This window comes from Triticum aestivum, chromosome 7D (genome assembly GCF_018294505.1).
Source record: "Triticum aestivum cultivar Chinese Spring chromosome 7D, IWGSC CS RefSeq v2.1, whole genome shotgun sequence".
Taxonomy (NCBI): Eukaryota; Viridiplantae; Streptophyta; class Magnoliopsida; order Poales; family Poaceae; genus Triticum; species Triticum aestivum.
This window is the reverse complement of record NC_057814.1, coordinates 640,357,703-640,429,791: the sequence shown is the minus strand read 5'-3', so window position 1 is coordinate 640,429,791 and position 72,089 is coordinate 640,357,703. Positions and strand designations below refer to the sequence as shown.

At 44.8% G+C, this 72,089-nt stretch overlaps 2 protein-coding genes and 1 pseudogene across 2 annotated transcripts; 1 reads left to right on the top strand and 2 right to left on the bottom strand.

Annotated features, from left to right (window-relative positions):
* Positions 1-28,600: 28,600 nt before the first annotated feature.
* On the top strand, positions 28,601-31,784 carry LOC123169954 (receptor-like protein 46). Its single transcript, XM_044587805.1, has 2 exons — positions 28,601-30,146; positions 30,181-31,784. The coding sequence occupies exons 1-2, from the start codon at positions 28,801-28,803 to the stop codon at positions 31,505-31,507; spliced, it is 2,673 nt and encodes an 890-aa protein (XP_044443740.1). The 5' UTR covers positions 28,601-28,800; the 3' UTR covers positions 31,508-31,784.
* Positions 31,785-36,154: 4,370 nt separating this feature from the next.
* On the bottom strand, positions 36,155-38,500 carry LOC123168012 (photosystem II stability/assembly factor HCF136, chloroplastic). The gene is made up of 8 exons (XM_044585875.1): positions 38,116-38,500; positions 37,788-38,023; positions 37,520-37,650; positions 37,132-37,264; positions 36,915-37,037; positions 36,725-36,799; positions 36,528-36,643; positions 36,155-36,405 (listed from the first exon to the last, which is right to left on the bottom strand). The coding sequence occupies exons 1-8, from the start codon at positions 38,402-38,404 to the stop codon at positions 36,339-36,341; spliced, it is 1,170 nt and encodes a 389-aa protein (XP_044441810.1). The 5' UTR covers positions 38,405-38,500; the 3' UTR covers positions 36,155-36,338.
* Positions 38,501-50,125: 11,625 nt separating this feature from the next.
* On the bottom strand, positions 50,126-53,878 carry LOC123171522 (disease resistance protein Pik-2-like; annotated as a pseudogene).
* Positions 53,879-72,089: the final 18,211 nt, after the last annotated feature.

The following is a 72,089-nucleotide window of genomic DNA, read 5'->3' as shown; positions in this document are numbered from 1 at the left end:
CTTATAGTAATAATATTCTAGTATACTAACTAGAAGATTATATGAATCCTTCGTGAATTGCCTTGCCTTGCGCATAGATGTTTATTTAAATCCGACCATGGTACTATTGTTCTTAGAGAGCAATGAATGTTATCTTTTTCGATTCTCAAAAACGGAGGAATGGAGGGGTGAGGTCCTCAATGCAGAGAGAGGCAAGGCTTTCTTCTATAATACATCCTACCCGATTTTGGTTGATGATTGCGTTCTATTCAAAATATTCACTTGTTTTTCTTCTCACCATGGCGAGACCAGATGAGAGAGAGAACTAGTTCCATTTCAAGTTAGACCCCAAGCCGAGGTTGGAATAATTCTTTATTTTCTTGTTGGTTCCTTCTTTATGATTTATTCAAAGTTTTTCTCTTCCATTCGTTGCTTCCAATATGCTTAATGGCTATGATCAATGCAATGAACATTTTTCACGTGGAAATTAATAAGAAAGGAATTCAAACCATAGTTCAGTACAAACTTTTTCTCTTTTAAGAAGGGTGATAGTTTCTTTCCAATGCTTCTGCGCTCTACCCATATCTACTGATCAAACCTACTACACATCTACTGGCAGGGTACGTCCGTAGGACTTTTTCAAGGACATTCGAAACAAAATGTCTATAAATTTCTATAGAAAGTGGTGCTCGATAGAGAATTCTGACCTTTTCATGGGTTGGGCAATCTTCAAATTCTTGTTTTTCTAGCGAAAGAACACCCTTCCAAGCGATGCTCTCCTATAAACTCTGGTAATGTTGATTCAATTGAGACAAAAAGGTCAGTGGTCTGTTCCTTAGCATGAAAATTGACACCACTTCCTTAGTACATAAGAGATTAGATGGGAAATGCTACCTACTACAAGCTAAGCCCATCAATTTGAGATTGACAACCTACAAGCAGGGGAAAGGGGATCTTTTGATCGATGCCTGATTGAGTCGTGGAGGCCCGCAGTGGCAGCACTTGTGTCGTCCTTGTCACGGAATCAACTTCATTGCCCCCATAGACTAGGTCGTCGCCGCTGCAGGATCCAACCATCGCCACCCTCCCTAGCACATGGTTGTCCTCAAGATACCCCTTGTTGAGATTGAAATGATTGCAACAACAGGCAAGTTACAGTACTATACAATGGGTAGAGGTTGCTCCTGAGCCTTCCCGTTGAAATCAAATCCGATGGCCATGGAGGTGATTGACACTCGCAAAGTGATCGGTCGGGTGGGCCATAGCTTTTTCGTATAATTTTTATTTCTTCCTATTGAAATTGATACTATCTAAAAATTATCAAGGTGTGTACTTTTATATGCATAATCATTGTTTTGGTTTTAAATACCTTTTTAAATAAATATAGATATACTCATTGACTAATGTGGATCTGTTCCTTGTAACTTCAAACCAGACTCAACCGAACAGTTCAAATACTTGTAACACACCAGAGTTTCATACCCTATTAATATTGCCTTATTATTAATGCAATATGTCATTTCTACTTTTCATTTGAAGTGATGTTGACTAAAACCTAAATTGTATTTTATTAAAATTTGCAACTCAAATGAAATTTGAATAAATAAATTGCATGGATGACTGATCTATTTAAATTGAGGGGATTCACATGGTGGATCCCTTTATAACCCATGAACATATCCTCGCAATATTATTAGGAAGTTATTTGAACTAAGGGGATTCACATGGTGGTTCTCTTTATAACCCATGAACATATCCTTGCAGTATTTTTTTAGGGGAATATCCTCACAATATTATTACGGCAACATGCACATGCATTACTGTGTGGTTGCTGACCTTGCTCTTGTCTTCCTGTTGTGATCCATCTTGGTCTCTCAAGATCGCCTTCTATAGTCATTTGCTTTGAGAAGGTTTCCCTTTTCACTTGGTCGTCGAAGGCTGAAATCTTGATGCCGGCATGGTGTGTTGCCCGCACTGAGGTGGTCGTGCCATTATTCGTGACCATTGGTCTTGGGCTCAGCTCCTATCCTATATCTTGGGTGACCGTCTCTAGCATCCCAGAGTGCGGTCTGCTTTGATCCAGGTCAAGAAGCTAGAGTCCCTCTTCAGCGTTAGTGAAGGTAAGCAATGTGTCATCTCAGAGCCGCGGAGCAACCTCGAGCATGACCTTCCCCTAGTATGTAGCTGAACTTTTGTTGCATGACTTCTGCATGATATTATGAGCAATATTGGTTCCATCCTTCGTGGTGATCTGAAAGCTTACATTGAAGAGGCAAGTGAGGATTAATTGTTGAATAAATATGTCATCTGAATGCATGGCTATTTTTGTATGAAGTTAAAAAAATATCCTCTTAATTTTGCCGTATTTTCTCTAGGATCTTTCAAAACCAAAATATGACAATTGATGGCAAGTACCTGCTATCGCACACGTAAAGGCGTGGGAAAGGCAGCAAATGCATACCCTTACCAAGCGCCAGAGCTAATGGGGGAATGGTTTTCTATTTAACTATTTTTAAACTAAAGATAAATTCAAGAATTTGAAATATTACTAGAATTTCAAAAAAATTCAAAAGGTTGAAAAAATGTTCACGTGTTTGAAAAAGTAATTCTAATTTCTAAACATGTTCATTTAAAAATATATTCATGAATTTACAAAATATTCACACATTAACGATTTTTTGTGAACTTAAAAATACTTAAAAGAATTTAAAAATATTGTTGAATTTTAAAATTATTCTGCGAATTGAAAAATAAAAATGTAAACATAAACAGTCAATAAATAGCAAATACCAAATAATAGGACGCAGACCATCTGAGCTAAGGTTCAAATGATCTTGCATGAGCAGTAAATTCTGAAAAGAAGTCGAAAACAATTCAAGAAATCTGAAATGAAAAACAACAAACATTGAGAAATGTCTTATTTGTGTGAAAAATTTGGTGATGAAATCAAATTCCTGGAAGTGTGAACAAAAAAACATAATCGATGGTAAAAAAAAGATAAATTTTTGGAATATCCATTTTTTTTCATCCATAGCTCCACGAATGTGATTCCGCCACGAAAATGAGCACGCCTGTAAAATCTTTCGCAATGTTTGTTACCAAAAAAATACATTTTTTCTAATTGTTCATAAATTGTTTTGGATTTCACTGTTCACATGAGCCCATTTGAGCTTGACACTTTCGAAGAAAATAGATAATCGAAACCTTCGCCGAACCAAAATGGATTGTCAAAACTAAAGCCCAAGTAGACCGGCCCAAATACGCGCGGTGGGAGTGGGACTTGCGTGGCACCCTCGCGGTAAACCCGGGATAGGAAAAGAGAGCTCCCATCTGGCAAACACATGTTGCTAAAAAGAAAAATCGGGCAAATGCCTATGCTTGCGGTCTATAGAACGTGGTGCACTTACTTCCTTTCTCTCATCCCTTTTTTTCCTATTTCATTTCAGGTTCCTGTTTTGTGATGGACTAAAAAGTTCACCGTGTATTAAACAATTATTCATATAAATTATAAAATGCTAAGTGTATATTTTAAAAGGGTTCACTCGGTGTTAAAAAATGTCTAATGTATACTGAAAAACGTTCATCGTCCCTTACAGAATATGCATCATTTATTTAGAAATGTTCACAGTATAATAAAAAAGTTCAATGTATTTAAAAAATTCATGTGGATTTGATAATGGTATATTGAAAAAATGTTCACTCCATATTTGACATGAGAAAAAGAAAAACCCAAAGAGGAAACTTGAAATGCTGGGAAGAAACCAGGAAAATGAGAAAACATAAGGAATGAAATACCAAATAAAACCAGAAAATAAAAGGTGAAAAAAAGAAAAAGAAAAATAGAAATGAAAATAAAATGTTTCGGATTTAAAAGTAGGAAATGTAAATAGGAATCAAAGAAAAGCCAAAAAAGCAAACTCTATGGGAACAACCTGAGCAGAAGGAAAACCGACAGAGCAAGAGATAGGTCTCGGCACCGCCCTAGTGCGTCAAAACCATCTATTGACGCTGTCATGGCTTTGCTTGCACGAATAGTGCATTGCCCCAAAAAAGGGTATTTGCAAGTATATACTCTATGGGTGTGGCTAGATATCAGTCGACTAAGACTTGTGAGTGAAAGAACATATAAAAAAGAAGAAAGAAAAATTAAAAAGAAATTTTCGCACGGATCTCCACCTAAGATCTAACGAATATAGCATCGACTGAGACTTTGTTAAGTCCCAGTCGACTGAGACTTAGCAGTCTCGATACTATGTATATAAAAAACAAAAACCTTCCGCTGGACATCGGCTTCCATCGACCTCGAGCAGTGAGTTCACCATGTAAAAATAGCATTAATCCATCCACTCCGTGCAGTACGTGTTCCTGCGCCAAACTTGATAGAATTAATCTGTCAAGCGCGGAAAAAAATGTGACAACTAGATTTTTTTAGCACCTCACAAAGTTTATGAAATTACAATTTGGTAGAATTGAACTGACAAGCTTGACAAAACACTATGACAACTAGGTGTTAAACATTTGGCAATCAGCAATACAAGAAGAACAAATCAATTCGAACGATTTTCTCCATATGCTATATTTTTTTGGAAGCGTCCATACGCTAATATTTGCTCAGGTTGCATGTAAACATTGGTAGATGATAATCCTTTGAAGAAAAAATCGACAACGTAGAGCTTAGTTTATGAATAGCGTCTTAGCGAAGTAGTTTGTAGAATCCTTTGCAACAGAAGTTGTACTCCAGATTCTGTTTTGGTCTTCTACTTTTTGCAACATAGATGATGTTGTGGACAGACTTTTGCAACATGGATGATGATGCCGAATGTTTCTTCCTATTTGGCTGAGAAGGTATATTGGTATCTTTGACGGCAACCCTGTCTCCCTACACCGACAGCCTCAGAAGAAATACATGAGTATGCGGTACTTCTCTCTAGATAACATGAAGTACTGCTACAACATCGATGTCAAGGAGAGGGCACATTACCTAGTCAGGACGACCTTTCTCTATGATGTCTTTAACAAGAGCCCGATCTACCCTAAGTTTGAGATCTCACTCGGAGTTGTGGGGTAGTCCATGGTTGTCATCGATAAACCGAGAACTATAGAGGTGGAGGGGGATGTTGTGCTGATGCGTATGTCGAAGCTTAGTGTCTATCTCTCAAACGCGGCAACGGGCCGACCATTCATCTCAATGCTGGAGCTGCGGATGTTCATAGGATTACTCTTACATTTGGTAATTTCTTATTCACTTTCATATTTATTCCCACAATCTAGTTTCGCTGCACTACTAGAAATTATGGTTTTTCCTAGAACCATATACCCTAAGTGAAATAGGGACAAGGAGAGACTTTACTTAGCCTTGGCTAGTGACGGAGACGTTTGTCTACGGCGTCTTCGACGAGAGCCCGATCTAGCCCAAGTTAGGAATCTCGCTCGGAGTTGTGTGGTGTTCCATGGTTGTGATCAATCACGCGAGATCGATTGTGCTGGAGGCGGCCGTTGTGCTGACGCAGACGTTGAAGCTTAGCATCTGTCTCTCATATGCGGTGAGAGGTCAGCCATTCATCTCAACAATGGAGTTGCGAATGTTCAGAGGATCACTCTAGGACACACCATACGAGGCGGGATTTTTCCTTGGTCTTTCTGCGAGGGTCATATGGGAAGTAACGCCGACAAATAACATGCATATGTTACTAGTATATCTTACTACCTTCATAGTGGGTAGTGACAGTGTCAGAGCTTTGTTGAGTTCGGGGGGGGTGGGGGTGGGGGGGGGAATGCCCCCCCCCCCAACCCCAGTTTTAACAAAAAATGGGAAGAAAAAAATTATTAAGGCTTTAAGTTAAAGAAAATTGAGTGTTTTGCCCCCTCAAACATACGAATTTTGTAATTGATCTTGATTTGTTTTTCATCATTCAATAGTAAAATAATTGTTTTCCTTCAAGTTATGCAGGTTTCCTTAGCCTACAGTTTAGTGGGAAGACCGGAGATTACAGAGATGAAAATGGAATCTATTGGACCTCTGATTTCAGATTCATCCTCGGTTGTCCGACGGCTACATTCACTCACAGACCCAGCTGCTTCGGAAGAAATACAGGAGTCTGCGCTACTTCCCGGTAGACAATAACAAATACTGCTATAACGTCAATGTCAATGAGAGGGCATGTTACCTAGTGAGGGCAACCTTTCTCTATGGCATTTTCAACGAGAGCCCAGCCCACCCCAACTTTGGCGCGGAAAGCAATGAGTCGATCAGGTATACATCTTATTCCTTACAGGGAATTTATTACTCATTTTCATATTCTTCGCACAATCTAGTCTCAATGCACTACTAATTATAGTTTTCCCCAGAGCCATATACCCTATGTGAAATAGGAAAAACTACAAGGAAAGTTTGGCTTTCCCTGGATGGGTAGGTGTAGTACAGGCAAAGGCCCTGGTCACAGAGGGTACATCTAGCAAGCTCTGGGGAAATTTCTTTACCTAGGGAAAGATTTTTTTTGTATGTTATATCCAACATGGAAAGGTAGTTCACCAACATCCATATTAGGCCATAGGGAAAGGTTGTGGGACCCTTTTGCTCTGCCCCGACACCGTACTTCCCCGAGAGTTATATCGTGTAGGGAAACACCATTTTCATGCATGCCATAATCTAATTGTGTAATTTAAATTTGAACTCACAGCTACATTAATTCACATAACTGAAATTTGGGACATGATTATCACGTGTGCGCCACCCAGTCGGGCCTTAGGACATCGGCCACCTAATATGTCAACATGGCTATTTGAATCGGAATGAGCTGGTAGCGGAACTAGGTAAGAAGGGAACAAACTTCTTTGTATTCATGGGACATGGGAGGCTTCTAGAGTTCATTCTTTTGCGAGATAACACTTTTCCCCTCCATGAATGGGAGTTGATTTGGCTCTCCGAAATAGAGACCTTTTTTGTTTATAACCTATTTACAAAAAATTTATATTATGCACATGTCATTTAAGGAGAGCCAGGTCAGGGTACATAATACAAGGTATGTTTCTCTAAACATAATGATGATATTAAATCTTTGCCCTTTCGATGTGTAAACTAAACCGTTCATGCCGTATTTTTCGTTAACAGGGTACGAGAAGATTCATGTCGGCCGATGAATGTAAACTATAAAGCATCTTAGCACCGCTCTCGTATTTATGAACGTAACTATAAGTTGATACTTTCTTCCCTTTGTTGAACCATAGCTGCAACTGATATCCTATCTGAGTAATGGATTACGTATGCCATTTCAGGCCTAAGGAACAATGACAATTCATGTAAATATATCGCCAACTCTTGCCTACATACCTCTGCAGGACAAGGGGCAAATCTGGGAGAATTGAAGAGACAAGGGAAAAGGGATTTTTTCGCGAATAAGAAAAGGATGCATATCTTTTCATTGATAGAAGGAAAGTTTTACAAGCATGAGGTTACAACGGCACACTAAGCCATATACACAAGAAAGCATGGAAGTGATCATCGAGCAAACAGATGGGGTTGCTCATTCCCGCTACATCAAAGTTTAACTCCCCAGGATTATGCTCTTGTTCGCGGTTGCAACCACCCTAGCCCAAAGGCGCGCTTCATCTTTGATTGTAGAGTAGAGGTGGGAGACCGATGACCGGTCGCCGTCAAGGACACAACCGTTCCGGTGTTTCCATAGCCACCATGCGGTGAGGATGATGAGGGAGCCCAGTCCCATGCGCTTGCCGATGGGCACGAAAACACAAAATGTAGCCCACAATATGTGGAAATCCGTTTCCTCGTTTGGTAGTTCAGCAGTAGATCTAGCCCAAGCAAGAATCTCGTGCCACACTTGCCTAGAGAAGGAGCAACCCGCTAGCAAGTGCTGCATTGTCTCCACTTCTTGGGCTATATATGATCTAAATGGAGATGATATATTAAAAACGAGGCGTGAAGCCCGAACACGTAAAAAAGCTATGTATGTGCATCATAGTGAAAGGAAACTTCATCTAACACACCAGTAGGCACAACGGTTGAGGCGTGCGTTGCACATGCACGCTTACTAGTATCAAACCAAAAAGAAGGAATGACAAAAAAGTTATATGTAGATGGAGGGATAAATTATGATGTGGAAAACAAGCCAGGGGTTCAAATCCTGTCATGCCTACATATTACATCTCCTATGGGAAGTAACGAGAGGCCAATTGAGATCGATTCAAATTAGACAAAACTCATAGTTTCATTTTTCTATATGAATGCGGTAAAAAATCATCATTTTCTTTACTGCTCCCCCCCCTCGGAAAGCGCTCTTACTTCAGTTCAGTAGAACGTGTGTCTCCAAAACAAAATGGCGTAGCTTCAAAATCCTACAGAGCATGATTCTGTTCTTGTTATGTCAAATAAAAAATGAATTTAACAAAGTGGAATATGACTATTGCTCTTAACCAAAATAAAAGAAAACAACGATCATACTCGACCTGGAGTGGAGAGGAGACCACTGACCAATCTCTGTCCATTTTCCCTTGTATTTCCGTTTTAGGTATGCTTGTTTTAGGGGACCTTATAGTAATAATATTCTAGTTTACTAACTAGAAGATTATATGAATCCTTCGTGAATTGCCTTGCCTTGCGCATAGATGTTTATTTAAATCCGACCATGGTACTATTGTTCTCAGAGAGCAATGAATGTTATCTTTTTCGATTCTCAAAAACGAAGGAATGGAGGGGTGAGGTCCTCAATGCAGGGTGAGGCAAGGCTTTCTTCTATAATACATCCTACCCGATTTTGGTTGATGATTGCGTTCTATTCAAAATATTCACTTGTTTTTCTTCTCATCGTGGCGAGACCAGATGAGAGAGAGAACTAGTTCCATTTCGAGTTAGACCCCAAGCCGAGGTTGGAACAATTCTTTATTTTCTTGTTGGTTCCTTCTTTATGATTTATTCAAAGTTTTTCTCTTCCATTCGTTGCTTCTAATATGCTTAATGGCTATGATCAATCCAATGAACATTTTTCATGTGGAAATTAATAAGAAAGGAATTCAAACCATAGTTCAGTACAAACTTTTTCTCTTTTAAGAAGGGTGATAGTTTCTTTCCAATACTTCTACGCTCTACCCATCTCTACCGATCAAACCTAGTACACATCGACTGGCAGGGTACGTCCGTAGGACTTTTTCAAGGACATTCGAAACAACATGTCTATAAATTGCTATATAAAGTGGTGCTCGATGGAGAATTCTGACCTTTTCATGGGTTGGGTAATCTTCAAACTCTTGTTTTTCTAGCGAAAGAACACCCTTCCGATCGATGCTCTTATATAAACTCTGGTAATGTTGACTCAATTGAGACAAAAAGGTCAGTGGTCAGTTCCTTAGCATGAAAATTGACACCACTTCCTTATTACCTAAGAGATTAGATGGGAAATGCTACTTACTACAATCTAAGCCCATCAATTTGAGATTGACAGCCTACAAGCAGGGGAAAGGGGATCTGATGATCGATGCCTGATTGAGTCGTGGAGTCCCGCAGCTGCGGCACTTGTGTCGTCCTTGTCACAGAATCAACTTCATTGCCCCCATAGACTAGGTCGTCCCCGCTGCAGGATCCAACCATCGCCACCCTCCCTAGCACATGGTTGTCCTCAAGATACCCCTTGGTGAGATTGAAATGATTGCAACAACAGGCAAGTTACAGTACTATACAATGGGTATAGGTTGCTCCTGAGCCTTCCTGTCGAAATCAAATCCGATGGCCATGGAGGTGATTGACACTCGCAAAGTGATCGGTCGGGTGGGCCATAGCTTTTTCGTATAATTTTTATTTCTTCCGTTTGAAATTGATACTATCTAAAAAGTATCAAGGTGTGTACTTTTATATGCATAATCATTGTTTTGGTTTTAAATACCTTTTTAAATATATATAGATAAATACTCATTGACTAATGTGGATCTGTTCCTTGTAACTTCAAACCAGACTCAACCGAACAGTTCTAATACTTGTAACACACCAGAGTTTCATACCCTATTAATATTGCCTTATTATTAATGCAATATGAAATTTCTACTTTTCATTTGAAGTGATGTTGACTAAAACCTAAATTGTATTTTATTAAAATTTGCAACTCAAATGAAATTTGAATAAATAAATTGCATGGATCACTGATCTATTTAAATTGAGGGGATTCACATGGTGGATCTCTTTATAACCCATGAACATATCCTCACAATATTATTAGGAAGTTATTTAAACTGAGGGGATTCACATGGTGGTTCTCTTTATAACCCATGAACATATCCTTGCAGTATTTTTTTAGGGGAATATCCTCACAATATTATTAGGGAACTAAATAAAACAATCATTCCATTAATTTGGAATAAAGGATAGCCCACTTGCAATTTAAATCCCTTTGGTTCCAAATATTATAAATCCATGCATGTGGATCTTTGAAAAATGTCAGAGTGGCTACCTGTAAATTTTTAGCTCAAATGCAAAATATTAGGAAGTATTACTTTGTCAATTTGAAACAGAAGCATTTTCATAATGCTACAGTTTATTAAATTTTAACTGACATATTGTTGTACCAAAGTCGCATAGTGGAGACCATGTGTCCGTTTCTATTACTCCGGATCTCTGAAGGGATTTGTTTCAAATTTAGGCCGGTCGCAATAGTGCGGATGCATGCGTGCTATATTTAAATAGCTGCAACTTGTACCGCAAGAATAGGATCTTCAGGGCAATCGTGCGGGAGCATGTGCTATTTAAGTAGGCCGATCGATCGGTCGAGGGCGAGATTAATTAACCCCAGCTAAAGCACACACCAATCAGATTTAGCGCTGCCGGCCATGGGGCTCACCGCGTCGGTGCTCGGCTTGGGCCTCCTCGGCGCCGTGGCCGCCTCCCACAACGCCGAAGTCGACAACGACAAAACCGCGGTCACGCACTACGTGGCCAACGGCGGCTGCCTCAAGGAGTTCCGGGCGGCCATGAGGACGTGCGACCCCTACGAACCCGATTCCGCCAAGCGCCGCGTCGTGGACGTCGAGGCGTGCGTCGGCGCCACCAAGGCGCTGCGCGAGTGCTTTGGCCGCAACCCGGACTACTTTGAGCACCAGTACATCAAGCGCTTGGACAGCGGCCTCGACCAGGACCGCGGCTCGTCGCCGAGGCAGGAGGATGTGGGGAAGTACAGGTGGTGGCAGGGCATGAGGAGAAGCTAGATTGCATTACATAGTAGTACGTAGTACTCCCTCCGTTTTAAAATAGATTACCCAACTTTATACTAAAGTTAGTACAAAGTTGAGTCATCTATTTTGGAACGGAGGGAGTAGTAGTTAGTATCGTGATTCCATACATAATGTTCCATGGCATGCTGCATGCATCCGATAGATCGATCGTTTGTTCTAATAATAGTACTAGCAGACTAGTTATAATAAGATATTTGTATTTTGCGGGGTTGTATTGAGAGACTTTACTCTGTCTATCTATATTGATTTTATGGTGATAAATCATATTTTACTACTGTACGAGTTTTTCTGACATGAGGCAGTACCCCAATGCTGCTCCACCTGGAGAATAACCTGATGTAAACCTTGTTTTGATCATTCACGTGTCTATTAACGTTTTCTCCTCCCCCACAAGGGACTCCCAAGCGTTAGGGTTTCCGCACCTTCTGGTTGGTCCCGTCGCCGATCTGCCTTGTCTCCTGTGGTATTAGAGCCATGGAGGCTCGATGGATCCTAGTCATACTTCGTTTTTAGGTGTTTTTTTATATATTTTGTTTAGGGAGAATTTCATGTGGAACTACACACATGCATACATATGGGCAGGTAAATCAACAAATTATTCTTTAAAAACAACGACAAAAAATTTGTACCATTTCTTGTGCTTGATTATTTTACATGATTTCTTCACAAGCAATTAGATTCCATTAAGAAATTATTTTACCATCTCAGTTTACTACAGACATAAAGTAGATTAGATAGTTGGCAGTCTTCAGATTTAAGGAGATAAGCATAATTAAAAAAGGTATTTGGCAGTCTTCAGATTTAAGGAGATAACCAAAATAGTTTGCACACATTTGGTACACAAAGAGAATAATTGTCTCTTTGTACAAAAGTTATAATTTAAAATTTTAGAATTCACTTTGACAAGGAGAACTATATACAAAATTTCAAATAATCTGGGTATGCTACTGTCGAGCACAGACATTTATATTGCCGAAAAGCTTAATGCTTCTGTAGTTACATCATAATTCAGCAGCTTAATATTTGCATAGGAGATCCTATTTAAGCATTCATGTCATCACCAATTATGTGTGGAGTTTAATATTAGTTGCAATTATATAGTGTTGGATACAATAGGTGCCTCCGCCCAGTTCGAAAACTCTGCATAAATTCTGTGACTTATGGTCTAACTATTTGTGTGTGTGTGTGTGTGTGTGTGTGTGTGTGTGTGTGTGTGTGTGTGTGTGTGTGTGTGTGTGTGTGTGTGTGTGTGTGTGTGTGTGTTATTATGTCGATTTCAAACAAAAGCATTTACATAATGGTACAGTTCAATAAATTTTGACTGACATATTCTTGCGGAAAGCAACGGCCAAAGTCACATAGTGTAGACCATGTGTCCGTTTCTATTACGACTTCAAATTAGGCCGATAGCAATATATAGTGCGGCTGGACGAGGATCCTCTGCCGTGCGGCAGGGTACCGTTCGGCCACTGACAGGTGGGCCCGCCGGGAATCAGGCCCACACGTCAGTGCCCCAAAGGCATGTGCAGTACGTCAGGGGAGCTGCTTCCAGTGCGGCTACATGCATGGAGAAGTACTACTGTATTTACTATAAATCACTGCAACTTGTACCCCAAGAATATGATAGGATCTCCCAGCCGGGCAATCGTGCGGCAGCATGTGCTATTTAATTAGTTCGATCGACCGATCGATCGAGCGCCAGATTAATTAATTAATAACCCTAGCTAAAGCACACACCAATCAGATTTAGCGCCGCCGGCCATGGGGAACACCACGACGAGGCTCCCCTTGTTGATCGTCTGCACCACGCCCGTCTCCCACACCATGGGATCACGATGCCGCCAAGCGCCGCGTCGCGTGCATCGGCGCCACCAAGGCGCTGCGCGAGTGCTTCGGCCGCAACCCCGACTACTTCGAGCACCAGTACATCAAGCGCCTGGACAGCGGCCTCGACCAGCTGGACCCCGACTGGCAGGAGGACGTCGGCAAGTTCAGGTGGTGGAGAGGCATGAGGAGAAGCTAGCTAGCTAGAGATTGCATCACTACTACTTCGTATATATCGTGATTCCTTGCGTTCGATGGCATACTGCATGCATTCCGTAGCTCGATCGTTAGTTCTATTAATATTGTTATATTATTCAGAGATTTGTTTTTTTGCTGCATTATATAGTAAACAGTTTTGCTAAGTCTCAATCGACTTAAACTTCGTTATGTCTCAGTCGATGCTATATTCCTTTGATATTGCATTGAGATTCATACAAAAAAAATTATTTTCATTTTTTCTTTTTTCTCCTTATATACTGTATCACTTGACTGAGACTTGGCTAGTCACGGTCGACTAAGACCTAGACACATCCTATAATAAAAGACTTTACTTTTTCTATATTGTTTTTATTTTAATTTTATTTCTTGCGAGAAATCTATATTTGTTTTTAATTGTGATCCATATTTTACTACTGTATACGGCGGTTTTCTGAGACAAGGCAGTAGCCCCAATGCCGCTCCACCCGGAGAATACCCTGATGTAAACCTTGTTTTGATCGTCGACGTCCCAGGCGTTGGGTTTCCCCGCATTCTGCATGCCCCGGCGCCGATCTGCCTCGTCTCTTTGGCATTAGGGCCATGGAGGCTCCATGGATCCTAGCCCTACTTCTTTTTTAGCTGTTTTTTTATGTTTGTTGTGGATTTGTGTCCTGCTCGGGATAAAGAGGCTGGACACAAATGAGGTCTAGATGTGTCAACTCCTTGAAGTGGTAGCTCCTTGAAGATGGAATAAGGTTCTCCTCCCCCTACTTCCCTCCTTCGGGTGGTGCATCTTGCACCATCAGATGGCGTGTGGAGGTGTGCGTCCAATTGATCTCACGGGATTCGTCGGTGCTTTTCTTCGATGGATCATGCGTTCATTTATCTACAGGTTGCATCCTTCCAATCTTACACTCCTCTTCATCGATGACTGGTGCGGTGTTTCTTTCTGGCCTTAGCATAATGACTTCTTGACTTTCTACTGCAATAGGATATTCTTGGCTCCTGTGAGGGAGGGGCGATGACCCAGTGCTTGATATTTGATGAATAGATCAGAAGTATTTCAGGTAGGAAAAAGACCTTGATTTGTTTAGGCAAAAATACCTTGTTTAGATCTAATGAATTGTCAAACTTTGTGTTCTACAAAAACTTTGTCTTCTACTCCCTCCGTCCGGAAATACTTGCCTTAGAAATGGTTGTATCTAGACTTATTTTAGTTATAGATACATCCATTTTCAACCATTTCTAGGACAAGTATTTCCGGACGGAGGGAGTACCAAAGAAAAAGGAGGTGCATTCTTTTTTGAGAAAACACAGAAGCCTTGTCTTTCGATTGATGTACTGAAATAAAATTCAGTACAGTCCTCTCTTGCACCAGGGGTGGTCGTCTATCATATCCAGGCCGCCAAAATTTCGGCCCCCCCAAATCATTAGTGTGTAGGCTGGGCTGCCCACTAGTCCTCGGCAGATCATATAAGGCCCATCCCATTGACGTATACACGTCGCGGCCTAGACCGATCATGCCGCTAGGGCTTCTTCTGTCGCCTGACCTCGCTTTGGTCGTCGCTCTGTCCCTCCCCCAGTCTTCCTCTTGTTTCCTCGCCAGATGAATGTTGCAGGCTAGTTGACTAGTTCCCCAAGCCATGATCCCTGCGTGAGTGCCTCAGGAGCTCGTTTTTCGCCGGGTTGGGCCGAAATTGGGGCCAGCGTACCCAGGCCGAACCTGGCGCGCTGGGGACGCCTGGGAGCGCTAGGGCGAGCGATTTTGGCGCGAACTCGGTTTTTCGCGGGGGAATCAATGCCAAGGCTGCCGCCGGTCAGCCTTCCATTGATTCCTCACGGGCGGCGCGGCGACGCCCCCCTCCCGCCACACGTACACACGGCGCCCGGCTATAAAAGCGATGCCTCCCCTCCCCTCTGGCCACACCCTGCCGTGCTCTGCCTCTCTCTTCCCGTGTGCACCCGCCGCCGACGATCCTCCCCTCTCTCCCCCAAGCCCAGCATCGACGATGGGCGAGCGATTCCCAGCGGCGGCAGCCAACGGCTTCGACCGACACTCGCTGCACGCGTGGGAGGCGTATCTCCTCTTCGAGGCGAACATCCCGGCGCCGCCCGACATGCGCGCAGGGCCGGACGGGTGGAGGCTCAGTGCCGGTGGCGTCCCCATTACCCCGGTGCCCGACATCAACCCGCGCGCCGACTACTTCGCTGATGAGGTCGACCGCGTGCGAGCGTCGCTGACGGAGGAACAACGCGCCCTCCCGCAGTACGCCGCCGACAACCACGACGCATGGGCGGCGTACTTCCAACACCGGCAGGAGCGCCAGCTGGCGTCCACCAACGGGGCGCCGGTGGTCGGGGTGTCAAGAACAGTGAGGGGCGCCGCCTGTGGTGGGGCGCCCCCGGCCACACGCTGCACGAGGTTCTGCAACACCTCGAGGGCGACAACGACCCGCCGCTGACATACCCTGCCGCGGCCGCCGCCCCGGTCCTGCCGGAGCGCCGGGCAATGGATGCCCAGGAGGTTCGGCTCCTCCTCGTCCTCGTCCTCCCACTCCTCTTCCCGCTCCTCTTCTCACTCCTCCGGTTCGCCGGTGGTGTTCGGCGTCAAGGCCGAGCCCGCAGCGGAGACGCCGCTCGGCCGGTGCACCCGCAGCGCCGGCATCGTCATCAACGAGGGCGGCGGCCGCGCCTCCTCCTCGGCTCCTCCCCGCTACGTCAAACCGAAGACGGAGCCGAGGCTCGCCGGCGGCGTGAAGGAGGAGCTCGACGACGCGACGGCCATGAAGTGGGCCCGTGAAGACTGGGCGCGGACGGAGCTGCAGTGCCAGTGCCACGCCTACGAGCAGTTCACCGCTCGGCGCCGTTGCCGCGACGAGGGAGGCGTCGTCGTCCTCAACGACGATAGCGACGACGACGCGCCGCCACCGCCGGTCCGCCAGGGCGACGGCGGGCAGTGGTCCAGCAGGGGCGGCCGCGTCAAGGAAGAGAAGGACGACGAGGACGATGGCGGGGATGGCGGCGACTTCGCCGCGCTCGGCGAGTTCTTCGGCCCGTAGTTGTGGTGCGGCCGTTTTTTTTTACTAAACTTTGCTATGTAATGTCATGTCCGCCGAACTTTAGCCGAATCTTTGTCCAGTTTGCCCAACTTTAGCCGAATTCCTTTTTCTTAAATAAAACCGCCTTCTAGGGGCGACCCTGGGGCCAACGGCTGGGAACCCGAAAGCCCCCACGCCGACTTTGTTGGGGATCGTTGTAGAAATTAAAATTTTCTACGCATCACCAAGATCAATCTATGGAGTTTACTAGCAACGAGAGGGGAGTGCATCTTCATACCTTTGAAGATCGCGATGCGGAAGCGTTGCAAGAACGCGGTCGGTGGAGTCGTACACGAAGCGATTCAGATCGCGGCCGAATCCGATCTAAGCACCGAACAACGGTGCCTCCGCGTTCAACACACGTGCAGCCCGGTGACGTCTCCCGCGCCTTGATCCAGCAAGGGAGAGGGAGAGGTTGGGGAAGACTCCGTCTAGCAGCAGCACGACGGCGTGGTGGTGGTGGAGGAGCGTGGCACTCCAGCAGGGCTTCGCCAAGCACTGCGAGAGACGAGGAGTGAGAGGGGTAGGGCTGCGCCAAGAGAGAGGGAGACTCGTGTCTTTGGCAGCCCCAAAACCCCCACTATATATAGGGGAAGGGGAGGGGGGCGCTGGCCCCCTAGATCCATCTAGAGGGGGGGCGGCGGCCCCTCCGGGGGGCAGCCCCCTTAGGGTTTCCAACTAAGGGGGGGCGCCCGGCCCCCGGGGGGGGCATCGGCCCCCTAGGGTTTCCAACCCTAGGTGCCTTGGGCCCTTGGGGGGCGCACCAGCCCACTAAGGGGCTGGTTCCCACCCAACTACAGCCCATTAGGTCCTTCGGGGCAGGTGTACCCCCGGAACCCCTTCGGTGGTCCCGGTACAATACCGATAAACCCCGAAACCTTTCCGGTGACTGAAACTGGACTTCCCATATATAATCTTCACCTCTGGACCATTCCGGAACTCCTCGTGACGTCCGGGATCTCATCCGAGACTCCGAACAACATTCGGTAACCACGTACATCTATTCCCTATAACCCTAGCGTCATCGAACATTAAGTGTGTAGACCCTACGGGTTCGGGAACTATGCAGACATGACCGAGACATCTCTCCGGCCAATAACCAACAGTGGGATCTGGATACCCATGTTGGCTCCCACATGTTCCACGATGATCTCATCGGATGAACCACGATGTCAAGGATTCATTCAATCCCGTATACGATTCCCTTTGTCTACCGATATAGCACTTGCCCGAGATTCGATCGTCGGTATACCGATACCTTGTTCAATCTCGTTATGGCAAGTCTCTTTACTCGTTCTGTAACACATCATCCCGTGACCAACCCCTTAGTCACATTGAGCTCATTACGATGATGTCTTACCGAGTGGGCCCAGAGATACCTCTCCGTCATATGGAGTGACAAATCCCAGTCTCGATTCGTGCCAACCCAACATATACTTTCGAGGGTACCCGTAGTGTACCTTTATAGCCACCCAGTTATGTTGTGACGTTTGGCACACCCAAATCATTCGTACGGTATCCGGGAGTTGCACAATCTCATGGTCTAAGGAAAAGATACTTGACATTAGAAAAGCTTTAGCAGACGAACTACACGATCTTGTGCTATGCTTAGGATTGGGTCTTGTCCATCACATCATTCTCCTAATGAAGTGATCCCGTTATCAATGACATCCAATGTCCACGGTCAGGAAACCGTAACCATCTATTGATCAACGAGCTAGTCAACTAGAGGCTCAGTAGGGACATGTTATGGTCTATGTATTCACACATGTATTACGATTTCCGGATAACACAGTTATAGCATGAACAATAGACAATTATCATGAACAAGGAAATATAATAATAACCATTTTATTATTGCCTCTAGGGCATATTTCCAACAGACTTTTAGCGTCGGCTCGCCCCCAGGCGGTGATTTTACACGCCCCTGGGGGGCCAACGGCTGGAGATGCTCTTAGGGACGTGGAGGCTTGATGGATCACAGTCCTACTTCCTTTGTAGGTGTTTTTTTTACTTTGTTTGGGTTTCTATCCTGCTCACGAAAGCGTGACGGCAGAGATCTTGAAATTGGAATAACGTTCTCCTCGCCTAACCCTGCTCGCAGCAATGCATCTTGCGTCGTTGGAGGGCGTGTGAAGGTGTGCCTCCGACGGATCTCGTGGAATTTGGTCAGTGTTTTTCTTCCTTGGACCCTCTGTTTGTTTGTGTATGGATTGGATTCTTTCGATATACATACTCTTCGTCGATGACAGTTGTTGTTCTTATGCAATGGTCTTTTGAGATCTTAGCACAACGACTTTCTGACCGTCTACTATAAAAATATTTGCTTGTGTCCTGTGAGGGAGGGGTGATGACTGATGACCCAGTGCCACGACGTAGCCATGGATGTAATTTCTGTTATTTGTACTCTCATGATATGTGATAAATAGATTGGAAGTATTTCCCGCAGAAAAGAATCCTTGTTCAGATCTATGAATTATGAAGCTTTGTCTCCTGCAAAAATAGGCATGTCTCGTCACATAATATATGCAACCTTTAGTAGGTATTTATTCCTAATTTGACTCCAAATGATTTTCATCAGTTTCCGACTGAACAAAAAGGAGTTGCATTAAAAAAAACACAAAAGCCTTGCTTCCGCTTGATGTATGCTGAAGTAAAATTCAGTACAAGCCCACATAGGGGCGCAGCCGATCCCCGCAAAAAAATGAGTGGTGGACCCGATGATACAACATGACACCACTAAGGAGGTGTTTGTTTCAGCAAATTTCGTCCGTCACCTGTTTATGTTGTAAACGGATACCGTTACGTGCATTTAGTGACAACCCTATGTAATCAGGTCCCTCCGTAATCAGTTCCAGGCAAGCGATGGGTTGATACCCCCTACCGGTAAAAGATTCCTTCCCACCCTCGAGCGCTCCTCACCCCAAGCTGTCCTTCTCCCCTGTGACTCCCTCCTCCCCTTGATTTGTCTGCACCGCCGCCGCTGCCTCCCTTCGAGTCGAGCGCCGCCACCCACAGTCGACCCGCTTCGAGTCCAGCTTCGCCACCTCCCGTTGACCCGCTTCGAGTCCTGCGCCGGTGCCTCCCCACGGTCCTCTCCTCCTGATCCAGTCGTCGGGGAACGACCAGGCCAGCCATCTCCGCCGACGAGGATGGACCGCTGAAGCCGCCGTCGAGGAGGAGCAAGGCCCATCTCCAGATCAATGAGTAAATTGCATAAAACCACCACTTTGAGGGCTAGGTTTGCGAAAATCACTAGGATATAGTTTCTCCGCAGAAGGCACCACGTCTTGCGTAATTCTTTTGTAAAAACCACTTATCGGTGGATCTGGGTCGTTTAAGAGCGTTTATGACAGATGGGGCCGTTTTCTGCCTACGTGGCGTAACTTTTTGTGCCGGATGGTTTTCAATCTAAAATTACAAACTAGGCCCTACAATTTTACATAGACACCCCTAAGTCAAAATTGAAAAACGCAATTACACCCAGCGCTCCTCCTCCGCGGTGGACCACAACTCCCCGGCGAGGATCTGGATCAGGGCCACCGTCCTCCTCGCGCGCCTGGCCGGCCTTCTCGCGTGTCTGGCCAGCCTCCTCGCGACCACCCTTGCGGACGCCGTGCCCGCGCTCGCCGCCGGGCCCGGGGACGGGAAGGACACCGTCGCCGTCGCTGCGCACCTCGACGCCGGCGTCGCTCTCCTGGACGCCTGCAACACCATCGTCGCCCACGTCGACCTCCTCCACCGGCGCCGCCTCCTCTCCCGCCTCACGGTCCACCATGTCTCGTCGTCGCCCCAGTCACCATCGTCCCTCAGCCGCTCGCGCGCCGCGCTTGACGACCGAGACGGCCGCGGCGTGGGGGGCACTTCCTCCCCTGCCCTGCCAGCGCTCCTTCCATCTCGTTCGTCGACCCGCCCCGCGGCGGCCGCGGCCATCAGCTCACCGTCGTCATGCGCGTCGTCCTCGCCTTCAACGCCGTCTCCTCCCTCGCCGCGACAGCCGCGACCACCATCCTCACAGGCGGGGTCGCGCTCAACGCCACCTTGCCCCTGGTCTCCGGCCTGCTCAAAATCGGGAACGAGCTCTCGTGGGTGTTGGGGGGGGGCACGACGGCGGCGGCCCGGGGAGGGAGGGGCGGCGCTGAGCTCGTCTCCCGGCTGCGGATGGAGCGAGGGCGTGGTTGGAGGGCCTGAGATGTAGCGGGGAGAATGTAGGAGGGCTTTTTTTGCATTAAACCTAAACAATTATGCCACGTAAGCAGAAAACGGGACCCATTTGTCATAAACGCTCTTAAACGACCCAGATCCGCCGATCAGTGGTTTTTGCAAAAGAATTACGCAAGAGGTGGTGCCTTCTGCAGAGAAACTGTATCCTAGTGATTTTCGCAAACCTAGCCCTCAAAGTGGTGGTTTTATGCAATTTACTCCGAGATCAATCTATTCCTCCTCCGACAACCTCCTCCTGCAGATCAAGGATGTACGTGTTTCCTTTACACTTTAGAACCAAACATAATGGGGTTTGTCCAGTGTTGTTACAGTGTGTAATCAGTTCCCCTTTACGTTTACATTACCACTCATCGAAACAAACACCTCCTAAATCTTAGACATGGTCCCATCAGGTAGCAACGCAACTAGACCTCCCGTTTCCACTCTCTCATCCTTATCTTGTCGAGGAGTCTAGATAGTCTGACCTAAGCATCATCAAACATGAGAGCGTTGCGATGCTTCCAATGCATGTTTCCTACCGTCGCACGAAGTCCTCTCTTGCAGCAGGGTTTGTCGTCTATCATATCCATGAGAGCACATGTTGCCAGTGCGTCGTAAAAATGAGAACCTAGTGATGAGATGTGTCATGGTCTCCTCTAACTAGTACCAGAAAACACAGTTAGGCATATCCTGCAGGCCCCTTTCCGCTAGCCGCTCAGCAGTTCATCATCAGTCTTAACATGCCAACAACGCGAAGAACTTGACCCTTAGAGGAACCCACGACTTCTAGGTTGGATTCTATAATGTCCAAGATCCAATGACGGTCAACTCTAACAGTATACCGCTTCCTAGTGGACCATGAGACTAGAAGCAGTGGCTCAGGCGGAAACTCAAAAATGAGGAGATTGTCAAGCCACCGTTCCTCCCAGAAAAAGAAAATGCTCTGTTGCCAACCACCATATTGGTAGATGTGGGGAACACCTCACGTTCATCATGGGAACATTGTCGATCTAGACCGCTCCAGGGGTGGATGGGTTCAATGTGCATCCTCCACAATTAGTGGACCTTGAGGCTGGTCGATGCCTTGCCAAGGTCCAAACCACCTAAGCCCCCCAAGCGGAGGGGCAAGTTAGTGTTGCAGTGGCCGCCCTACCCACATAGCAGAAACCATGATGGATTTTTGTGATCTTCTTAAAGGTTTCTAGTTCAAGCCTAGGTCCACCAGCTGGTAGAGGGGAATGGTGGCTCAGACCGACAACTTGACCAAGGTGAGCCGATAAGCCTTCGCCATAATGGACACCCTCCAAGTACGGAGGCGATACACAATTTTATCAACCAATTAACTCAAGATCATCCTGGGTGCTTCAACAATAGGGTGCGGTAGTGCTGCAAGGAGTCAGCGGTGTTGCAAAGGGGACACCCCACGTTGTGCTGCCAGTCATGACTGCAAGGGGGACGGTGGCGAGGAGCACCGTAGAGGGTAGTAGTAGAGGGTGTTGCCGGGAGGAGGTGGGTTTGTGTAGGTGCTGCCAGGTGATACGAAAGTCCACACCAGACCGGTGCCGCCAAGTGTTGCGACTGATGGTGCGTGGTGTTGCGGGTGTCGGCCATCAGAGCTGCGAGCAGCGGTGCATGGTGCTGCGATCATCGGCCACCGGAGCTACAAGCAGTGGCCGGCGGTGTTGCGAGCCTGTGCGTGCTTGCTATGAACCAGTTGGGACGGCGATGTTGTGTGTGGCGGTGGTGGGCATGGTGACTAGAGGGCCGCCATGCTGCAAGCGGCAATGCCGGGTACTGCATGGTGACCTCGCCGGTGTTGCGAGCTGGGTCAGTGCGTCAACGACGGGGGGTGCTGCTCTTGCCGGAGTTGCGCCCCGCGTGGTGACAGACAAAGTCCCGCGTGCGGCGTGGTGACGAGAGACAGCGCAGATGCGAGAAGGCGAACGCATCCAATGCGGCTGGATGGCTTGATCGAACACCGCCTGTGACGACCGACCAGTCGGCAGACGCCTAGAAGTATCCATAAAAATCGTGTCTATTGAAAATATTATACTCCCTCCGTTTCTAAATATAAACCCCTTTTAAATATTTCAATGCGGACTACATACGGATGTACACAGACATATATTAGAGCGTAGATTCACTTATTTTGCTTCTATATAGATCATGTTTTGGCAGAGGTTAGACCTCTATCTGAGCATGAAATCGAGATCAAGAATCATTTGAATGCACAGATAGCTAACATGTTGCGTGAAAGAGGAACTCAAATGATACCAACATTCTAACTCTCAGTTTATCCTGAAAGGTGATTCGAATACTAGATATTTCCATGGAGTCGCGAGTGGCAGACACCGGAAGAAAGTTATTCGTTCCCTACAACAGGATGAGGGAGTGATTGAGGGGCATGAGCAACTTAAATCTTATATCACTAATTATTATAAAAATCTGTTCAGAGCCCCAGAGGAAGGAAACTTCTCGATGGATGAGACCCGAACAAATGACGTCGCACAGGTCTCTGATGAGGAAAACAACCTTCTAACAGCCCCATACTCCGAGGAGGAAGTTAGAAAGGCGGTATTCCTAATGGAGCATAACAAAGCCCCGGGTCCGGATGGTTTTCCCGCTGAGTTCTATCAGAAATTCTGGGAAGTCATCAAACCGGATCTCCTACTTTGTTTACCGACCTACATGCTGGCCAACTAGAATTGTTTCGCTTAAACTTCGGTGAGATTATTTTATTACCTAAGGTTAATGAGGCTGAACGGATACAACAATATAGACCTATTTGCCTCCTTAATGTTAGTTTTAAAATATTCACGAAGGTTGCGACTATTAGGCTAAATTTGGTTGCTGAACATGTGGTTCGGCCTTCACAGACGGCTTTTATGCAAGGCAGACACATCCTAGATGGAGTTGTTATCCTTCATGAAACAGTCCATGAATTACACTAGAAAAAGTTAAATGGGGTGGTACTCAAAATCGACTTTGAAAAGGCTTATGACAAAGTCAAGTGGCCTTTTCTTCAACAGACTCTCAGAATGAAAGGATTTTCTGCAGAGTGGCGCGCTATGATCCACAGCTTCGTTTCTGGAGGTAGTGTTGCCATTAAGGTCAATGATGACATTGGACACTATTTCCAAATGAAGAAGGGATTGCCACAAGGTGACTCGGTATCGCCCATGCTATTCAATATAGTGGCGGATATGCTAGCGGTCATGATTGAGCGTGCCAAGGTTGATGGCCAAATTGATGGGATAGTAAATCATCTAGTTGATGGTGGTCTCTTTATACTTCAATATGCCGATGATACGATTCTCTTCATGGATCATGACCTCGAGAAAGCGAAAAATCTGAAACTGATTTTATCAGCATTCGAGCAACTCTCGGATCTTAAGATCAATTTTCATAAAAGTGAATTGTTTTGCTTTGGCGAGGCTCAAGACGAGGCCCACCTATACGCTGAACTGTTCGGATGCGGGTTGGGTCAGTTTCCGATCACATATTTGGGGATACCGATACATTATCAGAGACTCACAAATGTTGAATGGAAACACGTCGAGGAGAGACTGCAAAAAAGTCTTAATAGTTGGAAAGGTAAACTGCTGTCTCTGCGTGGCAGATTGGTCCTCATAAATTCAGTACTTAGTAATATAGTACTATATATGATTTTCTTCTTCCAGTTACCGAAAAGAGTTTTACATAGATTGGATTACTTCCGATCAAGATTCTTTTGGCAAGGAGATAGCGAGAGAAAGAAATATCGACTGGCTAAATGGAGTGTGGTTTGTCGTCCCAGAGACCAAGGCGGGTTGGGCATTCATGACCTTGAGGTTAAGAATAGGGCCCTCCTCGGCAAATGGTTGTTTAAATTACTAACGGAATATGGTGTATGGCAAACCCTCCTATAAAGGAAATATGTGGGTTCTAAGGCGGTATTCCAAGTGTATTGGAAGCCTGGGATTCCCACTTTTGGGCGGGTCTAATGGCTACAAAGAAATATTTCTTCTGCTATGGATCCTTCTGGATTAAGGACGGCTCGGAAATTAGATTCTGGGAGGACAAGTGGCTAAGAAATGCCACACTCCAGGAACAATATCCGGCTCTATACAACATTGTGCGCCACAAAGGTGATACTATCGCCACGGTAATGGAATCATTTCCGCCAAATGTGACGTTCAGAAGAGAGTTAATTGGACCCAGACTCCAATCGTGGAACATCCTGCTCCAACGGTTGTCCACGGTGTAATTGTCACATGGGTCTGATGTATTTTGATGGAACCTCCATGGGAATGGACAATTCTCAGTGGATTCTATGTATAGAGTGTTAATCCAGTCTAATGTGCCAGTTGTTAATAACAAGAAGATCTGGAAGATGAAGATACCTCTTAAGAATAAGATCTTTGCATGGTATCTTGACTAACCTTATTAAGAGGAATTGGCATGGAAGCCCGCAATGTGTCTTTTGTCACCATGAGAAGACAATAAAACATTTATTCTTCCAATGCAAATTGGCTCGTTCTATATGATCAGTCATCCAAATAGCTTCTGGCTTGTATCCTCCCTGTAGTATTGCTAATGTATTTGGCAACTGGTTACATGGGATTGATCACAGGTTTAGAACTCTTCTCAGGGTGGGAGCGCTTGCCGTTATTTGGTCGCTTTTGCTATGTAAAAATGATAAGGTTTTTAACGATAAAAGTACTTCTCTGTTGCAGGTTATCTATAGATGTACTGGGACTTTTTTATGGTCCTCTCTACAACGCGTGGAGAATCGAGGTATGTTTACAGAGGTGTGTACACGATTGGAGGCTACGACGAGGGATACTTTTACCCAACATGGGTGGCAGCATGATCTAAGGATTGGCCCCCCTCCACCTTAGGCGTTATACGGACTCTACATGTTTCGTTGTAATTCGCCTTTTATTTTTATTTTATGTGAGAGGATCATTTTTGGCTGTGTGCATCTTAGTTATGCAGAGGCTGGGTGTAATACTTAAATCTTTTAAGTAATAATAAAGCGCCTCTTTTCAAAAAATATAGATCTTGTTGGAATCAAAAAAGAGCTAGCTACCGATACGGGTCAGAAAAATGATGTCCCGGGAATATGCGTTGCGTGTTATTGGGATCGACGGTGCGATGGAGACCGAGCGTGATCGAGGTTGACACAATTTATTTTTTTGAGCGTGTTGACACGGATTTGGAACAAGAAAAGAAAAGAACACAAACCTATATGCGTTAGCTATTTATAAAGCCAGATATCGATTGATCAATCGACCGATCTCGTTGTTAACCCTAGCTAGTTATAAGCCAGCCGGCCGGGCTTGGGGTTGGGGTGCGCCGCGAGCAGCGACAAGTGGATCGTCATCCATCACGTGATCAACGGTTGGTGCTTCGACGACTTCAACAAGGCCATGGACGAGTGCCGTGGTCGCTCCGATCCCGAAGCGTTAATCCCCGACGTGTTGGTCGACAAGCGCGTGGTGGACGTGGAGGCGTAGGTCAACGCTACGGCGGCGCTGCGCGAGTGCTTCGCCGGCAACCCTGCGGTGTTCAAGCACCAGTACCTCCGCCGCATGGACGAGAGTCTCGACCAGGACACGAACCCGTCGCTCTATGAAATTTGGGAAGATAAACAAGCCATGTTCGGGTGGTGGACTGGCATGAGGAGAAGCTAAGCTATGCTATGCATGACTAGCGGCGGTGGTCGGTCTATCTTACATGCATGCTTGTCTTATACTCTAGGTTAGAGAGGTTACTCAGACACAACTTGTCTCAGGATTGAATTTTCCTTCTCTTTTAGTTCTGGAGCTTCTCTATATGTGGCACGGCATTGTTCTTGGTTCCTTTATCAGAGAATGGTTCCTCAAACCCTTTGCTATGCACGGCTTGTGATGCGTGATCTTATTCTTGCATCTTGCATGCATGCATGCATGACCATTACTCTAGATTGGACCGATTAAACGGTGGAGCTTTATTTGCATGCATATAACTATACTGTTATATTGGATATCTTAGACTCGGAAATTGCTTTTGGTGACCAAGCTTACTGGAGGCCTCTAAATTCAAAATTCAAAATTCATCGAAATTCATATTTTTACATTTCAAAAAAATCTGAAAAAAGTACAGATATACATGAAGGCATAACACACATATGTGTAAATTTTTAGGGAAAAATACCTTGAAATGAGGGCTGTGTAAAAAAGACAAATCTGGGGCTGTTTAACACATGATACTATTTATCCTCCCTGGTCATGAATTTATCTTTTTTGTACAAGTCACATTTCAATGGATTGCATCATAAAATTTTACACACATGTGGGTTACATCCTTACATATACGCATATTTTTTTCAGAATTTTTTGAAACATTAAAATTTGAATTTGAATTTTTCGAAAATAAAGGCCTCCATGGAGCTCGGCCTTCAAAACGCCATTCTCAGACTCTATTTCTTTTCCGATTTGCTAAACCTCATCTAGATGAGATTTAGTTATGTCTCACCTGTGTCCCTCGTGACCCTGTGTGTCCAGCATCGCCTCTCACCAGAGCCTGTCTCTGTTTTAATATCGGGCTGCATTATATGGCCTCTGTTTTGTTATGTTTTTTTTGGAGGGGTGTAACACTATTTTATTCAATCTACACAAAAAGTTCGATACAAACGAAATCAGGTGGCTTCAAAAGCCAAAGTTGGCGACCCAAATCTAGAGTTATAGAAGCTTTTGCAAGATTATGAGCCTCCCAATTCATCTCTCTCTTTTCATGCTCAGCTCAACATGTACTCCTTCAAAATCTTTCATCTTCTCCTTGATACCATCAATGACACCAGAGCTTGCTCCCATATATGGTCCCTTCAAATGATTCACCGTTCACAAACAATCAGTAGCAACATGAACCTTCAGGGTATATAAATGAGCCGCTAATACAAGTGCTTCGTTGAAGGCAATTGCCTCTAGAGTTTCTGGATGGACCAAATCCTGAATTATAACAACCGAAGCTCCCTGAAAGAGACCGAGTTCGTTCCTGCCATTTCGTGAGACTGCTATGTCCACCATTATCTTTATGTGACCCTGAACCGGAGCCCTCCATGTCATTCTTCTCCTTCCAGCACTATTTTTTTTTCAAAAGGAGGATGACCCCCGGCCTCTGCATCTGGACGATGCCAAACAGACCTCCCATCAAGGCCTAACATCTAAATCCGAAGGGCCCAACCAAGCCGCGAGGCACTCACCGGTCTGGCATACTCTTAGAGGCCGCCGCCACCATCTTTCACCGATCCATCTACAGATTAGGTACTGACGCACTGACTGTCAGGTCTGCCGTCGACGCCACCACGGCGCCAGACAACGCCACCTTCGTACACGCGTCAATCATCACACATCCGTCGACGAGATCCCGCTGCGCCACGCCGCCAAAACTCCACATTGTCAATGATGCCTTCATGAAGGAAACAACACCAAGGGCGTCACCGACTCACCATCACCGGCTCAGGCTACCGTCGAAGACTACGTTTTCACCCGGATATGTCCCAAGAAATTCAAAACGGACGCAGCAAGCGGCTGAGGGTGAGGCACCGCGCACTTGGACGGCTGCATGGCGATGGAGACCACCAGGGCGGTGGCCACATCACAGGTCGCAGGCAACCGGACCAGCTTGGCCTCGCCCCTGCATATCTGGCAGCAAGTGGAGGTGGACGAGGTGGTGCCCAGGAGCTTGGATTGAGGGAGGATGCGTGCTCCGGTTCCGGCGCAGGCCTTCGCCGCCGCCGGCGGCGGGGGTTGAGGCAGGAGCAGATCTGGCGCTAGGGTTTGGGTCTCCTGGTGTCGCCCCACGGAGCGACATGGAAGCGGAGGCCTCAAGTGAAAGTATAACAAATGCATCTTACATTGTGGAATTTTATCAAAAAACAAATGCACCTAATGTAAAGGAACGGAGGGAGTAATATTTGCGTAATCGGAACAGATGTCTTGGCCACAAGAGCGATCATTCTGTGGTCCAGACTTTTCTGAAGAGACGTGCATCGGACTGGCTGTTTTGGGTGGTGTACACTTACACTTGTGTTAACGGACAGCCACAGCCACACACATCGTCATCAGTCATCACCTTATCACCCAGCAGGGACTAGTAGTCACTTCCCTGTGAGGCTGAGAATTAAGATACCCAAGATATTATTCGCGTTTTCTACACCAATCTCTTTCATCTATGTGAACTCTAGCTACTTGTAAACTAAGGAAATGCTCTGCAGCTCGCCATTTTCTTACCCAACACTTCAATGGCGCCCCTGAAAAAACTCGTCCATATCTCACTTCTCCTGCTAGTATGCACAGCCAAGGCGGCCAACCCAGAAGCAGAAGCACTTCTCTGGTGGAAGTCGACTTTGGTTGGCGCTAACTCGCTGTCCTCATGGTCGACTGCGAATTCCACCTGCTCTTGGTTTGGCGTCTCCTGTGACACTGCCGGGCATGTTATGGAACTCAGCCTTCCCAACGCTGGACTCAACGGTACGCTCGATTACTTGTATTCGCCGGCGTTCTTGAACCTCACCAAGATCAAACTCAACAACAACAATCTTGTTGGCGCCATCCCAGCAAACATATCCAAGTTGCTAACGCTCACTTATCTGGACTTGAGCAGCAACAATCTTGCTGGTGCCATCCCCTACCAACTCAGCAACCTACCAATGCTTGTCAAGTTTAATCTGGCAAATAACCACTTGACTAACCTGGAATACAGCAAGTTCTCACCTATGTCCAGTTTGAACATGTTGTCTCTAGCTAATAATGATCTCAGTGGTACCTTCCCACCATTCATCCTCAACTGCACCAATTTGAGGATGAAATCCCTCGATCTATCGGGTAACGCCTTCTCAGGTCCATTACCAGATTCACTGCCGGAGATGGCCCCACGGTTGAGGTATCTAAATCTGTCCATTAATGGTTTCTATGGATCCATACCTCGCTCATTCTCAAGGCTCCAAAACCTCGAGGCACTATATCTCGGGAGAAATAATCTGACAGGAGGAATCCCACCCGAGCTGGGGATGATATCTGGGTTGCGAAACCTTTCACTGGGCAGGAACCCACTTGGTGGTTCGATCCCAACCTCACTGGGGCAGCTTCAGTTGCTACAGGTGCTCAAAATCAGAAACACTAGTTTGGTTTCTACTCTTCCACCTGAGCTGGGGAACCTTACTAGTCTTAAGCATCTCGAGCTGCAGGAGAATCAGTTACATGGAAGTATGCCACCATGTTTTGCCAGGATAAAAACATTGATGATTTTTTCATTGGCTGGAAATAATATTAATGGTACCATCCCGACAGAGATGTTCACAAACTGGACCAAGCTCGAGTATTTTGATGTATCCAGAAACTTGTTTACTGGAAGAAGCCCATCGCATATCAGCAAGTGCAAGAAGCTCAAAGTTTTTGGTGTATCCAGAAACTTGTTAACTGGAAGCATCCCATCGCATATCAGCAAGTGCAAGGAGCTCATCTATTTTGATGTATCTGAAAACTTGCTAACTGGAAGCATCCCAGTCGGGATAGGGGAGCATGCGAAACTTGCAAGCATTGTTTTTGTCCAAAAATCGCCTTACTGGAAATATGCCATCAGATATTGGTAACGCAACATCTTTGAAATTCCTTGGCGTTAGCTCCAACCAACTAAAGGGTGAGCTTCCTAAAACTATCTCCTTGCTCATAAATCTTGTTGCTCTCGACTTGTCTGGCAACAAGTTTACAGGTATCATTCCTCATTGTGACAGCAGGCAGTTGCCAGTTAAGGTTGCCAATAGTACAGACAATAGCAACTTCTCGGGAGAATCAAGGTCTGTGTTTTGTGGGTTAACGCTTCTGATGCTCTTGGATCTATCAAACAATGAGCTGTTTGGAGATTTTCCTGCTTGCTTGTGGAATTTGAAAGATTTACAAACCTTGGATTTGTCAGGCAATGCTTTTGCTGGGGAAGTTCCAACCTCAACTTTCAACAACTCTTCACTAAGGTCACTGCACTTGTCAGGCAACAACTTCACAGGTTGCTTTCCAGCGGTGTTGAAGAACTTAAAAAGCCTAGTTGTTTTGGATCTCGGGAACAATAAAATTTCTGGTGTAATTCCTCTGTGGATAGGGGAAATCAATCTTTCTTTGAGGATTCTCAGCCTGCGAACAAACATGTTCTTCGGAAGTATTCCCTGGCAGCTGTCACAACTCCCTCATCTCCAACTGCTTGATCTTGCTGAAAATAATTTTATAGGTTCCATACCAGAAAGTTTCAACAACTTGTCCTTGATGAAACAGACATTTGTGATGCAACCGTTTGTAACAATTGACATACCTCAGTGGTATTTTTACAATGGAAGCATGGCCATAATTTGGAAGGGACGGGAGTACACTTTTGAGGGAAGATATGCATTTCTGACAGGTATTGATCTCTCTGGTAATTCTCTATCTGGTGAGATCCCTTCAGAGCTGACAAGTCTCAGAGGCATGCGGTTACTAAATATTTCTCGAAATAATGTGTCTGGTAGTATCCCCAAGGATATTGGCAATCTAAATTTATTAGAATCCCTTGACCTCTCTTGGAACAAACTATCAGGCCATATTCCTCCTAGTGTCTCAAACCTGATGTCCCTCACCACTTTCAATCTCTCCAACAACCTTCTGTCAGGAGAGATACCTACAGGCAGTCAGCTCCAAACACTCGATGACCCATCGATCTACGACAATAATCTGGGACTCTGTGGTCCCCCCTTAAGATCATGCACAAATAATTCGAGTGGTACACCACCGATGGATGGGGCAAAGGAATATCACCATGAACTGGAAACACTCTGGCTGTACTACTCGGTGATTGCTGGAATTGTATTTGGTTTCTGGGTATGGTTTGGAGCATTGTTTTTGTGCAAGATCTGGCGGGTTGCTTTCTTCAGTTGTATCGATGCCATGCAGCAGAATATTGTGCACAAGATGAAGTGTACCTGACTGTATTTATGATGCATCCGACTAGATGCACAATTTGGTGGAAGAGGCCGCTTTATCTGCATTCCGCATTGTATAATGTATTTTTCATGACCGTGCAGCTGTAGCTGCAGATGTTTGTTTTGTTTCACCAATAAGCTGCAAATGTCTGTGCCTGTTGTGGGCAGAATTGGCTTGTAGTTGTTGTATGATGTGACCAGTGTCCTACAGGATTGTATTAGGTTTTATTGTCTGAATTTTTGTGCTTTCCTACAGTACAGTTCCACCGGATATTTAGCAAGACGTATAACCTCTTTGATAAATTCTTTAGAGTGACATCCACTCAAGGTCTTTTCCTAGTAGTGTTCTCCTCCAAGGTCTACAATTCTTTAGCAAGACGTGTAGTGCGTCATTAGTAGGCAAAACAGGTGCGCCACTAGCAGGCCTTTTCCTAGTAGTGTTCTCCTCCAAGGTCTTCTTCTCCTGCTCGAAGACTCCGGCCTGGTCCTTGCACTTCTTCTCCCACTCAGAGGCTTCACCTTTCGCCACTTAAACAACGGCCTTGAGAGTATTGATCTCCTCCTCAACCTTGCCGACTGACGCCAACTTCTCCTCGGCGGCCTTAGTCTTGCTCCTGGCCTCCTTCTGCGCCAGCGCCAAGTTGGCGTCCCTGCTTCATGGTTTCTACAGAAATAGAAGTTCTGAGCCTCTTTACAAGTGTGTTCTCGCTACGAACATCTGTCGAGACGAATCGACTCGGATCAAGAGAGAAAACAAAATGCGATGACCAGTCGGAGAAAATAACTAACCTCCCAGGATTCTCTTCTCCTTGTCCAGTTGGGCACTCTTGTGCTTCTCGGCGTCTAGATCCACCCGAAGTGATATCACTTCCTTCTCCAAGGTGGTGTAGTGTGATCCCAGCTCGCAGGCCCTAGATCTGTTACAAGATAAGAAAATGGTCAGTCAGGGGAAGTAAGCAAAGACACATGTCAAAGCCCTCAAATACAGGATTGCTTGATTCCGCAATGAAGAAGATCGAGGACAACAACACTCTGTTCTTTGATCACTTGGTCGGCCACCGAGTCGGCAATGAAGGATATCGAGGACAACAACGCTCTGACCTTCATATCATGAGATGACCCACTCGGCCAGCCGAGGGTGACGACGCACTCCGAGTGCCTCACTGCCAACAAAGTTCTAAAGACCACCACCGATTGCCTGCAATCAGCGGCTATCTCGGGGACTACACCCAGTGGGTGCACTTAGCGTGCCCCCACTAGAAAGTGACTCATGTTTATGAGCTAAAAAAACAATTTGGCAATCGGCCTTCGGGTAAAGACACTAAAAACTCTAAGGTTCCTGCCGACTACTTCCAGTTGACGACAACCTCAGGGACTACACCCAGTGGGTGCACTCAGCGTGCCCCCACTGGAACCAAAAACACTCGGAAACGCCCTGGCTAAACCCTAGTGGAGGGGTAATACAAGAAAACTAAAGTTCTAAGACTCCCGCCGACTGCTTCTAGCCAACAGGACCCTCGAGGACTACACCCAGTGGGTGCACTCAGTGTGCCCCCACTGGAAAGAAAACATCAGGTGGGTGTGCCCCGCGCAAACCCACTGACATGAATATTATCTACCATTCGGAGCATGAAGAAGAAACAACAAAAAATTCAGAAATCATACTCACAATAGTACTTACTCGGACGTTGGTCTGCAGCGCCTCGCTGGTGTCATGCGCATCCTTTAGCTGCTCTGCTCACACATCAACTTCACCTAGATGCGGGCTTCCTTGCTCGCCCCCACTTGGTCTTCTGGGACATGGTATAGGGGGTAGGCGGTGACGGAGGTCAACGGCAGTGCGGGCGCAAGCCTTGGAGTCGGAATCATGGTGCTCACGGGTGCAAAGCTGCCCTGGGCCAGAGGACTCGGTCCGATACGCCTTGCAGCAGCCTTGGAGGGTGAAACGCGCTCCACTCGGCAAGGAGAGGCCTCCTGCATGACCACGTCGACGTTGGTCGCCAGTCCCGTGTTAGCCTCCGGGTTGGGAGGGTCGACCTTATCGTCATCGTCCAACTGGATGATCTCAGTTGGTGCTGCGCAAGCACACGCGTTAATGTGCCATTGGAAATCGTTGAGCCTAGCTAAATCAGTCGGCACGTTCATACCTTTGGAGGTGGAGACGTCCGCAGCATCGGTCTCGCCCTGGCCTTGCTTGGGAGCATTCGTTGATGTGTGCTGTTGCTGCAGAACACAATTTTGATGGAAAATGTTCTATACAGTAAGGAAAAATCATGACAAGTTGTTGGAAACTTGTTGGGGAAAAAAGTTAAACTTATTATGTGACAAATTAGAGAAAGAAAACAGAATTCACTAAAAAATATACACAACCATGACAAATTGTGAGCATGTATGTTTTGTTCACTTTTTTTTTTGTTTCGTTAGTTTTATATAGATGGCAGGGCAGAGTACGTGGAGGTGGAGGCCTTCGCCAGCTCCAACTTGCGAGTTTTGTTGTTCATGGCTCCTGAGATCGAAGATTCTCTCCTTGCAATACTAGTGAGATGGGATTTGGGGCCAAGGTTTTAATGTTCGCACCAAAAGGAAAAAAGAAAGGATTTACAAGGTTCCTTTTTGCCGTTTTGGAATTACATGAACCCAGATGTTATCTTACCGAGTTAATAGATTATATATTTTGTTGTATATGCTTCAGAATGGAGTGCCTTACATAGCAATATATATCTTGGGTTTTCTGTTAAACTATCTCTCAGGATGAAGACAATTTTTCCCATTGTCTTATAGGTCCTCTGCACAACAAATTCACTCATACGAGTATATTTTCTTGCTGCACCATGTCATGGGAAAAAAAAAATCAACAAATCTTGTGCTGCCTCGGTACTGACTACTGAATATATTGATGGTTTATTTCGATATAACAATATGAGTTCACCAGATGGACTTGTGCATCTGCAGAGCAGAGTTTTCAACCTGCAAACACAAGGCGTTTTGCTTCTGCTGCCTGCAAAAGCCCTTTTGCCATCTTTTCCACGGGTAGTTGCAACCATGATGATTCTTCAAAGCTTTCTTCTTCAGCATCAGGCACAACACGTAATCTCAAGGGGAAAAGGCATCCAATGGTGACCATTTGAAATCTTGTTTTTGCCCATCTGCATCAGTTACGCTGAAAGCCTGAAACGATCTGCCAGTGGCATACGTACTGCTTACTAACCACTTGTTATCAATGGTCAGGAACCGCCCGTGTATGGAAGCAGCCGATCAAATTGGCAGCGGAGGTGTAAGGGTTGTCGGCATAACAGCGCGTGGAGTCGGAGTCCGTTGTTTCAGAGTACAACAGGCAGGAAAGCTCCATAGTCTTGTGCACCATGGTTGATCTTAGTAACTGCTGCTGTTGTGCATACATATTGCTGTCACTCTGAACTGTAGCAAAATTACAACTTCCTGTATTTTTGCACTTCCCTGAATACAACGACCAAACCAAATAAACAAAGCAGACAAGCGTGGTAACAAAGTTGAACAATGCATTTTACTCCGTATATAATGCGATATACAATTATACAGGACGAATGAAGAATTAGCAGCAGAAGCCACATGAGAAAAGGCAGCTGGGCGGAAAAGAGGGGTGGTCAATGTGATGGTCATCAGTATGAGGAACAAGGATTGAGGTGGCAGAAGATGATGGCAAACCAAGCCACCTCTTCCATTCCCCTCTCAACTCAGATCACATGCGTGGATGACATGAGTGATCACAAATGGAGTTTGCAGCAGTAGAACTAGTGTTGCGCCGGCAAGGAGACTAAAACTCAGTCTAGGGCAGCTTTCATCCTCGTGGTTGAATGTCCACTTGGAGCTCGACCACATGGAGACCCCGCCCATTGTTCTCCGAGTCCGCAAAGCTCCTCCGCACCACGGACTTGAACCCGTCGAGGAATGAGCCGCCATTGCTCTTCGCGGCAGGATCCGGGCTGCCCGCGTCCGTATTCAGACCAATGTTTTAAATAGCCGGCTATAGCTCCGCTATATAGCCTTTTCACTAGGGTGCCGCTAAATGGTCCCATGTACAAATAGCCCGCTATAGCCTGCTATAGCCTGCTATAGCCCGCTATAGCTGATTTTGAGGTCCGCCGCTATTTGGCAATAGCCCGTTATTTAAAACATTGATTCAGACGCATGCTGGAGACCGGCCTCGGCAGGAAGCTCTTGATCTTCTTGATCGACTCCGACAGAAGGTCATCCTGGGTATCCCAGGTATCCGCCTCCACTTTCTGCCGCCGGCGTATGGAACCATCTTGCTTCTCGTGCTTTGTGTACTGTCAGGCGGAGAAGAAGAAATTGGGAGTGTTTCACTTCCAGTGACTTGGGACCTTCCCTTGCTATACAAGGGCATTTCTGTACTACAATCCATGTCATCTCCTCTCTGAGAACTCAGGCCTTAGTAGCTCTGCAAGCTGCTCATTGCCACATGTTCACATGAGCATGACAGTTGACAGGAGATATATATATATATATCCTGACCACAACCTGTTTTCATGTTTTGCAGCAGGGAAGTACGTACTGGCAGTCTTGATGTATGCACTTCTTTTGCACCTCACAAAATTCATCGCATATATATCAGCATCAGATACATGCATAAATGCATGTGCTCACGTCGTACTGTGCTGTATGCCTTTGAATGTTTGAAACAATCGCCGGTCAAATAACAGTAATAGACAGATAAGATTTACACTCTCTTGCACAAGAAAGAACGCCGGGACAATCAGCAGCCTTTCACATGTGTGACTATATATGGATCATTACATACAAAAAGGGTTTAGATAGCCGTGGTTTTTTCCCTAACTTCAGCCAACATATCGGAGCAAGACGCCGTCGTTCCCGAGCACAAACCCTTGGTTGTCTCCAATGAACCTGCAACATCCATAACAACCATTGTAAAATGTTGGCAGAGTTTCAGACGTTAAACAGACTCAGACCCTGAACAAGTAAAAGAATGATATCTCCTGCCGAATTCAGGCGATCCAAGTGCTTACTTTACGGAGTATAGGTTGCCGGGGATGTTATCGGCGGCCCTGTCGCGCACCCAGGTCTTGCCGCCGTTGGTTGTTTTCAGCAGGACGCCACTCCCACCGGCAGCCCATGCCTCATCCTTTAAAATGGCACAACAGTTGTTCAATCATACTTTGTAGTATGATGTAAACAGAGCACCGTTCGTTTCAGTTATTGTTACCTTTGAGCGGTAGCCCACGTCCAGAATCCCAAACCCCCGGCTTTGCACCGACGCTTCCTCAAAGTCCTCAACTATCTGGAAATGGATCCTAGTTAGAATATGTTAATGAGCGCTTAAAGGAACTGCATTATGCTGTGTTTGCCCATTTTGCTAGCTAAACTGATCAAATCCAATAAGAACTAGCACTCACCCCTGTTCCTTTACTGAGGAAGAGTCCACCGCCGCGCACGAGGAGCCAGAGACCACCATCTGCTCTCCATCCCATGTTCTGTATCCGCCGCGCCACAGCCCTGTTGTGCGGTTGCCAATATAGCTGCAATATTGCAGGTATGTATAGATATTTCAGAACCAAACCCCGCAATTCACCTAAATCTACACTGCTAAGTAGTAGCTTAATATCATCGAACCTGCCCAGGCTCCCATGTCAAGAAGAAGTTGCCGCGGCTGGAGACAGCGACGTAGCTGCCGTCAGGCGAGCGGTTCACCGTGTTGAAAGTGCCGGTGTAGTAACTCGCACCGCTAATGCCGCTTGAAACTGTTCTGCACCACAGAGAAAAACGACAGAGCAAACAATGTCATGCCTTGCCTTGGTCAGTTGGTCACCCAAATTGCACATGACAGGAAGCAGGAAGTAGAGTGCAACACCCTACTAATGTCTCTAAAGCTCATTAGCCAGCAGCAAAAAATGTGTAACATGTGTATAACCATTGCAAACAGCCTTGACAGAATAAGCAGAACAGAATTATAAGTTTTTTATGAAGAATTCAACTGGACACACATGCTTGGCCTCCCTACCTGTTGAGAGTGGCCGAGACGGTCTCCTGCACGGCGGCCTTCCAGTTGTAGCCGCGGTTGGAGGTCACGTAGATGGCTCCCTCGTCGGTCACCATCTCCGCGCTCTGCTCCCCGGTAGCCTGGATGTACACCTGCCACAAAATCAACCATCAGTCAAGTCCCTACCTCTGTTCCCTCAACTTAGTTGGTATATGCATTTGCAATGCAAAATGAGTGTTGCAATTCAGAAAATGCAGTCAAGAAAGGAACCAAATAATCAGTTAGTTACCATGTCCCCTGGAAGCTGGGCGCTGAGCGGGATCCTCTCCCAGCTGTCGCCGGCGTCCTTGGTGTGCAGCAGGATGGCCGGCTTGCCGACGATCCACCCCTCCTTGCCGCTGAAGCTGACGGAGTTGAACCTGTAGTTGAAGTCCTCGTCCTCCGCCGACGGGATGGAGCGCGGGAACCAGGTGCGCCCGCCGTCCTTGGTCTCCAGGATCGTCTGCCTCGTCCCCAGGAGGAACCCTACAGCAGACCGGAGGATTGTCGATCGGCATGGTGTTTCTTTGGCCACTCAATCCATGGACTGAACTGAACAGAGAAGGCTCTTTTCTTACCGTGGGAGGGGTCGTCGGGGACGAAGGCGATGTCGAGCAGGACGACGCCGGGGTCGATGGGGAGGCCGACGCGCTCCCACTCGGACAGGTCCTCCGCGCGCGCCGCGGGGAGCCGGGGCAGCAGCAGCGGCGCGGCGGCGGCGACCACGGCCGCGGTGGCGGTGTCGGCAATGAGGCCGCGGCGGGACGTGGTGGCGGAGGAGTCGGCCTGGCACGCGCGGGGGACGAGGAGGCGGCCCCGGCGGCGGGTGGGGAGGAGGAGGTGGAGCGCGGCGGTGGCGGTGGCCATGGCGGGAACGGCGAGAAGGTGTGCTGCTGCTGTCTGTGGCTGCGCCTTCCGCGCCCCTTATCCAACCTCTCTTCACCACGAGCTGCTGCATGCGTCTACGTGGCCGAACCATATGCTTTCTCCACTCCATTATGCTAAAGTATTTATTTATCCTCTGCCTGATGCCATGTACACTGACATGTGAGCCCCGTTTCCTCTTCTCTTTTGGCTCTGCAATGCTTTTTTTCCTACAAAGCTTTAGGCCTTCTTTTGGGTTAGAGGAATTTTATAGGAATTCTAATGGATAGGAATTTTGTAGGAAAAATTCCTTTGAACCCCTTGATTTGGTGGAATGAATTCATATTCCTATGTAGGATATGAAGTAATCCTTCACATTTCAAAGGAAAAAAAAACTCTCTCCATCACGAATTATTTGTCGCGGAAATGGATGTAGTAATTCCGGATGAAGGGACTATTAACCTAGACTCAATGGAAAAAATCCATATCCTATGAATTAAATAGCATCTTTATTCCTAAAGAAAATAAGATGATTGTCATCACAGTTCCTATGGTTTTATATTCCCATAACATTTCTATCCTATCCTATGAACCAAAGAAAGACTTGCTTGTTTCATTAGTGAAGAAGAAGATTGTTCATCAATTAATTAAAAGAAAGTAAAACAGATACATCACATGTCAAGCCTTCTCAACACGTGCCGGGTGAACACTAAAAAAAACATTGTCGAAGAAAAGAAGCCACCGCTGCTATGAGAAAAGAACTCAGGAACAATGGCGAATCCAAATATGAAGATTTGTCGGGATGAAGGAGGACAGCCAAGCTCTACTATTATGCGCCAGTTGACCGCTAGGCATTGGAAATATCTCTCTCCACCTCCGAACAGCGTATCCACCATCATTGGGAAGCACATGCAAGATATTTTTCCCAACCGGGCACACCCCTTTCCATTAATTTCCTAAGAAAATACAACTGAACCAAAGGATAAGGAGACGGGAAAGGAGAGAAGCGAGTTGGGGCATTAATAGAAAACCCGCTACAGATACTCGCTGTCGAAAAACCTACTCCGGGGCAAAATCTTGTTAACACCGACAACCTGAGCAGTATCAAACAAGCTAGACCACATGTAGCAGAAGAACTGCAATAACCATCTAGGGGGGGCATCAAAGCCCAATGAGAACATCTAACTTCTAAGCAAAAGAAAAGAGCACATAACTCTAAAGCACACACACCAGCTTCATCCACGCTGAGCATTATGCTTTCTACGTGGCCATGTGGCCATGGCGGGAACGGGGAGCTGCGCTGCTGCTGTCTGTGGCTGCGCCTTCCGCGCGCCTCCTGCCCCTTCCTTATCCAACCTCTCTTCACCACGAGCTGCTGCATGCGTCTACGTGGCCACGCCATATGCTTTCTCCATTATGCTAAAGTATTTATTTATTCTCTGCCCAGATGCCATGTGCACTGACATGTGAACCCAGTTTCCTCTTCTCTTTGGGCTCTTCAATTTGTTTTTTTTTCTAAAACGTAATGGTAGCTACCGAATGTTTCGGTGCAGGAGAGACAACAAGCGAACCATATTTGTTGGCAGTTTTAGTTGAAAAACAAGATCAGACGACGACAGGTTTTAAACGAAAATTATTTTTTCAGAGAGAGATTGTCATGTCGCCTGAAGAATCTGCCCACTCACCCCTCTTCCCTTGAACTAAAACTGCTATGTGAACGTCTGCATGTGCCACCTCCCCCGGAGAACGTTCGCCGGGTATGAGGGTCCTTCTAAAGAGCATTAAGCCTTCTTTTGGTTTACATGAATTATGTACGGTTTCTAAGTGATAGGGATTTTATAGAAAAAGGTTTCTTTGAAATCTTTTAGTTTGTACTCCCTCTGTAAATAAATAGAAGAGCATTTAGGTCACTGCTTTAGTAGTCTAAACGCTCTTATATTTCTTTACGAAGGGAGTAGGAATAAATCATATTCCTATATTGGATAGGAAGTAATCTTTCACATTTCAAAGAAAAAATATTAGCCTAGACTCAACGAAAATATCCACGTCCTACCAATCAATTAGCATCTTTATCCCTATAGAAAATGAGATGCATGTCATCTTAATTCCTATGATTTTTTCTGTTCCCATGATATTCCTATCATATGAACCAAAGAAGGCCTTACTTGTTTCATTGACAAAGAAGAAGATTGTTCATCAATTAAATAAAAGAAAATAAAATAGACATATCACACAAAACTCATGTTGGGTGAACACTAAAGAAATATTGTCAAAGAAAAGAAGCCATAGCTGCTATGAGAGTAAAAAAAAGTCAGGAACAATGGCCAATCCAAATATTAAGATTTTTCGGGATGAAGGACGGTAACCAAGCTCGACTATATGCGCCAGTTGACCACTAGGCACCGGAAATATCCTGCTCCACCTCCGAAGAGCCTATCCAGCATCATTGGGAAGCACATGAAAGTTTTTCCCAAGCGGGCTGACACCCCTTCCATTAATTTCCTAACAAAAATATTCAGTACACAGTCTCAGCTATAGCTGAACCAAAGGAAAAGGAGACGGGAAAGGAGAGAAGCGAGTTGGGGCACTAATAGAATACCCACTGCAGATACTCGCTAACTCGCTGTCAAAAAACCTACTCCGGGGCAAAATCTTATGAACACCAACAACCTGAGCAGTATCAAACAAGCTCGACCACATACCGCAGAAGAACTGCAATAACCATCTCATTGGGCATCAAACCCTAGTGAGAACATCAAAGCAAAAGAAAAGTGCATATAACTCTAAAGCACATAGAGCCGCTTCGTCCCAGTAGCAGATCGACCAGCCAAGGAGGAGGCCACTTTCACCCTCTTCATGTCAGCCTGAAATGCAGCTCTATCTTTTATCTTCAGCAGCCCTACACAATACATCATAAAGGAATGAGCAATGGAAACAGCTTCCGATGGGGAATGTACCACATGCCCCTCAAACGTTACTTTGTTACGTGTACACCAAATACCCCAACATATGGCGGAAACAATCAACATGTAAAAATTCTTGCCACCAAGAAGGAAACAATACAACCACGAAAAACTCTACTAAATAAACCCAGTACAACCCAGCACCAGACTAAAAACACCTCACACTGAACGATTAAACAAGCAAGTGAAGAATAAATGATCGGTAGTGTCAATATCTCGACAAAAATAGCCTGAGGGATTCCCTAACCACTTGAATTTGCGCATATTGTCACGAGTAAGCACATCATTTCGAAATAACTGCCAGATGGGAATTTAATTTTAAAAAGCATGCCGGCCTTCCACACCCATAAACGGATTTTGTGATAAAAACCCCTTCACTCATCAAAGTCTAGGTAACAACATCAGGAGAGCCATTTAAATTAAGCCCATGGCCTTAGAAATAATTTCCATCCATTGCATGATATGCTCTCCAAACAACCTACGATGGAAAGGAATGTTGTAATCAACAGAAACAAACTCAGCTAGAGTACATTCTTGTTCCTCGCAAACATCAAACAACATAGAAAAACAAACTTTCAAAGGAATCTCAAGGACCCCATGATAATGCCAGATCCTAACCACATCACCTTTATTGATAATAATTCTCCAACCAGTGAGATAAACCTCCTTAAATTTCATATTTGCCTTCCAAGAAAGGGAATTGGTAAAGCAGGATTGAATATTAGCAACAATTTTATGTTTAAAATATCTACAACACACAAGCTGTTGCTAGAGGCCATTGCTAGTCTCTAATTTCCACCATCGTTTCACCAAAAAGACTAATATTTTGCTTATGGAGGTCTTTAAGCTCAGGCGTCCGATTTTCATGAAGCGGTAGGTTCTCAACAATTTCACCATATGATAAGCATGTTTCTTTTTTCTTTTTCTCCAAAAGAAACATCTACAGTGAGTATTCACCTTTTCTATGAATGTTTTGTTAAGCGAAAACACAAACATGAAATCAGATGGGATACCAGCTAAACTGGAGTTAAGCGCGATTGTTTTGGCTCGAGAAGAAGTAGAATAGCCAATACAAGTGTACGACCTCTTAATCAACTTAGCATCTAGATAGTCACAATCAATATTCTTGAGCATGGAGTATGTTATAGGGACCCCTAAGTATCTCATAGGAAGAGTGCTAATTTGACAAACAAACACTATAATAGAATCTATCTATCTTGTTATCCTCAACAATAGTGAAAACTTCAACGCGACGTGTTCACTTCCACCCCCTCCCACCCCCACATCTTTCGCTCGGTCAACGCATGACCGGTCGACCTGACTTTTGAAAAAAAAATCTGGTACTTTAAAAAGTTCAAGAAATAAAAAAATGTTTCTGGATTTGAAAAAATGTTTACAAATTTAAAACAATTTCATGAATTCAAAAAATGTTCATGAACTTAAAAAAGGTCAATGTTTCAAAAATAATTATTAATTTTCAAAACAATACAAATTTGCAAAAATTCATAGATTTCAAAAAAATCATGGATGTTTGATAAAGAACACAAATTTTAAAAACATTATGAAAATTTAAAAACAAAAAATAAAAAGAGAAAAGGGAATAATAAAGAATAACAAAAATAAAAATAAAAACAAACAGAAACAGAAACCCGATCAAAAGCTTCTAGAAGTTTCTCAAAACCGGAACGTTGAACGTTTATGAGCAGGCCCAATTAATTGCGGGGATGTGCGCCACGTACGGTTTGCCATTAGCGAGCGCTATAGGTGTTGAATAAGCGCGAAGACTATGGGGTTGTTTGGTTCTAGGTCTACGAGTGCCACACTTTGCCATATAATGTTGCCAAACTTGCCTAAGGCTAGTTTTTCAAAATGAGAGCCACAAGTTGGCAAGCCTAATGGAATCTTGCCACACTTTTTGAGTATGTGGGGCCCTAGTGTGGCTTGCCTAAGATATGGCTTGAACCAAACACACACCTAAGTTGATGAAACTTGTCTAACCTTAGGTGTGGCAATTTTTGGCAAACTTAGTCTCAAACCAAGCAACCCCTTAGTCTCAAACCAAACAACCAATATATCACTCTTCAATGTTGGGGATATCGCTTATGGGAACTTATCGGCCGACCCATGAGAAGGGGTAAATCGGCCAGTTTATCGGCATATCGGCTGATTTATCGCCATATCGGCTGATTTATCGGCCGATTTATCTTATCGGTCAGACAACGGTAAGCGATAAATCGGCCGATTTATCGGAATATCGGAAGATATCTTGAACAGTGTCACTCTTATAGCGAGCATATCTTCCGTCTCGCTGAAGCATTTTCTAAACTGCGTTGACCCGTTTTTTCTTTTGATCACTGGCTCACACTTGATTGCTCACTTGATGTCTCGTTGTAGTTGTATGTCCATTTTCAAATGCTTGATTAACATTTTTTAAAGGTTCAACACATTTTTTACTTCTTTCTTTTCTATGTTTTGCTTTTTCATCAGCTTTTTGTTTAGCTATTTTTGTCCATTCATTTTTTCTATTTTCTATCTTTTCTTTTTTGAGATACATCTCAAATTATTTAGTACAAATTCCACATGGAGCATTTTTTCATATATGTTGAAAATTTTCAAATACATGAAGAGAATTATTTTAATATATATTTTAATATTATTTTGAATACGTGTTAAGTATTCTTCAAATATTTGATCAATATTTGTAAATGGTAGGACACATCTTTTTCATAAATTATGTGGACATTTGTTACATTCTATAAGCATGTTTTGACAAATGTCTCAAACATATTTTTGAAATGTATGATCATATTTTAAAAAGGTCTTGAACTTTTTTTAAATGGCATGAAATACTTTTAGAAATCAAAATAATATTTGTTACATGGTTTATGTATATATTTTAAATATTGCATTTTTTTACGAAACGTGTAATTTTTATAAAATGTTATGGATATTTTCAATGCTTTTTACATGTTTCAAAAGTTGTGAAAACATTTTTTACACTGTGCGAATATATTTTAAATGTGTGATAAACACTTTTATACCTTGAAGTAAATTAATTTCTGAAAATTATGTGTTTTGAATATTTCAGAATTATAAAAAATATCATACGAACGAAGAACAAACTTAGGAAGAACTAATCTACCGGTCTAGCTAAATAGACGCTTGCTGGAGTGGTCCTTGTCTCTTGTTGCAGGAAAGAACAGAGGGGGCGACTATGTAACCCTTGTAGGTATACCTAGCGTAGCCTCGCGTCAATGGCGCACCAGCGGCCAGGTCCATTAGCGGAACCGAAAGTGGCTTCTCATTCGCTTCTTTCAACTTTCAAATATGACGTGTGTTGCCATGGGAGACGAATATTCCTGCACCACCCTACTGAACAAACACGAGTGTTTGCCGCAATGCCCGTGAATTGCTATGGGTAAAAGGTTGGTGTAGATGTGGTACCGATAAAGAACTTTTGTGAATTCTCAAGCATGAGTGTTTGCCGCAATGCCCGTGTCTTACTACGGGTAAAAGGCGAGCAATCGCTCCATGTGTTTTGTGGCAAGCATCGAAGTTATTATCCCTTTTTTGCCTCTTTGTCAACCTTCACGCTTCGTGCAGAACAAATAGTAGTTTCCCTGAATCAAGGTTAGTCCGTTCCATAAACACGGTTTATGATGTGGTAAAGAAAGACATTTATGTTTAAGTATGTATGTCTCAGAAACACTATTCGACATAACATATTTAAGACATATAAGATTATGATTATTATCAACCGAATTCATGGATCAAATGTTGTGAACAAAAAAGGTGGGAATTACTTGAGGTGAATTCACTGAAAAGAAGTATTCGGGCCAATGCACCATCTCATGGCACCACCAATACTTGCGTGCAAACATTCCCTGACTATCACGAACAACACTTGCGGCCGATGAAAATCCTCTGACACCTCAGCCTAGCGGCTAGCGTATGTAGCGCAGCCTGGGCTCCATGTTCACCACTGCGAGGCAAGACAGCTTAACAGCACTTCATATGAGTACTGGAAACAAAAATGCTAATCCGAAGCAAAATTAGGTTTGGCGCATACTTCCACTTGAGTACATCAATGTAAATGTACCACACTACATCATCGATGCACTTTTATGGTGACACAAAATACAATGATAGCAAGTCAACAAATCCATTTACTTGAGCCTATCGTAACAAACAAACAAAAAATCTATCTATCTATCTTCCATCTACGCATCAACAAGGAATGCAACTAGTAGTAGCAACTTCAGCTCAGGAAAAAAAAATCTCATCTCATCTCTCTCTTTCATCTTAATTATGCAAAGGCCGGGTGTGTACTCATTGTGTTTGTACCTCTCGATGCTTCATTATAAGTCAATAAAATTCACCATTTGTCAAAAAAGTCATCACTCTATTCCACTCAGATCTCCCTCTCTCTCTCTCTCTCTCTCTCTCTCTCTCTCTCTCTCTCTCTCTCTCTCTTTCTCTCTCTCTCTCTCTCTCTCTCAAGCCTATCTCATCTCTGAGTAGCAGCATCAAATAGCAGCAACAACAACATAGGATAAAAAAAATCTCATCTCTCACGCCGCCTTTGCTCCATCTTTCATGTCAGTAGTAGCACGAACGTCAATACACATCATAGCCGGAAAAATCTGTACCTCTCTCATATCTCTCTCCATGTCTCCCTACCCGTCTCCAACGTTGCGCCACCCCTGCCCCGCTCCAGCGCCATGCCGTGGCAGCGACTCCCCATCTCCCCTGCCCTTGCCCACTCGAGCGCCTCCCTGTCCCTTTCACTCCCAGCCTATTCGGTTTGACACCTTGCACACATAAGAATGCCTACACAAGCTAGCTTTAGATTGTTTAGTGGCGGTTGCCTGCAACCTAGGCGGAGCCTTGGCCGCCAGCTTCCCAAGCTCGCCGTCCGGCGCCCTCTGGGATTGATCACTAGGCTGAGGAAAGCGAGACCTCCTAGTTGGCGCCTTAAGCGCCAGCTAGGAGAACCAGCGCCCACACGCCCCGCTCGTCCCATGATCACCTTGTTCGCTCGGTCACAGGTAACTAGTTGATCAGTCTATCATTAAATTATAAAAAATAGCAAAAAATATATCAAAAAATAGAAAACAAATTCATGAATTCAAAAAGTTCATGAAATAAAAAAAAAAGAGTTCACAAAATAAAAAAAGTTCATGAATTTTGAAAACAAGTGGACGAATTCAAAAAAGTTCACGGTGATTTTGAAAAAAGAAGTACTTGGATTTGAAACAAATTCAGGGATTTCAAAAAAGTTCATTTATTTTGAAAATTTTCATGAATTTGTAAAAAATCTCATCAATTTTCAATTTTTGTTGACATTTAAAAACATGGAATTCAAAAAAAGTTTGCGAATTTGAAAAAAGGTCATTGATTTTGGAAAAAAAGTGACGAGTTTGAAAAAAGTTCATGGGTTCAGAAAAAAGTTCACGGATTTGTAAAAAAGTTCGCAACTTTGTTTTCGCAACTTTGGAAGAATTTAAGATTTTTTTATTTTCTAGCGAATTTAAGAGAAGAAAAAAATGAAAAAATAGAAATAAAGAGACAAAGAAAAAGAAACAGAAGAAAAACTGGCCAAAACAAAGCCAAAAAAATAAAACTAGCCAGGGAAACATCTATTTTTTTAGCGTTATATTTGATAAAGTAAAAAAGAAATAAAGCAGGCACAACAGGTGTGGTGTCCCAGTTGGTTACCGTGGTTTGTACTAAGCCAATGGGTTAGGGGTTCAAATCTTGCTGGGCAAACATGGTTTGAAGGTTTACAGAAAAAAGTGTAAATCACTGACCTATGGCGGAGGGAGGGGGGAGGGGGTGTGCGTGGGTTGGCAAAATAGTCTATAACCGTCGCCTTTTTTAGGGGACTCTAACCGGTGCTTAAGGCGCATAATAGGATTGGGGCAGGAAAGCTGGAAAGATGATTGATCGCTCATCGCATTGAGACATGCGCTGGACTGGACTAGTCTGGAATCGGTCGCTTGAGTGGCTTGGTCCGACCGATCCTATCGATAGATTCTGCATTTAGATCGATCACATCGTAAGGGCTTTAAAGAAAAAAAAGGCCGAAACAAGGAATGGTACTCTTCTTTTAGATAGGAGAGATTTGTCGTTCGTTCTATTTTTCTTCTTTTACGTTTATTTTCTTCATATTTTCGATAATATTAAAATACATATATTTGAAGCTAAAAACTACTTCATTTTCCGCCATAAAATCGTAAATATAAAATATGCCGGCACATGATGGCATAAAAAAATGTTTGTGACATTTAAAATGCTTACATGTTTCATAAAAATGTACGCGGCATTTAAAAAAATATTATTCAATGTAAAAGACTGTTTGTCGAATACAAGAGAAAATGTTTGTGTTAAAAAATGTAAACACATTAAGTAAAATATTCACACATGGCAAAAAATAATTTTTTGTGACATTACAAAATTATTATTTTTCTTTATAAAGTATCGTAGTATTAAGAAAATTGCTTAACGTGTATTTGAAAAATGTTTAACACATATTTGGAATTGTTTTAGATACGTACGTATGAAAAAATGTTAATAATGTATTTAAAATATGTTAAGCATGTAGAAACTATATTTCATATGTACAAAAAAAATGTACAAATGTGTATGAAAAAATAAACATCAAAGATGTATTTAAAAAATGTTAATCATGTAATTAATAAATGTTACACATTTATAAAAACTATGTTCCTGATGTAGGGTAAAAATGTACTATGTGTATGAAAGAAAGTAGCCATGTGTTGGAAAAAGTAGGAAAAGAAGAAGAAAAAGGGAAACCGTGTAGGAAAAACAAAAAATGAACAAAACCGATGAAAACAAAATAACCGGTAAAGGAGCCAAAGAATTTGAAAAAAAACAGTTATGAAGCAGAAGAACTATAAAAAAGGAAATACGCAAAGATAGACAAAGAATACAGGCAGAGGTACACAAAAAAATGAGGAAACCGGTGAAATCCAAATAAAGATGAAAAATAAAAAAACTTAGAAAACAAAGAAAACCGATGAATCCAAATTAAAAGCAAGAAAACCAAACAAACCAAAAGAAGATTGCAAAAAGAGGAAATGGGCAGGCCGAATAATGATGCGATAGAAAAATCAGCACTGTCAAATATAACACTGGTACCAGGCCGAAGCGTGCAGAGGCCTAGCACGCAAGCACCAGGCCGAATAATGATTTTTCTGTAATGTAAGGCCGCACGACCCAGGCACTAGTGCGAATAACCGGCAAACTAAATCGCGTGTGCGTTGAGCTGAGCTGGACCAAAACCATCGCAATATATAATAAGAAGGAATAATAAAAGTAACAAAATTAGACAAGTATTTATCTAAAGTAAGAATTTTTTCCTTTCAGAAAGAAGATAAGAACAAGAGGCTCACCACGGTGGTGCTGGCGACGAGATCGGCGCGGGCGATCGACGGCGGTGAAGACGGGGACGGGACGTGACGGACCGCTAAACCTAGACAAATCTCGGGAAAAATGGAGCTCGGAGGTCGAGTTTCGAAAGGAGAAAGATTAACTAGTGTGGCTCAGACATTTCATCGAACACCTCATGTGCATAGGAGGTGAGTTAGAGCACCCAAATGCCCTTCCCTCGCCGGCCAGAAAAAACAGAGCACTGTGGAGTGCTCTGCTGTGGCGATGGGGTATATATAGGGAACTCATTGGTTCCGGTTAGTGGAACCAACCGGGACTAAAGGCCTTTGGTCCCGGTTGGTGCCACGAACCGGGACCAATGACCCCCTTTAGTCCCGGTTGGTGGCACCAACCGGGACCAAAGGCCTTGTGCTGCTCCGCGTCAAAAGTTTAGTCCCACCTCGCTAGTTGAGAGGGCTCGAGAGTGGTTTATAAGCGCTGCTGCGCCCACCCTCTCGAGCTCCTCTCAACTGCAGGCTTTCGGGCCTAACCGTTCTCTTTGCCTGTGGGGCCTACTAGGCCTTATGCGGGCCTGAATCCTGGCCCATGGATGGGTTTCAAGTCGTATTCAGGCTGTGGTGGCCCAGTAGGTGGCATAATTTTTTTATCTGTTTTTGTTTTCTTTTTTGCTTTATTTGTTTTGTTTTGTTTCTACTTACAACAAAAAACTTATTTATTTTATTTCTAATTACTCATGTATTTTATTTTTATTTATTTTACTGCTGCTATTTTTATTTATTTTACTGCTGCTATTTTTATTTAATTTATTAAGGTTTATTTATTTTAGTTACTATAGTTTATTTTATTTTATTTTATTAAGGTTTATTTATTTTTATTTATTTTATTAAGGTTTATTTATTTTATTTACTATAAAAAATGAACATAGATGCGCCTATAGAGAAAATTCAACCTAAATTCATAATAAATTTCTATAAAATTCAAAGAAATTTATTGTGAATTTAGGTCAAATACCCTGTATAAGGGCATCTATTTTCACTTTGAGAGGAGCTCAACAAGGCAGAGAGGGACGGGCTTATAAACTGGTGTGAGCGCCCTTCGGTTGGCGAGGTGGGACTAAACACTGGACGCAACTAGGACCAGCCCTTTAGTCCTGGTTTGTGGTATGAACCGGGACTAAAGGGTGGTGGGCCAGGAGCGTTGCCCATTGGTCCCGGTTTGTCCCACCAACCGGGACCAAAGGGGTCGGACGAACCGGGACCAATGCCCCCACGAGGCCCGGCAGGCCCCTGGCCACACGAACCGGGACTAATGTGAATATTGCCCTGTGACCAAAGCCCACAACATTTGATCACTCTCTTATGATGTGCACCGAGAATGAAGCATCATTCAAATACGAGCAAGTTTGGTAGCGTGAAACAAACCTGGCAAAGGGAAAAACAAAGCTGTTGTGAATATCTGAACCTACAAAACTCACCCGGACTTTGGTTTCACTATAACCGGTCGCTGGTGAAGGATCACCCTGGGCGTTGTGCCGTCAATCCTCTTCAATTTACACAGCTCACTTACAATCTCCTTGGTCGTTAGATGGTCCTCTTCTTCGTCGGTTGATGTCAAATGAAACTCTTTCAGCTTCTCAAGGTTTTCTGCACCAAGAATGCCCTCCAGCATGTTGTACCTAATCTCAAGCCTTTCTAGCTCTGGCATGGCCTTCCTTGAAAATCTCAGAAGTGGCAATATAGGACCAGAGAGGCACATAAGTTTTAGACTCTTGAATCCACTATCTGGTACCGTGATCTGCCCGTCGGAGTACATCTTGTTTTTCGCAATAATACTCAGTGTTTGTCGGTCCTGTTGTTTGGCCCTAAAACAGAATGTGAGAGAAAACAACGCTTTTAGTTCACTGAGGTCCTTCAAGTTATCTGTCCGGAAGGCTGTCAATGAAAGGGTTAACTTGTTCAGAACATTCAGTTGTGTGATCCACTTGGGGAGCTTCATCATCTTCCCAGATAACTCAAGGGCAACAAGGAATCTTGGAGGAGATGACAAACCATCCAGTGATTTGACAAAATCAGATGACTCATCATCAATTATTAGGGTCTGCAGAGAGCAGCCACCTAGGTACTCAATGGAGGACCTTAACTTCTCTAAACTGGCATCAGTGACCATGGTTTTGAGCTTGTAGATAGCAAGCTTCCTAAGCTTGGTCAAATGATGAAGGTCCGATGATCCCTCAACAACCTCAACCCCTGATAGTATTTGCAGTGCCTTTATTTTCTTCTTGAAATCTCCAGGAAGCCTCAATGCCTTCCGTGTTGCTTTATCCCCTCCAAGTATGTTAACTAAACATTCAAGCTGGCTTACAGCTTTAGGCAACTCGACAACTTCTGTCTCCCTTATGTCCAGCGTCTCAAGGCTCTTAAGCTTTCCAATGTTATCAGGAAGTTGGTTGGTGTATGTTTTTCTGAGGCTGAGATATTTGAGAAGAAACATTTCACATATCTCACTTATATGGTGTTGTTTAACATCCTTGCAGCCTTCAAGATCGAGGACCTGTACAATTCCAAACTTAAACGAATGGGAAGAGAGTTGTTTCTTCAAGCTCCCGAAGATGGTCAGTGACCTGACATGAGACAAATTCATCTTCTCGGTATCCTTTGCATGTTTGGAATCACTGTCTTGGATGGACAGCCGACGGACCTTGCTGCTGGGAAGTTGCATGAACCAGTTACCACCAACCACAGTGATGAAATTCTCTTCACTTGCCTTCCTCACAATGAGCTCAAGAACCATATCGTGAACTGCACATTTCTTCACCTTTCCATTACCGTTATGCTCTACTGGTTGGATGATCTTCCTCCTTATGAGATGATTGAAGTATGTCTCCGCAATAACATCCACACCCAGCCCGTCTTTCTCACAGACTATACCTTCAGCTATCCATCGCCTTGTTAAGCGTTTCCTGCTGATTTTGTACCCCTTGGGAAATATGCTCAAATACAGTGAGCAAGTCTGGATTTCAGCAGGCATGTCGTCATAGCAATGGCTAATGAGCCTGGCCACTTCCTCCTGTGTAAGATCTTCCGCACCAGTTTTCGCTGATTCTGGAAATATATCTTTGCAAACTTTCTCCCAATACTGATGCTCTTTGCCTGGGTTGCAGGCCACAAGACCAGCCATTGTAATTATGGCCAATGGCATCCCCTTGCAAATCTTCCATACTTGCTCTGGAAATAGACCATCTTTCCTGCCTTCAGTTTCTGAGGTGGCTTCTTTAGATGAGTTTGCAGGATTGTGACCAGAAAAGTGTTAGCATTCTGAATAAAATCTTGTACACTAACTAACAAAACAAAACAAAACATTATGAAATAAATCACCTTCTTTTCTCTTAGATGTTGGAGTAGGATCTTTGCTTCCTTTGGACTCATTGTACGCCTGCATAAACAACTTCTTGGATTCTTCTTCAACAAGACCACGAACTTTACGAATGTCGACTTCTCTTTGTGTTGTAGCAACATCATGAAACCGTGTAGTAACTATTATTTTGCTTTCTTCACCAGTTGGAAGTGCATTTATAATACTATCCAGCAGCGATGCAGACCATACGTCATCAATTAAGACCATGTAACTGCCAAGAACAGAAATTTAAAAGTGGGTGCGCAAAGTGAGTAGGAAGTTGAAACAAAATGAAGTAAACTAAAATCCAATGGGATGGGTTCTCTAAAATAAGCTAACTTTGCTGAGACTGCAGTTTAAGATTAAGTTTGTGGTAGAACAGAGACTTCTATACATCTATACAACCAGCAGTAAAAGCAAACAATGTGAAAAAAAAAATATTCTAGTAAGTTTTTTTTGGAAAGACCCAGCAAGTCACGGCTTTTTTCTATTAATAAGCAGGGAGAAAAAATATGTACAGTGATCAGCGAAGTGACATAGAGAACAGGAAAAGGGGAGGGAAAAAACTATGGGTCCACGAAGGGACTAAGAAGGCATTTGGCGGTCTAAATTATTTTCACATGATATTAAACACGCCTATTCCTCTATTTTCACATGATGTTAACTCATTGGCTGTAAACATTTGCTCCTATGAATTAAAAACATTCTGCCTCTGTTTTCTTTGAAGATGGGCGAACTGTATGAAGCTGCCTTCCAAAATTCCTGAGGATCTACCGCAAGTTAATTAGTGCGTACCTCTTTTCGTTCAAGAAGTCCGCGATGTCTTTGTTGAGTGATCGATTTCACGTGCTTCCTCGGATTCGTCAGATCTGCAGCATATGGCCGCCATGACGGTCGACGAGCCTCGGCTGACGTGACCCCGTACGCCTTTGACGGCAGCTGCAACAAGGCTGTTCTTCTTCTCCGAGCTGCCCAGCTGCTTGTGGACGCTGGTGTGGGGCTTGAGTTGATCCCTGATGATCAGGAGGATGGCCTCCAGGTCGGTGCTCTGAGATACGGTGACCGTCGCACGGTGGCTGAACTTGTCCCCGGAGTTCCTGTACAAGGAGGTGGCGATGGCCGTCTTCCCCACGCCTCCAAACCCAACAATACAGGTCACCCTCTTGTCGAGGTCCCGCGTGTGCTCTTCCACTCCCACGGGTTCTCTCGTGCTGACCAGCTGAAGCAGGCTGGGGGCCTGGTCGTCGGCGACGTCAAATCTAGCGGCGCTGGTGCTGGACTCAGCTGGGTTGACGACCCCATACCTGTCGCGCCGCTCGCTGATCTGCTGCGCCCGCATCTTGAGCACGGACAGCTTCGAGGCAATGTCGCGGCGAGGCCGCCAAGTGAGGATCTCGTAGACGCTGCTGACGAGGCAGTAGCAGCGCAGGCTGGTGCGCAGGCCCCGGATGCGCTTGCCGGAGTCGTTGATACAGTCCTCAATGTCGTAGGTGACGTCGCGGATCTGCTTCATCCAGTCCTTCATCAAGCCGCCATGAACACCATTTTAGGCGCGGAGGAAGGACTGCATGGTGGCGAGCTCGTCGTTGATGTACTGGAGGTCACCCTCGACGCCCCTAATCAGCCTGTACTCGTCGGAGAGAAGCCCTCCAAGCTTGGACAGGACGGACCCCATGGTCGCCTGCGAAGCGCCAACCACCAGCTCCATCCCCCTGCTTTGCCAGCGGGATGTACCTGCCGCGGGCCTTTTTCTTCCACCGTCCGGCGGAGAGGACAAGGAAGAGCGAGGCACAGACCGCTACGGCTGTCGAGGAAGAGTATACTGAGATTGTCGAATCTGCGACATGGTAGTGGTGACGGGGGCGCAGGCCTAAACGAAGGTAGGGGTTGAATTAGGGGCCATGCTGTTTGAACGGTGACTAAAAAAGTAAGGATGTGGCTAGATTCAGTACATTGAACAAGTCTTAGTCAAGTGACACAACATATAAGGAAGAAGAAAGATTTTTTTTTTAAGAATTGTTTGCACGAATCTTTATGTAAGATCTCACGAATATAATATTTGAGACTTCGTTAAGCCTTAGTTGACTGAGGTTTAGCAATCCCGAAAAAGTAAAAAACTTAACCTATCGAAACGTTGGTCATAAGTCATAACTAAAGTTTTTTTTTCGGTTCTCTTATTTGGATGATTGCACTTGTTTATTTTCGAGTAAATTTTACCGTATGTACTCGCATGGGTCCTATAATTTATGAAATGCATATTTTTTAACGTGATACAGACGCAAAGGCTCATACATACGCACATACATTCATCCGTATAAATGCGCATATGCATGCTATACCTCTATAAGCATCTTCGAGAGACCGAGCCGGTACATCATCTTGAGATTGATGAAGGCGTAATAGACGCCTTTGTAGTCGACGAAGACGTCTCCTCCAACTAAATGCACATCGCCGAAAGACCTGAAATAAATTTAGAAAAATGCAAGCACCAACGTAAAGTCTAGGACTTAAACTCTAATGGGCTCGGAATACCACAGTCCTCCTAACCCGGAGATTCTCTCCTCGTCTCCCTGAGAGAAAGCGATCACTGGGTCTATCTGTCTCTTATATGTGTGTATTTTATCAAGTATTCGTTTTGTAGTTGTAAGAGGTTAGGATACAACTCCAAGTCATCCTGTTACAGTGGACACGGCTACTCAAATAGTTTAACTTCCCTGCAAGGGTGCACCAATCTATCAGATACGCTCGATTACCTCTGTCCGGACACACTTTTCTAGGTAATGCCCGGCCTTGGATAATCGACACGCCGTAGACCAACCTAGACTCTCCAGAGAGGTCAACACGCTGGTCTAAATCCTAAGCGCGAAGGGGTCATGGACCGATCGCCCTAAGCGCTCCTGCATGTTGTGCGACTTGACGGAGACCATACCCACCTCTGTATACACAAGCAGGTGGTTATCGCTCACCCCGACAATCAGCTCACCTATCTGAACTGTGACATCTGGAAAGCTTTCGGGATGAACTTACGAAGCCGAGGGCCCCATAAACCATTATCCCGCGCAGCGGTTAGTGCGTATATGCCAATGGAGGCAGAGGAAGATTTGTACACCAAATCAGAAGGAGAGGAGTCCCATGCTTTTTTAGATTGAGGAGTCCTGTGCTGGGTGAAACGAGGGGGAGGAGTCCCATGGTTGTACGATCCTAATAGGAGAAAAAGATTTCTAGGCCTTTTTCAGCATTTTGTTGATAGAATTAACGTGGGATTGCAACATGAATCATTTGCTCATAAGATTCCTAACCGAAGAGAAGATTTCTAGGCCTTTTCAACATTTTTTGTAGAATTAACGCGGAATTATGACATGGGCATTATTCGGATTGATCTGAACCATTATAACTTGGTCCCACGTGATTAACGGCTCCTAATTTCTTATTAACGTGAGATTTTTTAGGGAGTCCCTAATTAGTATAGGTATAGATAGATAGATAGATGGATAGATGTTAGTTAAGTGTGTTGAACTTTTACTAGTAACTTTACATTATATTTTCTAGCCCACAAAGGTGTTACGGAAGCATAATTAACCTTTTGGCTCATAAAATCTCCCATGGCATCATGTTAGGCTAAAAAAGGAGATCTTTGTGGGCAGAAAAATCCTCCTGTGTGGCATTACTACCATGTGGTATATAATTAAATCCATTGTACATGTCAATATGTTGTAGAACTTGAATGAAAGGTATTAATTGCAACAACTAGGCCTAAAAAATGTTGCATGGCTGCAAAATAGGATAAAAATGCTGCCAAACATAATAAACGATTTTGTTTATTCGGTAAAATAGAACCAGCAGCTTGTATAGATGAAAACGCGCTGCTAGATAGCATCGACATCAGCAGCGTTTAGTTTGGGAAAACACTACTAGCTCTTGCATAGTTGGAAGCGCTTAGCGCAGCATGCACGTGGCCACTGTTATGCCGTATCAACAATCTTTACCACTCTAGAACGCTGCTACAGGAACCCAGGGTAGCAGCTTTCCCTCGGAACGCCGCTAGTTCACGTGTGCTCAGTGGCGGAGCTAGCATTTGATTACAGGGTGGTCCGCCTAATTTTTTTTAATAAGCAATATGATATGTAAAAGTTCTAACTAATTACCAATATCACAAAGAAATAGATTAATATGATCTTACAAACGCACTAAAATTCTTAATTAAATCTCAGTGAGAAAAATTATGTACAAATTATGTCTGTGTTCATGTGCAGAAAATTGGGGCAAAAAAGCAAACCCTAAATCTGAAATTGGGGCATTTTAAGGTACCAAATTGGTTGCTCATTGGTTGACTGGTTGTCACGCTAATCGGAAGATGACTGACCAGCAGAGGCTGCCGCTGGCTTTGCAGCGGTGCAGTTTGGCGGGGGCAGGGGAGCCGGGCAGGGGCGCCAAGCGCAGGCGGCCGGCCGGGGGCAGGGGCGCAGCAGGACTAGCGCACAGGGCAGGGGGCGCGCGGGAGGCCGGGAAAGGGATGCGGGAGCCTGATGGGTGGCTGCGCTCCGGGCTCCGGCCGGTGAGGATGAGAGGAACGGCGCGGCTGGGTGTCGGGGTCGGGCAGGTGAACTTATGGTGAGGCGGCTGTGCGAGGGAGACGAGCGTTCTACTCGAAACTCGATGTGGACATGCCATGCCTGCAGTCGTTCCTCCCTGGATTGCGTTATTGGGCCCTTTTTTCTCTCTGGCCCAGTTAGAGTCATATGTACATAAGCAGATCAAAAATCCCAGGGTGGGCCGCGGCCCACCCTGGCCACCCTGTAGATCCGCCATTGCGTGTGCTAGCAGCACCACACTGGCGACACGTAGCCTGAACTCTGCCAGTGCTCACATCGAAACGCCGCTAATTAGGGGTTCCTATAGTAGTGTGCACCATTGCGAGGCTTCGATGTTGTGTTGTATTACCGCCAGTGTGTTAAACCGCTGATATATAAGTAGCCTATATCATGCGGGCCTATTGACTAATTATTACATTTAACATTTCAAAATGATTAAACAGTAATTATGTAGGATTTGACCTTTGGACCCACATGTCATCCACTGCAGCAGGTCCTCCAATGAGATCAAGAAATTTTTAGGCTATTTTTTTTTCAAAATGCAGCTTAAGTGGGTCTGATCATCATCAATTAGGGACATAGACTAGCTAAGTGACTACAACACCATCACCGAAAAATTGGAAACTGACTACAAGCTAATTACACTACCATTTACAAAACAACCATCTGCCAACATAAGCGGACCACTTGAGAAAAACAAACAACCAAACTATAGCATTAGCAAAGCCAGCCACTACACAAAAGCTTTTACCAAACACTTGGAAGATACCACGAAAAGTTGTATCAGCCTCACAATGCAGTTCTTCATTGCTATCCGCACGATCAGTTTTGTTCCCCACTGCAACAACATATTTCGATTAGCATCTTTTTTTCTGCAAGCAGGTGTGTGCTATGTAGCAAACACTTCACTAGCTATCTACTCAGACAGTTTGGTTCCCCACCGTAACATGACTTGTTTGCATCCTTTTTCTAGCTACAAGGTGTGTGCGATGCAACAAACACTTCACTTGCTACCCGCTCAGATAGTTTTGTTCCCAACAGCAACATGTCATGCGGGGAAGGAGGTATGTTCAACCCTGCTGGAGCCATGCCCCGCCAGCCTTGGTAAAAAACATAAAGACATTGTTTTTGGGGCTGCTTAGATTGGAAAAAAATATATTAGGTTTTGGCCTCCCAAAACATCTATATTTTGTGTTTCACCCCCCCCCCCCCCCCCCCCCCCCCTCTCGAACAGTTTTGTTCCCAACAGCAATATGTCCCACAGGGGTGGAGCTATGTTCAACCCTGCAGGAGCCATGCCCCGCCAGCCTTGGTAAAAAACATGAAAACATTGTTTTTGGGGCTGCTTAGATTGGAAAAAATAGGTTTTGGCCTCCCCAAACATCTATATTTTGTGTTCCCCCCCCCCCCCCCCCCCCTCCTGTCTAGCTCCGCCACTCAGTTTGCCTCCTTTCTCGGCAAGAAGGTGCGTGCAAGCAGACGGCGACGCACACACCAATGAAACAATGATTAGAGAATAATGACCGGGAGATTTAGTTTATGTGTGTTAAAGTCAGGGTTGAGTTGGTTTCGAACGGGCTACATACATGGAAAATGTAAACAGAAATTTCTACCTTATGTGTTCTGCCAAAAAAAGTTATGTTTTCATTGTCCTTTTACATGGAAGTTTTTATTTTCGTTTCGATTTTTCTGCAGAACACACAAATATCATCATGTAGTATTCCATCTTTTCATTCAAGCAAGGGCCATCCCACGTTTCCACCTAAATATCCAACCGGATGTAGTGCTCCAGCAGCTCATAGTTTGAGTTTGTAAATCTTGATCACGTACGACTCCAGCTCATAGTTGACGTTGATAATTTCAATGTCATCGTAGCGTAGTGGGTGGCCATTATGGATCTCACATGGCACGATACTCTAGTTGACAATAGACAATATAAATTGGCTAGACCGGCGTGTGTATTCTCCATTGCTAAATTCTGCTACATAATATCTATACTTTACTTAACTGTTCTACCTTGCTATTATCTATCACCATTGTTGCCATTTAATCTTATAACTAGCAAGATAAGGGGCTTGACAACCATCTTGTCATGTTGGGTACAAGTGTGTTTTTGCCGTGTGTGCAAGAGTTACTTAACTTGTTAGCTTAGTAGACTCCTACTAGATTGATAACCTTGATTCTCTAATTGAGGGAAATATTTGATGTTCAACTTCACCCTTCCTCTTGGGAGATCCCCAAAACTCTTGCGGGATCAAGCACCTATTTTATTGTTGAGCCTAGTCGATCATACCAGTCCTTTCACGGGGCGGAAGCCATTTTGTGATACGACGAGACAAACTAACCGCGCGCCTATATTTTTGCCGTGATGTCATGCTCGCACCATAATTAGCGGACCATATGATGGACAGAGTTTTGTCGCCCATTCGGACATTACCGCAAACATTTGCTTCATTCAAATCCCGTAAATTAACCACTTTTAAGTTTTCCTCATGGTTTAGGTGAGTACTTAGATCTTGATCCAGAGGTTGTGAAGTAAATTTATTTTCGCCAAACTACTAATAATTACGTCATGTTTTTTCCAATCTGAGAAAAAGTAAATGTTAATATGCAAAACGCTAAAGCATATATTACTTATTTTGATCAATATAATAGCGTTTTCCTCCATGGAATTTATGTATTATTTTTCTATATATAAATACCGTTAATTTTCCTTTGGTTACAGTACATCTATGTTATTGTTGTCTTCAAAAAGTAGGATAACCATGGCCAGCGATGCACACATCTATTTTATTATATTATTCAACAGAATATGACAAAATAAATACATGGATCAACCCAGAGCTACCTTACCGGCAAGCATAGTCGCTACCCCTGCAAGCTTAATGATGTGTCTTGACCTCGCATGAACACACAACATCTATCCGGTGGCCTGCTACCTTACCGGAAGTCTTGGACTATCTTCGATCGCATAAAGCCAAAATTTGAGTATGTACCACATATATTGCTTCTTTCTGCCACTTCCAATTTATTTCCCTTTTCGAATCGTGGCTAACCAAGTGTTGACTTGTTTACTTCTGCAGAGAAACTCCCACCAGCGAGCATCTTTTGGAACTCGTACAAAGACCATCTTTATTCATGCAAGATGACAACGTGTTGTGAACCGGCATGTGGTTGAATGGTTAGGAATATAGTCTATAGTGATATCCCGAGCCCACCGGGGTTCAAGTACTAAACATGACACTGATGTTCACATTACCCTGGATTTATTTTAGTCTTTCCAGCGTCAATCTCAAGATGATATGCTGGTTCAGTCTTGCGGAGGTGCTTATAGGGGTAGGGTGAGTATATGTGTGTATGTATGAGTGTCTACGTATGTACTATCTTAAGAAAAAGATGACAACGTGTTAGGCTGAATTTTTTTCCTTTTTCTTTTATCCTCACACAAGTTCTATACTGACTTCGCTGAGGATGATTGTGCCGCGGAGACCTGTGGTGCGGGGCAGACGCGAATAGAAGTTTCTGCACAGGAGGAATGAGTATGCAGTCATTGACAATAACTAGCAAAAAGGCCCGTGCGTTGCAACGGTACGGAATAAATTTGGAAGTGTGTGTGTGTTATTTACTTATGTCATGGTGCACTACTGAAGTGCATCTCCCGATCCATCTGCTTCTACCTCATCGTATCTTCCTTTTGATGGGAAACTATTGTGCAGTGACCAGTGAATACTGTAATTGCAAATGCCATGACAAAATGAGCAGGTACAATTAGGATTGCTCTTAGCTTCTAAGAAATTTTCACCATAATCGTTGTAATTATAAAGTAACAGCCCAAAGGTGGTAACCAAGTGAAAAGGGAAAATAACTTCATACACATAAATGAAATAGCATAGAGCTATTGCTGGAAATATCTCACATCAGTTTTGAACCAGTGAAAATATCTCACATCTGTATGAAAAGCACATAATGATTATTAACACTAGTAGGAAAAGGGGCTTTTACCCCGATTTGTAAGGGCCTTTTGTCCCGGTTTTCGAACCGGGACTAAAGGGTCGTTACTAAAGCCCTAACCCTTTAGTCCCGGTTCTTACACGAACCGGGACAGAAGGTCCTCCACGTGGCCGCTGCTGCCAGCCCAGGCAGGGGGGCCTTTGGTCCCGGTTGGTGCCACCAACCGGGACCAATAGGCAGGGCCTTTTGTCCCGGTTGGTGTCACCAACCGGGACCAATAGGCATCCACGCGTCAGCATTTCAGGGGCTGGGGTTTTTGTTTTTTTTTAAGAGGGTGGGGTTGGGCGGTTTTGGGGGGTTAATTTAGGTGTTTCATATATTGTGTTAGCTAGCTAATTAATAGAGAGAAGTGTCCTCTCTTATCTCCGTGCTTGGTCGACGCTACGTACTATATACGTATGGAGAGGACTAGACACGCTAGCTAGTAAGCAAATGAAGGAAACAGAAGATCGTCATGAACATATGCATACAGAGAGAAGTGATATCGACCACCTCTCCTTCTCCGAGAGATTGGTCGAACAACAAGTTCTCGTATATCTATCTGACACTACCGGCTACATACATACAATAATTATCTCTTACAATATAATCTCCTAATTAAATTGTAAGAACACAGGGTCCACATAGTATTCTCCGTTTTCAGCGATCACGTGGTCAAGGAAGAATGTCGCCAATTCCTCTTGAATTGCTCGCATACGATCTTCTGCTAGGAGTTCATCCCGCATCCGAAACATCTAAGAAGGGGGTCAATACATATATATATATATGAATAAATGAAACTTGACACAAATGATGGTAATAAAATAAAATTGCGAATATTATTGCTTACGCACTTCATATTGTTCGTCAGAGTAGCCCCGCTCACAGGTCGTGTGGCGGATAGACTCGCAAACGTAGTATCCACAGAAATCATTCCCTTGTTCCTGCCACAACCACTTTACAAGAAATAGAGGTCAATCTAACTGATAAGCAAGCATGCTAAATGGTATTGATTCAACTAGCGCTTGAATCACTAGGAGATGTGCGGAACATGCTACTATAGTACTTACTTTCGGGTGTCTAAATTGCAGCTTCTTCGGCAGTCCCGGAGCTTTTGTGGTGAATTTTCTCCAAACCCTGCTAGACAAAGAAAACAATTAATTGATATCAGGAAATGAACAAAGTTGCTGATATGGTGGATAATGATCGATTTAACTTACTTCTCGAGCATTTGAGTCATGTCCGCATAGTCCTGAGGATCTTTTCGTCTCGAGTCTAAGACGGTTACTACTCCCTGCTCAAGCTTAATCTCTAGGAGAATATAGTGGAAGCTGCGCATGCATGCATAAGTCATCAATTACATTACCATAACCTGGACTAATAAGGGAAACCGAATATGCACAAGATAGTAACACTCACTTGAAGTTGTAAGGAAAGAGTATTATATCTTTGTTTTCATTTATTACCAACGATCGTAGCAAGTTGGCCTCGGCTTCTTTGGCATGTTTTTCAACCGTATATGCATCTATGAGATTTGTGTTAATGAACCCAATATCACCGATTTGTCTTTTCTTCAATTCGGCGATCTTCAATCTGCATAATATAGTGAGGATAATTATAAATACATGCAATGAAAGAGCTGACCTATATAGAGAGACTTAATGACAGAAGTAGTACTACTTACAGACAGTAGCAAGTGATCGTTGATTTATCGAGGGCCTTTTGATTGAAAAACTGGAAGAACTCCTCAAATGGAACATTCAGCAGTTCAATTTCAACGAGGTCATGCTCCGGTTTAACTCTCAGCGTCAAAGTATGCATCCCATCAGACTCTCTGCAGGTTTTCATGTACCAATCATGTAATCTTCGCATCATCGTTGTTAGAGATCTTTTATCTTTGACGAGAGGCTTCCCGTAATGGTATTTGTGTTCGTCCACCTCCATGATTTCATAATGTACATCGTCGGGCAGGTAATCTCCAAGATTGCCATAACCAGCCACCATCCTCGGATCTGCAGCGACGATGTCTTTAGACACCTTGAGCGGGGGGCACGATTGGTTCGCTTGTTCGCCGAGCTGGGCAATTTTTTTCCTAGCTCATCGTTCTTTTAACCTTTGATCACTGACAGTACTTCCCGACCGCTCCGCTTCGACAAATGTCTTTGCAATAATGCGCTCATAGTTGCCTTTCGGAGGAGACTTTGGTGGTTTTGTCAGGGCATCCAGAGTGCGCTTCGCTTTCACCGGATCTACCTTCTCCTCCGGAGGTGGATGTTTCTTTGCTTTCACCCCTTCAAAGAAGTTCTTCACTTCGGCTCGCACGATCTTCGCGTTCTCCTCCTCGGTCCTCTCGTATGGTAACTTCTCTGGAGTCTTCAGAGAAGGACCGAATCTGTATTGCCTCCCGCCTCTGGCAGTTGTACTGCTAGACGCCGGCAGAGCAGACGGAGCGGCTGCGGCTGTCTTCTTTCCTTGCTTACGAGGCGGAGGAGAAGGACTACGACACGCCGGAGCAGCCAGAGCGGCGGCGGGTCTCTTCCGCCCTTGCTGACGAGGCGGAGAAGGAGGAGGCTGGCTGCTCTGGCACGCCGGCACAGGCGGAGTGCCGCCACACGCCGGAGAAGGAGGCTGAGTGCCCTGACCACTCGCCGGAGGAGGAGGCGGAGTGCCGCCACGCGCCGGAGAAGGAGGCTGAGTGCCCTGATCACTCGCCGGAGGAGGAGGCGGAGTGCCCTTACTCGCCGGAGGCGTCCAGTTCGGAAGGTTAATGAGCTCCTTCCGCCATAGGCACGGAGTCTTCAGAGCTAAGCCCAGCCGAGTCTCCCCTTCACCGGTAGGGTGGTCAAGCTGGAGGTCCTCAAATCCCTCCATTATTTCATCCACCATCACCCTAGCATATCCTTCTGGAATCGGCCGGCAGTGGTAGGTTGCGCCGGGTTCAGGAGGTAAAACAGAGCCAACAGCCGCCTTGACTTTGAAGTTCTGCCATTCCGCCATAAGGTGGCAATGTTGAGACTCTGTGATAGCATCCACGGGGTAGCTAGCAGGAGCCGTCAAGACATGCTCCGGCTGAAGGAGCTTGGTGGAAGCCACGCTGCTTCTCCGCTGAGATGGCGGGGTAGCTTCGGGGGTAGTTTCGGCATGTCGATTGTTGTCTCGTTCCTCTAGCGCTTGAACCCTTTCGTGCAGCTTCTGAATTTGGGTCTGCTACATTTTTTTCCTCCTCTCCTAGCTTTTGTAACCGCCTGCGTCCGGGAAACCAGTCTTCCACGGAACGGAGCCTGGCGTGCCTCGTGTCCGTCCAGGGTGCTCAGGATTCCCGAGGGCCATTGTGAGCTCGTCGTTCTCTCTGTCTGGAACGAACGTCCCTTCCTGCGCTGCATCGATATATTGCTGAATCTTCTTGACTGGTATTCTCAAAAGCTCGTTCGTCCAAACGCACCTCCCTGATACAGGGTCCAAGGTTCCGCCAGCCCCGAAGAACCAAGTCCGGCAACGGTCTGTCCAGTTCATTGTCTGTGGTTCGATCCCTTTTTCAAGCAGATCATTCTCAGCCTTGGCCCACTTAGGCCGGGCTTTGAGGTAGCCACCTGACCCCGTGCGATGGTGAAGCTTCTTCTTCGCAGCATTCATCTTGTTTGTCGCTGACATCTTCTTACTCTTTTCCGATGTCTTGTGGGCCACAAATGCGGGCCAGTGATCTCTGATCTTCTCATACCGGCCGATGAATTCTGGTGTCTCTTCTTTGTCGACAAACGTTTTCACCTCATTCTTCCACCTCCTGAATAGGTCTGCCATCTTCTTAAGAGCATGAGACTTGATTAATTGCTCTTTAACTGGCTTCTCCGGATCCTCCTCTGGCGGTAGGGTGAAATTTGCCTTCAGCTCAGTCCAAAGATCATCTTTCTGCATATCATTGACATAAGACACCTCAGGGTCTTCCTTCTTAGGCTTATACCATTGGTGGATGCTGATCGGGATCTTGTCCCTAACTAGAACCCCGCACTGAGCAGCAAATGCATCCTTTGTCCGGATGGGTTCAATCGGTTGGCCGTCGCATGCGATTGCTGTGATCTCAAACCTTTCATCCGAGCGCAACTTTCTCTTCGGGCCTCGTCTCTTTACCGAAGTTGTGCTCGATCCGGAGGGCTAGAAAAAAGAAGAAAGACGAGTGTTAATTAATATGTGTACATACCAAAACAATGAATGCATCAATTAGCTAGTCAGCACAGGCTTAACTAATATATTTACCTGGCCGGACTCTGTTCGGTCACCGGAGCCGTCACCACGGGCTCCTTCTTGCACCATCATTGGGTCACCGGAGCCATCATAATCATGTCTTTCCTCCTCCACTCTTCGATCACCGTAGCCTGCTTCTTCACCCTCTTCTTCCAGACCATCATTGTCGTTAAGATACGACAAGATATCACCTCCGGCTAAGATTATGTCCCCCAACACCTCTTCTGCTTGCTCGTCTCGTCCGTGCTCCATTGTTTCTGCAAATATTACAACATGGCAATTATTACACAAACATGACAGCAGGTGGATATATTAGTGCAAACGTAGACCTAGCTTATTCCGTGTTTGGGGTGGCCTCGGCAACGCTTCAAGGGTAGGGGCGCGGCGGGAGGGGGTAGGAGACCGACATCGTTTTTTTCTAGGGTTTGGGTGTCCTCGAGAGTTTTGGTCGAGCGAGAGGGCCGGGGGGTGCTCCCGTGGTATAAGTTATCACGGTCGAGAGGGGGTATAAATATCGACCGTCCATCATGTCGAAGTTATCTGGGAGGGAGTTATATATATCGACAACGACGACATACATACATGGGAAAATAATGTTATCGGGGAGGGGGTATATCGACCCCCCCACGTGTTGAAGTTATCGGGAGGGGGTTATATCGACAACGACGACATACGTACATGGGAAAATAATATTATCGGGGAGGGGGTATATCGACCCCCCCTCGTGTTGAAGTTATCGGGAGAGGGGTATATCGACGACGACAGACCCGATAAAACATAAGAAACGAAGAAGAAATAAAAAGAGGAGAAGAAGAAAAGGAATAGAGGAGAAGATCGAAGAAAAAAAAGAAGAAAAACAGAGGAGAAGAAGAAAGGAATAGAGGAGAGAAGAAGAAAAAATAGAATTTTTTCTATTTTTTCTTCTTCTCTTCTATTCCTTTCTTCTTCTCCTCTTCTTTTTCTTCTTTTTTCCTCTTATTTATTTCTCCTCTTCTTCCTCTCCTCTTCTTCTCCTTTCTTCCTCTTCTTATTTTCCTTTTTCCTCTCATTCATAAAAAAATGTTCAAATAGAAAATTTCGAAAAAAGTAAAGGTTTTGCCTAATGCATTGTTCATATTTCATAATGTTCTATGAACAAAAAAACATCATATTTCATCCACATCCATGCATACATCATATATGTGATCATCTATGAAAAAACATCATATTCTTTAAAAAAATCATTACATATATATGAACAAAAACAATTATGATAACAAGCATATATATCATCATATATATAAAAAACAAGCATATATATAAAAGAACAAGAAAAAATGCTAGGGAGGGCGCCGGCCGGACCAAGGTGAGGAGGACGGGGCAGGGCGACGGCGACGACGGGGACGGGCCGGGGCGGCGCGTGTCGGGGCAGGGGCGCGGCTGACGGCGAGGGCGCGGGCAACGGCGAAGGCGACGACAGGCACGGGCGACGGCGACGGCGGGGGCGGCGGGCGGCGTCGGGGCAGCCTGGCGGCGTAGGGCCGGCGGGCAGCGTCGGGGCAGCCTGGCGGCGTCGGCGTCGTCGGGGCGGCAACTGCTAGGTGAGAGTGAAAATTTCCTAAGTGTGAACTTATATAGCAAAGCCTTTAGTCCCGGTTCGTGCCACCAACCGGGACTAAAGGTGGGCATTAGTCCCGGTTGGTGCCACCAACCGGGACCAAAGCCCTCTTTTCAGCAGCCCAAAGGGCGGGAAGCGGCGGCCTTTGGTCCCGGTTGGTGGCACCAACCGGGACTAAAGGGGGTGCATTGGTCCCGGTTGGTCTCACGAACCGGTACCAATGCACCCCCTTTAGTCCCGGTTGGTGGCACCAACCGGGACCAAAGGCCTCTTGTTTCCCGCATCGCGGCCAAAAGTTTAGTCCCACCTCGCTAGTTGAGAGGGGCTCGGAGTGGTTTATAAGCCCCGCTGCGGTTGCCCTCTCGAGCTCCTCTCAAATGCAGGCTTACGGGCCTAATCTCACACTATGCTATCTGTGGGCCTATTGGGCCTTCTGCGGGCCTGAATCCAGGCCCAGGTTGGGTTTCTAGTCGTATTCAGGCCGTGGTGGCCCAATAGGTGGCAGTTTTTTCCAATTTTTTTGTTTTGTTTTTTGTTTTATTTATTTTCTTTTGTTTTTTGCTTTATTTTTAATTCTTTTTGCTTTTAGGTCACAAAAATTATAAACTTTCTGTTAGTGCCATTAGTTTTGAAATTTGAATAGTTTAAATTTGAATTCTTTGAAATTTGTGTGAATCACTAGTTTGTGATTAACTTTACTATAAAAATAGATTTTGGAGTGATTCTTTTTCTTGCTATTTAATATTACTGTGTTTTATGATTCTATTCAAAAACAGATTTTGTTATTTTAGTTTGTAACAAAAAAATCTTTATGATAATGCTATTTGCTATTAAAGTTTCTAACAAAAACATTCTTTATGAAAATTCCTTTTGCTATTGGAGTTTTATAAAAGCTTTTTAGTTTATTCTTTTGGCTATTGAAGAATATTATAGTTTTGTTTTAGTTGATCATAACAGCATATTTTAATTGATTATTTTTAGTTCATTCTTTTTGCTATTAGTTCATGAGCTATAAATGACCCTTAAATTGAAAAGGACTACAAATGAGCTCTGAATAGGTTGAAAGTTGGCATGGTTTCATCATTTCACCCACATAGCATGTGCTAAAAAGTTGAGAGGGTTACGGCAAAAACTGGACGCACTTCGTGTACAAAATGGACAATCTCTTCCGAAGTATCAGGGTTTCAAACGAAAACTCATCAGTTACAAAGGGATTTCATTTTTTTTAACTTATTTGAACTCCAGACTTTTTGTGTGTTCAAAATGCACCATTCAAAGCCACATCATCAATTTTCAACCCTTTCTGACTTCATTTGTTATTTTTCATGCATTTACTAATTATTTTGAGCTATAAGACCCTAAAATTGAAAAGCATTTCAAATGAACTCTGAAAAGGTTGAAAGTTGGCATGGTATCATCATTTCATCCACATAGCATGTGCAAGAAAGTTGATAGGGTTACGGCAAAAACTGGATGCACTTCGTGTACAAAACGGACAATCTCTTTCGAAGTATCAGGATTTCATACGGAAACTCGTCTGTTACAAAGGGATTTCATTTTTTAGAACTTATTTGAACTCCTGACTTTTTGTGTGTTCAAAATGCACCATTCAAAGCCACATCTCATCAATTTTCAACCCTTTCTGACTTCATTTGTTATTTTTCATGCATTTACTAATTATTTTGAGCTATAAGACCCTAAAATTGAAAAGCATTTCAAATGAACTCTGAAAAGGTTGAAACTTGGCATGGTATCATCATTTCATCCACATAGCATGTGCAAGAAAGTTGAGAGGGTTACGGCAAAAACTAGATGCACTTTGTGTACAAAACGGACAATGCTATCATACTCGTCTGTTACAAAGTTGGCATGGTATCATCATAATAGTTGCGGGAGAAAGTCTTCACTTTTTCTGCGCTTGTGTCATTTGCTTATTGCGTCGTAACCATGGATAATCTTCATCGTTTATCAGGATGCTTGGGTCAGCCTTGACTTTGAAGGGAGGAATTTCATGAAACTTTTCATAATCTTCAGACATGTCTGTCTTGCCCTCCACTCCCACAATGTCCATTTTTCCTGAAAGAACTATGTGGCGCTTTGGCTCATCGTATGATGTATTCGCTTCCTTATCTTTTCTTTTTCTCGGTCTGGTAGACATGTCCTTCACATAGATAACCTGTGCCACATCATTGGCTAGGACGAACGGTTCGTCAGTGTACCCAAGATTGTTCAGATGCACTGTTGTCATTCTGTACTGTGGGTCTACCTGTACCCCGCCTCCTGACAGATTGACCCATTTGCACTTAAACAAAGGGACCTTAAAATCATGTCCGTAGTCAGGTTCCCATATGTCCATTATGTAACCATAATATGTGTCCTTTCCCCTCTCGGTTGCTGCATCAAAGCGGACACCGCTGTTTTGGTTGGTGCTCTTTTGATCTTGGGCGATCGTGTAAAATGTATTCCCATTTATCTCGTATCCTTTGTAAGTCAATACAGTCGAAGATGGTCCCCTGGACAACGAGTACAACTCATCACAAACAGTGGTGTCACCTCTGAGACGTGTTTCCAACCAACTGCTGAAAGTCCTGATGTGTTCACATGTAATCCAGTCGTCACACTGCTCCGGGTGTTTGGAGCGCAGACTGTTCTTGTGTTCATCGACATACGGGGTCACCAAGGTAGAGTTCTGTAGAACTGTGTAGTGTGCTTGAGACCAAGAATATCCGTCCCTGCATATTATTGAGTCCCCTCCAAGCGTGCCTTTTCCAGTCAATCTCCCCTCATACTGCGATTTAGGGAGACCTATCTTCTTAAGGCCAGGAATGAAGTCAACACAAAACCCAATGACATCCTCTGTTTGATGGCCCATGGAGATGCTTCCTTCTGGCCTAGCGCGGTTACGGACATATTTCTTTAGGACTCCCATGAACCTCTCAAAGGGGAACATATTGTGTAGAAATACGGGCCCCAGAATGACAATCTCGTCGACTAGATGAACTAGGACGTGCGTCATGATATTGAAGAAGGATGGTGGGAACACCAGCTTGAAACTGACAAGACATTGCGCCACATCACTCCTTAGCCTTGGTATGATTTCTGGATCGATCACCTTCTGAGAGATTGCATTGAGGAATGCACATAGCTTCACAATGGCTAATCGGACGTTTTCCGATAGAAGCCCCCTCAATGCAACCGGAAGCAATTGCGTCATAATCACGTGGCAATCATGAGACTTTAGGTTCTGGAACTTTTTCTCTGGCATATTTATTATTCCCTTTATATTCGACGAGAAGCCAGTCGGGACCTTCATACTGAGTAGGCATTCAAAGAAGATTTCTTCCTCTTCTTTCGTAAGAGCGTAGCTGGCAGGACCTTCATACTGCTTTGGAGGCATGCCGTCTTTTTCGTGCAAACGTTGCAGGTCCTCCCGTGCCTCAGGTGTATCTTTTGTCTTCCCATACACGCCCAAGAAGCCTAGCAGGTTCACGCAAAGGTTCTTCGTCACGTGCATCACGTCGATTGAAGAGTAGACCTCTAGCTCTTTCCAGTAGGGTAGGTCCCAAAATATAGATTTCTTCTTCCACATGGGTGCGTGTCCCTCAGCATCATTTGGAACAGCTAGTCCGCCGGGACCCTTTCCAAAGATTACGTGTAAATCATTGACCATAGCAAGTACGTGATCACCGGTACGCATGACGGGCTTCTTCCGGTGATCTGCCTCGCCTTTGAAATGCTTGCCTTTCTTTCGACATTGATGGTTGGTCGGAAGAAATCGACGATGGCCCAGGTACACATTCTTCCTGCATTTGTCCAGGTATATACTTTCAGTGTCATCTAAACAGTGCGTGCATGCGTGGTATCCCTTGTTTGTCTGTCCTGAAAGGTTACTGAGAGCGGGCCAATCGTTGATGGTTACAAACAGCAACGCGTGCAGGTTAAATTCCTCCTGTTTGTGCTCATCCCACATACGTACACTGTTTCCATTCCACAGCTGTAAAATTTCTTCAACTAATGGCCTTAGGTACACATCAATGTCGTTGCCGGGTTGCTTAGGGCCTTGGATGAGAACTGGCATCATAATGAACTTCCGCTTCATGCACATCCAAGGAGGAAGGTTATACATACATAGAGTCACGGGCCAGGTGTTGTGATTGATGCTCTGCTCCCCGAAAGGATTAATGCCATCCGCGCTTAAACCAAACCATACGTTCCTTGGGTCACCTGCAAACTCAGCCCAGTACTTTCTCTCGATTTTTCTCCACTGCGACCCGTCAGCGGGTGCTCTCAACTTCCCGTCTTTCTTACGGTCCTCACTGTGCCATCGCATCAACTTGGCATGCTCTTCGTTTCTGAAAAGACGTTTCAACCGTGGTATTATAGGAGCATACCACATCACCTTCGCAGGAACCCTCTTCCTGGGGGGCTCGCCGTCAACATCACCAGGGTCATCTCGTCTGATCTTATACCGCAATGCACCGCATACCGGGCATGCGTTCAGATCCTTGTACGCACCGCGATAGAGGATGCAGCCATTAGGGCATGCATGTATCTTCTGCACCTCCAATCCTAGAGGGCATACGACCTTCTTTGCTACGTATGTACTGTCGGGCAATTCGTTATCCTTTGGAGGCTTCTTCTTCAATATTTTCAATAGCTTCTCAAATCCTTTGTCAGGCACAGCATTCTCTGCCTTCCACTGCAGCAATTCCAGTACGGTACCGGGCTTTGTGTTGCCATCTTCGCAATTGGGGTACAACCCTTTTTTGTGATCCTCTAACATGCGATCGAACTTCAGCTTCTCCTTTTGACTTTCGCATTGCGTCCTTGCATCAACAATGACCCGGCGGAGATCATCATCATCGGGCACTGGTTCCTCTTGATCTTCAGCAGCTTCCCCCCTTGCAGCATCATTGGGCACATCGTCTGGTTCCTCTTGATCTTCAGCAGCTTCCCCCGTTGCAGCATCACCGTATTCAGGGGGCACATAGTTGTCATCGTCCTCTTCTTCTTTGCCGTCTTCCATCATAACCCCTATTTCTCCGTGCCTCGTCCAAACATTATAGTGTGGCATGAAACCCTTGTAAAGCAGGTGGGTGTGAAGGATTTTCCGGTCAGTGTAAGGCTTCGTATTCCCACATATAGGGCATGGACAATACATAAAACCATTCTGCTTGTTTGCCTCAGCCACTTCGAGAAAATCATGCACGCCCTTAATGTACTCGGAGGTGTGTCTTTCACCGTACATCCATTGCCGGTTCATCTGCGTGCATTATATATAATTAAGTGTGTCAAAAACCATTACAGAACATCATGAATAGATAATTAAGTGACCAAATTAATAGAAGTTCATCATCACATTAAAACCAAAGTACATACATAGTTCTCATCTAACAACATATATATAGCTCTCCAGAGCATCTAATTAATTAAACCATACATTGAAACTATGTAAAACATTTCAATGCGAAAACAAATGCGATCATAATCGCAACCAAGGT

Excerpts from the sequence above, each read along its gene's own strand:
- LOC123169954 (XM_044587805.1), top strand. The coding sequence starts at position 28,801 with ATGGCGCCCCTGAAAAAACTCGTCCATATCTCACTTCTCCTGCTAGTA. Across the intron at positions 30,147-30,180 it reads AAATATGCCATCAGATATTG|CTCCAACCAACTAAAGGGTG; the intron begins GTAACGCAACAT and ends CCTTGGCGTTAG.
- LOC123168012 (XM_044585875.1), bottom strand. The coding sequence starts at position 38,404 with ATGGCCACCGCCACCGCCGCGCTCCACCTCCTCCTCCCCACCCGCCGC. Across the intron at positions 37,038-37,131 it reads TGACATGGGAGCCTGGGCAG|CTATATTGGCAACCGCACAA; the intron begins GTTCGATGATAT and ends GCAATATTGCAG. Across the intron at positions 36,800-36,914 it reads TCCTCAGTAAAGGAACAGGG|ATAGTTGAGGACTTTGAGGA; the intron begins GTGAGTGCTAGT and ends ATCCATTTCCAG.